General features: G+C 34.5%; 4 protein-coding genes, 2 non-coding genes and 1 pseudogene across 6 annotated transcripts; 3 read left to right on the top strand and 4 right to left on the bottom strand.

Annotated features, from left to right (window-relative positions):
• Positions 1 to 6,547: 6,547 nt before the first annotated feature.
• LOC136070408 (UPF0481 protein At3g47200-like) lies at positions 6,548 to 9,553 on the top strand (annotated as a pseudogene).
• Positions 9,554 to 20,517: 10,964 nt separating this feature from the next.
• LOC136070407 (photosystem I reaction center subunit VI, chloroplastic-like) lies at positions 20,518 to 22,096 on the top strand. Its single transcript, XM_065780312.1, has 3 exons — positions 20,518 to 20,714; positions 20,808 to 20,934; positions 21,766 to 22,096. Exons 1-3 carry the CDS (start codon positions 20,587 to 20,589, stop codon positions 21,943 to 21,945), a joined length of 435 nt encoding a protein of 144 aa, XP_065636384.1. The 5' UTR covers positions 20,518 to 20,586; the 3' UTR covers positions 21,946 to 22,096.
• Positions 21,139 to 21,212, bottom strand: TRNAT-AGU (transfer RNA threonine (anticodon AGU)). Its single transcript has one exon. It is a non-coding gene; the product is annotated as a tRNA-Thr (tRNA).
• Positions 22,097 to 29,837: 7,741 nt separating the features above from the next.
• LOC112021169 (photosystem I reaction center subunit VI, chloroplastic) lies at positions 29,838 to 31,429 on the top strand. Its single transcript, XM_024053739.2, has 3 exons — positions 29,838 to 30,037; positions 30,130 to 30,256; positions 31,099 to 31,429. The coding sequence occupies exons 1-3, from the start codon at positions 29,910 to 29,912 to the stop codon at positions 31,276 to 31,278; spliced, it is 435 nt and encodes a 144-aa protein (XP_023909507.1). The 5' UTR covers positions 29,838 to 29,909; the 3' UTR covers positions 31,279 to 31,429.
• On the bottom strand, positions 30,463 to 30,536 carry TRNAT-AGU (transfer RNA threonine (anticodon AGU)). Its single transcript has one exon. It is a non-coding gene; the product is annotated as a tRNA-Thr (tRNA).
• Positions 31,430 to 32,416: 987 nt separating the features above from the next.
• On the bottom strand, positions 32,417 to 35,629 carry LOC112021164 (rop guanine nucleotide exchange factor 12). The gene is made up of 7 exons (XM_024053734.2): positions 35,151 to 35,629; positions 34,755 to 34,871; positions 34,357 to 34,511; positions 34,200 to 34,274; positions 33,803 to 34,075; positions 33,379 to 33,699; positions 32,417 to 32,957 (listed from the first exon to the last, which is right to left on the bottom strand). Exons 1-7 carry the CDS (start codon positions 35,452 to 35,454, stop codon positions 32,499 to 32,501), a joined length of 1,704 nt encoding a protein of 567 aa, XP_023909502.1. The 5' UTR covers positions 35,455 to 35,629; the 3' UTR covers positions 32,417 to 32,498.
• Positions 35,630 to 42,549: 6,920 nt separating this feature from the next.
• Positions 42,550 to 46,604, bottom strand: LOC112021170 (glyoxylate/hydroxypyruvate/pyruvate reductase 2KGR-like). Its single transcript, XM_024053740.2, has 2 exons — positions 46,038 to 46,604; positions 42,550 to 43,278 (listed from the first exon to the last, which is right to left on the bottom strand). Exons 1-2 carry the CDS (start codon positions 46,458 to 46,460, stop codon positions 42,760 to 42,762), a joined length of 942 nt encoding a protein of 313 aa, XP_023909508.1. The 5' UTR covers positions 46,461 to 46,604; the 3' UTR covers positions 42,550 to 42,759.
• Positions 46,605 to 64,369: the final 17,765 nt, after the last annotated feature.

The following is a 64,369-nucleotide window of genomic DNA, read 5'->3' as shown; positions in this document are numbered from 1 at the left end:
AGATTTCACCCAAATTAAAAGCAGAATTAACAATATCATTCAGTTTGGCATAAAATTCATCAAAGGATTCATCATCAGACATCCTAATGCTCTCAAACCTAGAAGTTAATTGCTGCAGTTTGTTTATCTTAACTGCCTTTGTGCCTTCATGCACAGTTTGGAGGATTTTCTAAGTAGTATGAGCAACCTCAACATTAGAGATCCTCTTAAATTCCTCCATAGAAACAGCATTGAAGATGACATTCATAGCTTTGCTATTGAAGCCTGCTGCTTCTTTTTCAGAAGTTTGTCACTCACTCACAGGAGTAGTGGGCTTCTGCCATCCGTACTCAACTGAATTCCAAACTCTCTCATCAATGGATTTCAGGAATGCTTTCATCCTTACTTTCCAATAAGCATAGTTATTCCCATCAAAGTGAGGAGGAACAACAAGAGAGTGTCCATACTCCATGACAACAAGGGTCAAGGATCAGCTCAGAGATCAAAAATCTCAGACAAAAGAGATACCTGCTCTGATACCACTTGATGGAAAATTTAGACCCCTTAACACACAACCAGATTGAGTAGCCTAGTTAATTAGCCAAGTTGTCACTTAGTCAAATTAAGCAATTCTAGGTTAAAACAATCAAACAATCATATCAAGAATATATATCAGCGGAATAATAAATAACACAAGATATGATCACCAAGGAAAACCAAACCGGTAAAAAACCTAGGGAGGATTTTACCCACCGATCCTCAAGGCAAAACTGAATTCACTATGAAAGAATTGAAGTTCATACAAAAGGACTTACAAGCTCCCCGCTCGACTTCCTAATGCTACCTACCAGTGGAACTTACTGACACGACCCCATGCAAGTTCCGAATCCACGAACTCCCTCTTTCTTGAATTCTTCAATCAGCTAGAAGCACCCACGTTTGATATTCTTTAAACTTCAATGGTAGCAACCAAGTTGATCATCAAAATGTTGAAGTAATCTCAATCTTGAAAACCTTAAGCTTATGTGAAGGAAAGCTCCTTAAAGATCTCACAAGAAATTCACATAAACAGCAATATGAGCAACAAAGACTTAGAGAGGTTTGGGTACAAAACCCTAAAAATAAAAGGAGGCACAAGAGGCACTCTAATCTTTCTCTCTCAAAAGCTCTAAAAACGTGGCTTAGGGTTTCCTTTATATAGTGAGAGAAGTAGATTTGAAACCCTTATCCTTAATGGGCTTAAGCTGCTGTTTGGGCCAACTTAAAATTCTGCAGATACGTCGATCGAGCCTGTTCTTCGATTGATCGAACCAGGCAGAATATGAAGTCTTCTTCCTGCAGCTTGTATGTTCTTGAATCTTGACTTGAATCACCTTGAGCATTATCTAATAAAACCTATAGACTCTAAGATCTATATCTAGACAAGTTTGTGTTCACAATTTGCCAATTATTCTAAACATTTAGAATCTAACAATCTCCCCCTTTGGCAATTCGTGACAAAAATTTCATACAGAATGAAATGCTCAAATACAAGAACAACCCAATACAATAAAATGCTCATTACAACAAATTCAACCTAACTACTATCCATCAGTTGCAAGTGTAGATAGCAGCTCAATTGAATCAACCTGTATATTTCCTGAAACACTCAACAAACGCATAAACGCATGTGTGACAGAAAAACAGTAAATCAACAAATATGCAAACTAACTCTCCCCCTAAGTTAGATACATCAAAAANCCAATGAATTAGACTAGATTTGTTCAAAATGCATTTGAGATTATAGAAAAGTTAATGGATTAAGAAACAAAATTCTAGAGAGAGAACCAAAGAGGGATTTTTTATTCTTATATATATATATATATATATTTGGGTTTTATCTCTCTAGGGTTTGTTTGCATATATTAACAAAGGCTGAATATATGTATGTGTGTGTGTCTTTTTTTCTTCTTCACTACAACAACGTTGGTTTTCTTTGAAGGTCAAAACCCTTTAAAAAAAAGTGTTAAAATCCCTCAAAAAAGATTATTTTGAAGGTCTAGATGTCCCTTGAAATAGATATTTCGATGGCCTACATGACCCTTGAAACAAATGTTTTATCTTTTTTGAGGGTTTCCCGACCCTCAAAATAAGGTTTTTCTCTTTCAAAAATAAATAATTAAATAAACCCATAACAACCCAATTGTAATGAATGAAAGCTTAAGGGCTCGTTTGGTTTAGGGCTGACTCAGTTTTCATAACTCAGTACTCAGTTTTCATAACTTATACTCAAAATCCATAACTCAAAACCCAAACCCTACTATCACTCAAAAAATCCAACACTTTTGTTTGGTTACAAAATTCAGTCATATATCTTAGTTATTAACTCCATGTTTTGCTAAAATGGTGGAGTCCACCCACCGACACTACACAAAACGTTATGGTTGCTACTTGCATCCCTTTTCTTTTCTACTTTTCATCATTTTTCATATTCTCCCATCAAAAAACCCATAAAATGCAAAGTAGTTGATAATTCAAAAGCAAAGCCACCTCACACTTCACTGCATGTGAAAATCGGGAACAAGTTCTCTTCTTCTTTATAATCTTCTACCATTTTTCTATTTCAATTTTCCTTCAATTTTAATCTCCTTACCCGTGTGACTCCACACAAAGAATATGAAACCCATACACCCCAACCCAGCTCCACCATCACCAATAGCAAACCCAGAATCCACCACCACTAACGGCAAACCTAGAAACCCATAACCATAACCTCCACCACCAATATCCCTTAACACAATCACAACCTCCACCAAAAAATCCAAATGTATCAAAAATCTAAATCCACCAATAGCCCTTAACTAAAGCCATAACCTCCACCAAAAAAATCCAAACGAATGGATAGAAAACCCGTAACCACAAGCTCCACCAGCCCAAGCCTCAAACCACAACCACAACCAAAAGCCCAATTCCAAATCCTGAGATTGGAGACCCAAATCATGAAAATGCGAAATTGAGGAGAGAGATGAACCGATCTGACAAAGGGAAGGAGAGGGAGAGAAAATGCTCACCTAAACTTAAGAGAGTGAAAATGATTTGGCAAAGGAGAAGAGAGAGAGAGAGAAAGAAAGCACAGGCCAGAGTGAATGAGGTTGAGCTTGAACCAATCTAGGCTGCTTGAACTGAAAGACTCGATTGAGAGCCATCTCATGGTGGCTCGTGGTGGTTTATGGAGGAGCAATGGAGTTTTGGTGAGAAGAGAGCTCTGGGTAGAAGAAAAAAGTGAAGGGGAGGAGAGATAGCGGGCTGGAGAAAAAGAAATGAGGCCAAACTAATTTTTGGAGAGAGACCTTATGTGATATGAAAAGTCATGTGGGTTGGTCCCATTATTTGCTTACTTTTACAAAAATTCCATTGAAACTCAATTCTTAAACACTAAGAGCATCAAAGATTTGTTTTTAGTTTCCATAACTCAAACTTATTTTTTTTTAGTATTGGGTTATGGAAATTGAGTTAAGAAACTAATCCAAACAAACAAAGTTGGTGTAGGGTCCACAAAATTTGGAAAGTGAGTGATGAAAACCCATAAACTAAACATGCTCTAAGTAGTTGAAAGGAAATACACATGGCTAACTCATCTTATATAAAAATAGAAATAAATAAAAACAAAACAAAACAAAAAATCTTAAAATAAAATTTTTGGTTAGTATCTAGAAATCAATTACTAACATCAGTAATTTTTCCTTCTTTGTTTCAGATAATTATGTTATACTATGTCACTAGGTGTCTTAAGAACAACGTTTTATTTTGGTATTTATGAGTTTTTCTAATTTAATAAAAAATAATTTTTTTAAAGAAAAGTTAAAAAGGGGAATTGATCTTTTTATCAATTTAGGGGGAGAAAATCCAACAACTTTCCTAGCAACTACTTCTTAGTAGGGCTATCTACGGGTCAATCTAGATTGGGTTTGTGATGAACTTGAAATTGACCCGACCACTTCAGGTCACAGGAAGTTTAATCCCCCTGAAACTAGGGTTCGGTTCAGTTTTGTTTTGGGTGGATAGCTTTGGTTTTGGTAGAAATCGATGGAGCAGCAACTACGGTAAGAATTGGCTGAATCTCGACAGATCTCGTCGAAATTTGGCTGGATCTCGAAGGATCTCATCGTAATCTCTCTGGATTTTGATAGATCTCGCCAGATTTGCGTTTGAGAGAGGTGGATGTGGTCGGGTCGGTTGGATTCGGTTTTTCATGTGAAGACCCACCAGTTTCAGATTCTAAACTTGGAAATCCATCGTTGACCGTTGTTGGCGTTGAGTCTAGTGGTTTGGGTGGGTGGGTCGAGTGACAGGTCAAGATGGACAGCCTTACTTCCTAGTAACCAAATAAAAAAAGAAAAAAGAAAAAGAAAAAATTGATGATGCCTTTCAATTTTGCCAAAATCCAACATCATAAACATATATTTTTTATAGCAACAGCTCTACCACCTTCCACTCACGACAATAGAACTTTCCCATGGAATTCAGTGTCCATGAAGCCTCAGATCATCATGGCAAACTCTGATTCCACTAATTATAATTCCAATTCTGATTCATAGGTTCACTGAGATGAATTTCCATGCTAAATCATGAGGATCGATATGATATAAGCTTTAGGTGCGAGCATGATGTATCATTGTCTGTGTCATGAAGTAACAAAATGTGACTCTTATCATTTTTTTTTTTAATGAACTATTCTTATCATTTGTTTCTGTTTGTAATTTTTGAAATGATACTAATGAAAACGTAAGAATAATTGAGCACTAGCATCTGGGGATGCAAAAAAAAAAAAAAAAAAAAAATATATATATATATATATATTGCATCTTCAACACTACTTTATCTATTTTACTAACTCATTTTACAACTCACCATACATTCCAATTTTTATTTTTACATACAACCCAATAAAATAATATAAACTACCTAATAAAAAGTATTCTTTTCTCTCTTTTTCTTACCACTATTTTTTTCTCTTCACAAACAACCACTAGATTAAATATATATATATATTTTACAACTTATGAATAGTAAGGTTGCATAATAAGTTGCATAATTTTTTAAATATACAAATCCAAATAGAGTGAGTTTTTACTATTTCAGGTTATAAAATAATAGTTGAGTATTAGCGCACTGTATCATTAATAATGGGAATAATGGTAAATGTTAACAACCATTTCCAAACGAAATAGTTGCTAGCATGGTAAGTAGAGTAGGGGTCAAAAAGGTCTTATGAGCATCCACATCAGTATGTGCAAAAAAAATTTCATTTTGCACATTTAAAACATACGTTTTCTATTTTACACACCTATTTTTACAAAACACTTACATCAGTTTGTCTATTATACACATTTATTCAAATAAAATATTCATTTTTTTAACACTGTGAACAGTAACCGTGAGAGGAGACAGAAAGGAAAAGAGAGTGAGGTGAATAGAGGATAGAGAAAAAAAGAATAAAAAAATTATTTACATGGTGAACAGTAACCGGGTATATATGCACAATTACTGTTGCAAGACCATTGTGCATATTTAGACATTTTTACAAAGATTGATGTGGGAGTTTTTGGGTTAAAATGTGTAAAATTGAGTACTTTTTGTATTTTAGAAGACTATTCATGAGCTGTGTGGGGTTGCTCTTAGAGCAATTACATCAACTTGTGCATAAGATTCCGTTTATTTTACACTTAAAACCTACTTTTTCTATTTTACACACTCAATTTTACAAAACATCTACATCAGTTTATCTATTCTACACATTTATTCAATAAAATATTCATTTTTTTACAATTTTTTATTACTCTCCCTCACCACACCGCCCCTCTCTCTCACAGACCAACACTCCCTCACAAACCCAATCCCAACACTCTTTCACAGACCCAGACCCAACACGCAAAGAAAAGTAGCAGTTGTTGTCGTCGGTGTGTGACCTCCGTTGTTGTCGTCGGCGTCCGGTTCCGACGGTCTGGTGATCGAAATGGCTTGCTTCTTGGATTGGTCTTCTTGTTTGATTCATCGACCTAAACCCAACCTTTTTTGTTGTTAATTTTCTTTATTTCTTGTTTGGTTGGTGAGAAAGTCATGGAAAAGAGTAGAAATAGAAGGAAAGACGATCGACAACCAAAGATCTGTTGATTTTCTCTGTGTTTGGTTAATTTTCTTTATTTCTTGTTTTCTTTGTGTTTTTCTCGGTAACCAAACAAATCTTGTGTAATACTAATTTCTTGTTTTACTTGATTTTGGAAGAAATTTTTTGATGTGGTGTTCTCTATTGATGAATGTGTGGCGTTCTCTGTTGATGCATGTGTGGCGTTCTTTGATGATCAGTGGTTGTGAGAGTGAGGTGAGAATGAGAGCGAGAGCAACCAGAGATATAGAGAGAAGGAGAGAGAAAAAAAATAAAATAAATGGAAGCGCTATAGTAACCGTGCATATATACACAATTATTGTAGCAATTGTGCATAAATGTACAATTATACACCCATCATGTGGGTATTTTTTGGACTAAAATGTGTAAAATGACTACCTTTTTTTATTTTGCAAAACTATCCACCAGCCAGCTAATGTAATTGCTGTTAGCTGTAAAAATGGAGCATCTAAAAGAGTCGAGGAAATATTTAATTTTATCTGCTAGACTTGACTTGACACTGCAGATACCATAAAACAGTTGAGGAAATATTTAATTTTATCTGAAATATTTAATTTTATCTGCTAGACTTGACTTGACCCTACAGATACCATAAAAGAGTTGAGGAAATATTTAATTTTATCAGCTAAACTTGACTTGACCCTGCAGATACCATAATAAGATCAGAGAATTATTGAATCCATTACATAATCATTTTGAATTCCTAAGATCATAGCATCTGGTCATAGTGCATTCTTCAAAATTTCTCCAAGAAATGGAGCACAACTTCATGAACCACATGAGTAGGGAAGCAATTAATAATTCAGATTCACTGCTACTGGGAGTGGGAAGCACTGGTCTGAGAGAAGATATATCCCTTAACCAAAAGCTTGACTACGCCACAATCACAAGTACAAGTTCAACTCCTAATTGGGTGCTCAAGCTTGTCAATGAGTACTCCACTAAAGAAGAATCATTTGCCACCCCAAGATATTGTCCAATGCCATGCACAATGTTCCGGGCTCCTACAAACATGAAACGAGTGGATGAACATGCCTATGACCCTGTGCTTGTCTCTATTGGCCCTTTTCATTACAAGAATCCCCTGCTAAAAGAGATGGAAGAGCATAAACTCCGGTTTCTTTTCGGTTCCATGCGTTATGAAAGCAAGGAAGAAAGAGAACACTGGCTCCAACGACTTGCTGAGGCCATGAAGAGGTTGGAAGGGAGAGCAAGATGGTGCTACTCAGAGGCCTTTGAACACATTTCTACAGATGATTTTGTCCGCATGATGGTCATTGATGGTTGCTTCATAATTGAGCTCTTCCGCTATTATCAAAGGAGTGAAAAGGTAGCCTCTAATCCATTCCAATTATTTCATTTGCCTAATTTATTTATTTATTTATTATTTAATAATTCGAAATGAAGGAATTTGAAGTTTTCATCGGAAGCTAGCACTAAGAGATATTAAGATATTAGTTCAATTACAATACTTTTGAAATTTGATTGACTTTGAGGACTTCTTAGTCGTGTGATTTAATAAAGTATAATTAATCTATAAGTTTTGATTTTTTGCGGTAATTGAATTTTGTTACTCTTAAAAAATATGAAATTTATTTTTTCAAGTTGGAACAAAATGAAGAATTTTACAATTTTCAGTTCAACAACATAAAACATACACCCTCAGGCCTAAATCAGTTCAACAACATTAAAATGAAGTATAGGTCTAGTTTGTTTGGACATAAAACATTTTTCTCATTTTTGGATGTTTGGGATGGTTGAAAACGTCATGATCAGGCCTAAATCATACACCCCCTTTAAGAGTCAAAAGTTTTAGAAATGGCTCCTCAATTTTTAAAAGTAGCACAAAAATAACTTTCAAGTTTACTTTTGGGGAGGTTTCAAGTGTTTGTAGTTATGCAGTGTTTGCCTTATACTGGGAATCAGATATAAACACCTTTTTCCCTTGATTATGACATAAAAAACGCTAGCAATGATCAAGGTTAGCATATTCTTCTAAAGAAAAAGTGAAAAAATTATTAAGATTCCCCTTTCATTACAAAAGCAAGTCAAGTAAAAAGGAACCCCTACTTATAATCCAAAAAACTAAAATATTGCTGATTCTAGATGATAAGAAATATTCCCTCCGTCCCATTTTTTTTGTCCTGTTTGAAAAGTGAAACTTTTTAAGAGAACATCATTTATTTTTTTGTCTACCTTTTAAAAATTTATAAATTTCCAAAACTACCCTTAAAAAAATTTATCAAAAAATTGAATTAGTAAATTAATAGGGATATAATAGGAACATTAGTAAATTAATGATTTTTATATTTAGAAACAGGACAATATTTTGAGACATCTCAAAATAGAATAGATGACAAAAAAAATGAGACGGAGGGAGTAAATAAATAAATAAATGAAGTGGGGAAAGTGGAAACCTACATTTTATTGGAGAAAATTTTGTTAATCCAATGCACCTTCTTATTGCAGGAAATTTTAGATGATCCCATCTTCAGAACACGTTGGAAGCCACCTGTTATTATGTTGGATTTAGTGAAGCTCGAAAACCAACTACCATTTTTTGTCCTACAAGAATTATATCTACTCACTAGCTTAGGCCACGAGCCTCCTCTCATACATGTTGCACTTAAGTTCCTTGACCCTTTACTCACTCGAGCACAAAAAACACCAATACAAGACCACTTCTTGAACAAGCACCTGACCATTTACTTGCACTTTTTCACTCAACTTTCAAACCCATATATCATCATCCCCCAAGCTCTTATGGGTCACTGATACAAGAGAAAAAGTGTTTAATACCTAGTGTTAGGGAGCTCCAACGAGTTGGGATTTTCTTAAAGAGTGGAGAGGGTGACCTATTAGACATCAAATACCAAAGTCACCACATGACAGTCTTGACTGGTAGGGCTTCACTAGAGATTCCTCCACTTTTTATTGACTATAAAACTGGACCAATCTTGAGAAATCTTGTTGCCTATGAACAGTGCAATAGAAGTGTAAAACCTTATTTCACATCTTACATTATGTTCTTCGATGGACTTGTGAACACACCCGAAGATGTTCAAATTCTTCGTAACAAGAGGATCTTTTATCATGTTCTGGGCAGCGACCAAGAAGTTTCTGTGCTTCTCAATGATCTCACCAAGAATGTTACTTATGATCATTGGCATGAGTGCTACCTTTCTCCACTAATACAGAAAATTTATCTGCGTAGCGATAAGACATACCTCAAGATCATGGCAGCGATAAGACGCGAATATTTTTCTTCCCCAGTCAATACTATATCATATCTTATCACGTTTCTATTATTGTATCTTAGTGTCATTCAGACCATGTTTACTATTATTGCTTACATTCGACCACATCCATGATCATTAAATCTCTAGTAGCATTGAATTGTAAGAAAATTAATAGACTATTATTTCTTAACTACTTGTAGTAACATCAAGAGTGAGTACCAAGATACCACCGCACATCCTTCGTGCAATAGTCACTCTATAAGTATAAATGCTTATAGGGTATGGGGGGGGCAAGGGTCGGAGTTCAAATTTCCAGGATGGAGATTCATACACATATATACTTATATTAGATTAGAGTATAAATTTTATATTGTATAAAAATAAATAAATAAATAAATAAATAAAAAAGAGTGAGCACCAAGATTGTGGCAATAAAAATGTATTTAATTTGTGTTTCCGTTATAATTTTATTTTGTAATCACAAGAACATGCCACATAGGAATGGAATCAAGGGTTGAAGTCAGTGGCAGAGCCAGCAATTTATCATTGGGGGTAGGGTACTAGTACTATTAAGTATTAACACAATTTAATGCACAATTATTTTATAACCATACAAGTGATACCTCTCAAGGTCCAAGTCTGCCTACGTCCTTGACGCCATACGACTGTGCTATATAGTATATAAGGGAGCCATGGAAATTGTCCCATTCTTTAATGACCAGTATGGGAAGAGGGTGAGGGAGGAAGAGTAGATGAGAGCTACATGATTTGTTACTTGTTAGACCAAGTGATACCTCCCATGCATTAGACTGATCAATAAAATCAAAATCTTTTGTCCTCCCCTTTGAAGCAATTACACAGAGTCCACGTTTAACAATTAAACAAGATAACGAGGCTGAGTTCGTAGACTAAGAATTAAGAAATGCTTGGAGGAGAAGCGTATAGATTTCAAAGGCAGGCCCATTTCTTGTGAATGTCTTAGCAGTTAGCACGATTAAATATTACTGGTGGCTGGGTTGATAAATGACTCAGTAATATACTAACACTAGTTATAAACCCATGCTGCACGATACATAAGAATATATAATTATGTGAAATGATATAATGTATAATTTATTCTTAAATTTTATATATTGTAGATAATTTGTTTTTCCTAATAATTTAACAATTTTTAAAATTAATTTCCACCTCTTTATTTTATAAATATATAATTTTATTATTTTTTTTTGTATAACAATTTTTAAAATTAATTTCCACCTCTTTATTTTATAAATATATAATTTTATTATTTTTTTTTGTATTTTATTGATATTATTCTTTTTTTGAAGTAGCCCATATTCTTCTAACTATTATCATTATGCATTATATTTTCTCATTTTTTTTGGTACAAGAGTAACTAAAATTTTTAAATTTCATATTTTTCATTCTTTGAAGTGGGGCAAAATGAACCAAAGTGTACCAAATAGACCAAGCTGGACTGAAATAGACCCAATGGACCAAAATTGAACCAACGTACCGAAGTGAACTAGAATGGACCCAACAAACCAATGTAGACTGCAATGGACTGAAGTGAATTGAAACAGATTGAAATGCTACACTTATGTGGCTCAACAGGAGAGTAGTAATAATAAATGCAATGTTTCGGCTTTTAGATATTATATAAATCTTCTAGGATTTTTCAGGCATGACAGTGATTTTTTTTGAAAATTATCATATAAGCATCTCTATCATATGAACATGTGTGGATCCTAAACATGTGAATCCCAATGTTGTGAGAAAGAGATTTCATGAGACCGCTTCATAAGATATTTTCTCAACATGTTGAACCTAAGAAGAAACTAAGGTTCATTTTATATTGTCACACTTTAAGAAGTATTTCTCAAATTAAGTTTCTTTTCCCTTTTTTTTTTTTACCCCAAAGTTTATAGTTCTGTTAGGCATGCCATAATCCATATCATTTAGGATTAATGCTAGCTATTGATAAAAACAAATGAATAAATAAACCTTTTGGAATCCTCTCTTAAAATGACTAAGGAATTACTCAAACTCAATAATCAGCCTTATGAAATTGGCCTATTATGGCACATCTTCTGGGAAATGAGACCATGGTATCTCAACCTTTATATACAGTGCTATGAAATTGGCCTGGCCTAATACTATGGCACAGTGGACGCACAAGCTTTGGTAGTTTGTTTCTTGAAACTCAGAAATTAGAAAATATTGTGAGGTAATTCTAATTTGTGCTATGGGATCAAGGTGGCCAATGTCTTGCGTCCAGTTTAATTAACACCGCCAAATAGAGAGTTCGTTTGAGTTGTAAGAACAACACTGATAAGGGGAATTTTTAATTGAAAAAATAAAAGTTGATCTCCAAAGACCCGTCAGCTCTATTATGCAAGCTAAAGACAGTAAGCTGAAGGTAGTAAGCTGAAGGGTAAGTTGAAGGTAGTAAACTGAAGATAGTAAGCTGAAGGTAGTAAGCTAAAGGGTAAGCTGAAGATAGTAGTAAGCTGAAGGTAGTAAGCTGAAGGGTAAGCTGAAGGCAGTAAGCTGAAGATAATAAAACTGACGACCATAAAGCTGACGACCCTAACGAGGTCGTAGGCAAAGCTGACAACCCTGACGAGGGAGTAGGCAAAGCTGACGACCCTAAAGCTGACGACCCTGACGAGGCAGTAGGCGAAGCTGACGACCCTAAGAGGGAGTAGGCAAAGCTGACGGCTCTAAAGCTGACGGCTCCAATGTATTCTTGACTTGATCACCACGCATGAATGATAAAAAGATGACTTGCTTTCCACGTTCAATATTAGAGTCCTATAAGGAAAGGATTCCGCAATCTACGCTCATAAGGATTCCTATAAGGAAAAAACTTCTACTCCAAGGAAGAGAGGCCCACCCTCTACTACTATAAAAATCCCAATACCCTCACAAGCCAAGGTACGCATAATTGACCCCGCTCTAGCACTTTAGAGTTATGAGAAGTTCTAACTTAACCTTCGGAGGGTATTTGGCCGGTACCATACCGGTACTCCTCTTAAGGTCTTCAGTTTTTGTGTTGTGCAGGTGCTGTTTCGAGTGTGCGAGGACCGTGTGGCTCACTGGTGGTTTTTTTGGCATCATCAGTTGGCGCCGTCTGTGGGAAAGATTTTTACAACTTGTAAGCCATATTATCGCTTCCCAGACAAAGAGTTGCATGGTACTTACTCGCTCGATGGCGACCACCAACAACGTTCAAGGAGACGAACCACGCCCAATTGCACTCAAGAGACAGGTGCAGACTCTCATTGCAACCGTGGAACGCCTCACTAAGCAAAACAATGATCTGGAGGAACAGTTATGCCAGAAAAATGCAGGTCACGGCACTCAAGAGCAGGACCAAGAAGGCACCAGTGCCGATAGAAGAGAACGAGAAAGGCTGGAAGGCAGTAATGCTCCTAGTAGACCGGAACGTCAAAATTTGAGCATGCCATCCCTCACAGATGCAACTCAACCACACATTGCCACGGAGATACTGGCAATAAAGGAACAAATGGAGGTCATGATGAATGCCCTCAAAGGACGGGTATCCAACGACCTTGATGATCTGGTAAATCGCACCGACTCGCCGTTCACTGTAGCTGTCAATTCCTTCCCCCTACCACATAAATTTTGCATGCCGCATATAGACAGTTACGACGGAATGAAGGACCCTCTGGATCACCTAGAGACCTTCAAGACCTTGATGCACCTTCAAGGGGTAGCGGACGAAATCATGTGTAGGGCCTTCCCTACAACGCTGAAGGGCCCCGCAAGAGTATGGTTCAGCCGACTGACGCCGAACTCCATCAGCACTTTCAAGGAGCTAAGCGCTCAGTTCACTACACACTTTATTGGGGGACACAAGTATAAGAAGTCCACGGCATGCTTGATGAGTATCAAGCAATGAGAGGACGAGACGCTGAGATCCTACATAACGCGCTTCAATAAAGAAGTGCTATCGATCGACGAAGCCGACGACAAAATACTTGTAGCAGCCTTCACAAATGGGTTGCGAAAGGGTAACTTTTTGTTCTCACTATACAAAAACGACCCCAAGACCATGTCGGAAGTACTCTATAGGGCCACCAAGTACATGAATGCTGAAGACGCACTTCTGACTCGAGAGAAGAGAGAAAGACAGGGAGATACGCAACAGGACAGAGGGCGGAAGATGGCAAGAACTGGAGACGCTGGACGGACAGAAGCTACACCACCCATGGAACACCAAGCACCTACGGAAGTACTACTAGTAGAAAGGATGGCATGAAGAGCGGCACCCTTTTATTTCTAGTTTACCTTAGTGAATTTTAGTTATACTCAGTTTTTCTATTTACTTTAGTTTTTGCTACAAAGCCCAAATGGCAGGTTTTTGTTTTCTTTTTAAGAACTACTTTTTCTATGAATGCATGGTTTATTATAATAAGAGGAGTTTATTTAGACATGGCTAAGTCGCCTACGAGTGGACAGTCACTATGCTAAGTCACCTACGGGTAGACACATGGCTAAAGTCGCCTACGGGTGGACGGTCACTAATGCTAAGTCGCCTACAGGTGGACGGTCACTACGCTAGGTCACCTACGGGTAGACGGTCACTATGCTAAGTCACCTACGGGTAGACGCATGGCTAAAGTCGCCTACGGGTGGACGGTCACTACGCTAAGTCACCTACGGATAGACGGTCACTACGCTAAGCAACCTATGGGTAGACGCGTGGTCAAAGTTGCCTACGGGTGAATAGTCATTACGTTAAGTCACCTACGGGTAGGCGCATGACCAAAGTCGACTATGGGTAGATGATCACCATACTAAGTCGCCTACAAGTGGACGACCAAAATGATGACGAGGTACCAACACTTAGTCACCTCAATAAGTCCACAAAGTGGACGACCCTATTAAATCCACAAGGTGGACAACATTGATGAGTCCAAAGTGGACGGCCTCAAACTGAGAGAATGAAAAGTTATTAAGTCCACAAAGTGGACGAGTTTATCATTGAGTCTACTGCTAAGTCCACAAAGTGGACAAATTCATTACCAAGTCTACAAAGTAGACGAGCGTAAGTTCACAAAGTGGACGGGCCTATTGCCAAGTCTACAAAGTAGACGAGTTTNTCATCAAAAGTGGACGTCATAAGTTAAAACTCTATAGTAAAAAAAAAAAAAAAAAAAAATCCATGTATACATTGGGTGAGAATTTTTTTTTCTTTTTAAAAATAATCAAACACGCACAAACAAGAGATAAGAAATGAGATTCTAACAAAAAGTCACATCACAAATTTTACTAAAAAATATGGTAATTTTTAGAGGAGGGTATGATAAGTCATACTACATACACAATATACTTTATTAAGCAATGTGAGTGAGAAGTTACACGTATTGAAAACATGATATACTTGTTCCAACTCAATGCCGACATTGGCATCTTGACCTGATGAGAAAAAGCAATCATCATAAAATGAAAGCTATATTTTGAATACATATTTCAAAACCTACCATAAAAAAATATAATGATTTACAGAAACTCATCTATATAATGTCATATAAAATTAATCAAATAATTTATTTTCAATTATTTTGCCCATGAAATCCATTAAAAGTTTTGGTTACTAGATCATATGGGTTGTTTGAAATGGCAAGAAATAGCATGAAAATGCAGTGACAACTGAAGATTAACGAGGAATATGAAGAAATTAACCTTTACTGATCATATGCATAATTGTGAATAATTTCGTGGAATAAAAAGGAAAAAAGCAAGTTGATTACGTAAATTTGAGAATGGTTGTATTAGAATATTTCATAGAAAACTATTATATGAATAACATGGTAATCATGTTATACCCCGCTCCTATCTTTTTTTTGGTGAGAAATTATACCCCTCTCCTTTTTGATAATTTATCTGTAGTCTGGATAATACAAATGTTATACTTATATACCATATACAAAAGATTACATGAATAATATAAAGTTGTGTATTCCCTACGTTTGCTAAATATGGAAACAAAATAACAGCAAAAGTATATAGCAAGCCATGCAAGCATATCTGAAGGTGTATTTTTATTTTTATTTATTTTTTTCAGTACATATCTGAAAATTAATGAGAGATAAATATTCCCATCTTTGCTAAATTAAGCCTATATAAACCCAACTTATATCACTCATTTCTTGCATATTGAAAATCAAAGAAGAAGAGAGAAAGAAAAAAGAGGTGGTGTACAACGTTTCATTCCTAGATCACGTGATCAAGATGGTGGGTGGTCGTCTATATTGGCAGATATTTGTGCGTAAAGATTTCTGCACCAAAGGCTAGCAAGCGGAATGCTGTTGTTTGTGGCATATCACCAGCTTAATGGTGGTTACTACTATAAATAAACTATCATAATATTAATAAAAGTGCATGTTTTCATATTTTGTTTATCTGTGAATCTGTGATAAATGTTGTTTACTTCGTTGATGGAATGTTGTTTGCAATTCTTTGCACTAATTAAAGGCCTCTCTCCCTCTCTCTCTCAAATAGCCTTAGAGCAATATTTAAAATTTTTCTTTGCCACTTTTATTTTCTCTTCCAAAAGTCTTTATATTGTTTAATTACAGTAGTACTTTTTTTGTTGGTTTTGTGTTTGATGATGCCAAAAAAACCACCAGTGAGTCACACGGTCCTTGCACACTCGAAACAGCACCTGCACAACACAAAAGCTGAAGACCTTAAGAGGAGTACCGGTATGGTACCGGCCAAATACCCTCCGAAGGTCAAGTTAGAACTTCTCACAACTCTAAAGTGCTAGAGCGGGGTCAATTATGCGTACCTTGGCTTACCGGTATGGTACCGGCCAAATACCATCCGAAGGTCAAGTTAGAACTTCTCACAACTCTAAAGTGTTAGAGCGGGGTCAATTATGCGTACCTTGGCTTGTGATGGTATTGGGTTTTTTATAGTAGTAGAGGGTGGGCCTCTCTTCCTTGGAGTAGAAGTTTTTTCCTTATAGGAATCCTTATGAGCGTAGATTGCGGAATCCTTTCCTTATAGGACTCTAATATTGAACGTGGAAAGCAAGTCATCTTTTTATCATTCATGCGTGGTGATCAAGTCAAGAATACATTGGAGCCGTCAGCTTTAAAACCGTCAGCTTTGCCTACTCCCTCATTAGGGTCGTCAGCTTTATTATCTTCAGCTTACTGCCTTCAGCTTATCCTTCAGCTTACTACCTTCAGCTTACTACCTTCAGCTTACTATCTTCAGCTTACTACCTTCAACTTACTATCTTCAGCTTACCCTTCAGCTTACTACCTTCAGCTTACTATCTTCAGCTTACTACCTTCAGCTTACTACTATCTTCAGCTTACCCTTCAGCTTACTACCTTCAGCTTACCATCTTCAGCTTACTACCTTCAACTTACCCTTCAGCTTACTACCTTCAGCTTACTGTCTTCAGTATGCATAATAGAGCTGACGGGTCTTTGGAAATCAACTTTTATTTTTTCAATTAAAAATTCCCTTTATCAGTTGCCCCCCACTCCATAACCTCGTCAGCTTTAGCTGCGGGGTTATGGAGTTAACATCGTCAGAAAGGTCACTTATGTGTGACGCCTCGAGCAGCCTTTATTAAATGCTTGAGCATGTGGCGCGAATTGATCGGTTCTGTTTTCGGATGAGCCTCTACAGTCAACACCCGTGGGCGACACTATTTTTGAGGAAGGTGACGATCTTACCAAGTTCGTGGCAGACCTAAAAGATGATAGCGTCGTCCTTGCCCAGCCTGTTATGGATTTGTTCACGACTCCATCCATTTATGGATAATGGCATTAGCTTGCTTTTACTTGATGGACTCGTCCACTTGTGGGACAAGTCATACATTCATCCACTTTGTGGATAAGTTCATTCATTTTTGAGGGGTCATCCGCTTTGTAGACTTAGGCTCATCTACTTCATAGACTTGTAATATGCCTGTCCACTTTGTGAACTTAGGCTGATTTGCTTTATAGACTTTGGTCAAGTTTGTGGATTTATATTAAACTCGTCTACTTTGTAGACTTGGCAATAGGCCCGTCCACTTTGTGAACTTACGCTCGGTTTTGATGATTGCCCTATTTATCATCAAACTAAGACACCAATTGATTTTTAGTGTAAATGGAGATTGAACTCCAAATCTCTTATTTAATCATCAAAAATTTTATCAATTAAGTTAATTAAAACCTACTATATATGGATCTTACAAGTATGTGAGACTCATACATTATGAGTGAATATTTACGTGTATTGGATAACACATAACGCCTCATTGGATTGATACTTTTAGATAATAATTTTATGTGCCCATTGTCTTTTAAGAAAATTTTATAAAAGAAAAAAGGAAAAAACCCCTAAGATTTTGGTTAATTTCAAATAACTACCCTATATTATAAATTGATAATATATGGGTCCGAAATTGACCTAAACTTCTGTGAGCTGCCCTTATGAATAGTGAAATAGCATTCCACTTGTACTAATCGAACGTAATTAAATTCCAAATTATTTGATTCTCCAACTCATAAAATAAAATAAAATAAAATAAAACAAAACAAAACAAAAAAATATTTCGATGTATTTCTCAAAAAAAAAAAAAGTTCCAATATTTTATTTTTGTTAATTATTTTACTTTATATATAGAGAGAGAGATTGGTAATTGGTTGAAGTTTATATAATTTTTACACCGTATTTTCTAAAATGGTCTAATAGTTAAAAATAAGCTCCTACTATGTCATCAATTTAAAATTAATGTTTTATTTCATATTCCGAGCCTCAATAAATGCCTCTGTCATTCTCCCACTATCATTCCTCTTACTATTCAACTTAGCATGCTTCTCCAATTATGGCTAGGAATGGACCCGGGTGGGGGCCTAAGGGAGCCCGGGCCCTCTGGCCCTTTTTTTTTTTTTTTAAATATTTTTTATCATTTTTTAGGTCACCCTTCTTTTAAAATCTTAGGTTATATTTAGTAACAGTTTTTACTTTTTATTTTTAAATTTTTATTTTTGGGAATATAAAGGAAAAAAATTCTTGTATTTTTGAAATCAAAAATATGTTTGGTTAGTTGAAATTTAAAAGATAGTTTTTTGAAGAAAAAAATAGAAAATATTAAAATATGTTTTTACTAAGATTTGAACTTTAATGTTAACTCATTAAATGAGACAAATTCATTAAATTAAATGCATGTTTTCATTGACTTTTGAAAATTAGAAATTGAAAATAGTCTTTTACATGTTTTCAGTTTCCTTCACAAATTGAGTTTTGAAAACAGTTTTTGTTTTTTGCCCATTTTGGGTTGACAAACAAGTTTTTTAGTTTCAAAAATAGAAAATTGCTTTTGGAAACAGAAAATAAGAGGAAAAAACAGTTACCAAACATACCCTTAGATTCCCTTCCTCTTCCAATCAACCTAGCCAATCTAGCACAACTAGCAACTATCTAATCCAAAAAAAAAAACTATTGGATCACCAAGAGACCAAAAAACCATGTGTTATTGGAAAAGTTAAAACTAAATTTTTTGCAACTATAATAAAGTAGTATAAATACCAGTTGACTGTAGCAAGGTGTTAAAAATAAAATACAATATTTTATTAAGATTATCTCTCTTTCCTTCAATCAAAAACTCAAATTCTCTTCTCAATTTTAATGATTTTTAGTTGTAANTATTGTAAAAACTTTAACTTCAACCAAAAAATAAAACTAGCCTAGTATTTTTTTTAAAAAAAAAAAAAAACTTTTTTTTGTCTTTGTTAGTAGATAATTGTATTTTAATGTATTAAGAAAAAATAATTTTGTGTGTTTATAATTTGTTAATACTATATGGATGCTTATTTGAAGTTTTCTTCTCTTCTTCTTTTTTTTTTTCTTATACTCCAACCCCCTTTAATTAAAATCCTAAGTCCGTCACTAACGGTGGCGTAAGCAATAGTGGTTTTGGCAAAGGCCACAGCCAATGAAATATATATTTTTTGAAGTTTTTATTTTTAGGTAATGTTAACGAGTGTTCTTAGGGCAATTTTTAATAAACTATATTAGGAAATTTTCAACACCATTTTCATAGAAAATATAAAAAACTGTCAGAAAAATTAATTACTTTATCATTTTCTCATAAAAATATTTCTAAAAATAATTCATAAACCAATGCGCTTAGTGCATTTGTTAACATTTCTTCTTTTTCTTTTTCTTTTTTTTAATAAAAACGAAAAGTACTACATCCACAACAATTTCACAACAAATCATTAATAGTAAGTTGTTATTAACTGAATCTACTACTTAAATTACTTTTTTACCCTCCCATAATAACTAGTAACAAACTTATTACTTAAGAGTTAAGATTGGATTGGGTTAAAGTTACACCATTTAATATTCCCTCCATAATAGCCGGTAACAAACTTATCACTTAAGAGTTAAGATTGGATTGGGTTAAAGTTACACCACTTAATATTCCCCCCATAATAGCTAGTAACAAACCTATCACTTAAGAATTAAGATTGGGTTGGATTAAAGTTACACCACTTAATATTTTTTAATTGGATGCGAAACTTAACAAATTCATCATCGGATTACATTATCTCTGTATACTGTTCTTACTTGCAAAATTTCAAAATGTCTAAAAATCAATAGCCACATCATCAATCAATTCTTTAAATTCAAAATTTTGTAATTTAAAATAATACTTAAAAGATAAGTTTATAGATCAAATAATAAATAATATCTAATGGCTTGAAAATTGATATTCATTTTAAAAACATATAGAATATGTAATTTAATTGTGAGATTTTTAAACTATAAATTTAATAACAAATTATTGAGTAATTTAATATTACTTAGAGTTACAATCTTAAACCCAATCCTAAATTAATTAATTTTATATACTATATAATTTCATTTCAAAGTTACAATTAATATTAAACTATCTTATTCAAACGACCATAAACAACTAAATGCTAGGCGAATTTTAATTAACTATGGTCCACATTTTCGTAAAGATCATAAAAGGATAGGCTTATCCAGCTCCCATCCATGTGTCATCACCTAAATGAAGATCCATATCCCCTCAAGAAAACCCAGTTCCCCACGTGGCATGCCAAAATCCATGCAAAAGATCAAAAACCCAAGCATCCTTTCCATCTTCCCAACTAAAATTGAAAAAAATTAATCAGTTGCTCTGAAACCAAGGCCATGGCTTCTCTAGCAACCTTAGCTGCTGTTCAACCAGTCAACATCAAGGGCCTTGGTGGAAGCTCCCTAACAGGAACAAAGCTTGCTATCAAGCCCACTCGCCAGAGCCTAAGGTCCAAAAACTTCAGGTAACAGTATTCAGTTTCCAGAAAATGCCTGTCTAGTTTTATTTTTTTTATTTTATGAATTGTGCTTGTTGAATGTTGGTGTTGGATAAATAGGACTGGTGCTGTGGTGGCTAAGTATGGTGACAAGAGTGTGTACTTTGATTTGGAGGACTTGGGCAACACTACTGGACAGTGGGACTTGTATGGGTCAGATGCAGCTTCACCATACAACCCTCTTCAGGTTTGTGACTCATTTTTCTGTCTTAATCAACTCCATCTGATTCATCTTTAGCTGGTAATATTCCCAGATTGAACTGGTAATTCTTCCATGTATAGTGAACAAATTATTTTATTTTAATTTTTTCATGTAAAAAATAGGGATATGGATTGTAGACTTAGCATAAAAAATAAAAAAAAAATTAGAAATAAGTGCAAATTAATAATATGCTTTCATTGAGAGTCGAACTCAAGACCTCCCGCTTACTAAACGGGTGCTCTAACCAACTGAGCTATGAAAGCTTTGCTTGTTAAGCTTCTGGAGAATATCTTTTTTTAACGATGTATAAAGAATACTGACAAAGTACAACTCGTTGCTTATAGCCGTAGAATCAACAAAATAAGTGTTAATAGAATAAGGAGTGATTTTAATATATTATTGATGCTTATTAAAATGATAATTTGCAATGACGGATAAAGCAGGTTCTGTCTGATCATTGTGCAAAATATTTGGGGATTATGCTGTAACATGTCAATGAAATGAGCAAAGTAGTTGATAGGGACAAGAGAGAGAGGAGCACAGTTTAAATAGGGTATTGATTTATATGAGTTTATATAGCGTGTTGATTTTTATGAGTGGAAAAAACAAGAAGAAGAACAACTTTATGCAAGAAAATAGTTCATAGAAAAGAACACTTGTTAAGGCATGTATGGTAGGATAGCAGGACATTAAGATAATGTAAAGAAATGTTAGCATCTCCTTAAATGAATTAACTTTAGTTTATTTGTGATATTTCTTCATTTTTGTTTGTAACTTTTTCGAGTTATATACCTTATTTATGTGTATGGCTTGCAGACCAAGTTCTTCGAGACATTTGCAGCCCCATTCACCAAGAGGGGATTATTGCTCAAGTTCTTGATATTGGGAGGTGGTTCCACCCTTCTTTACCTCAGCGCCACTACTTCAGGCGACGTCCTGCCAATCATGAAGGGCCCGCAACTTCCACCAAAGCTCGGCCCACGTGGCAAGATCTAATTTACTTTCAGATTCTTTTCTTTGTATGTGACATTGTGACTCATTTTGATTTTGGATCTTGTAAGTATGTCTAAAGCCTGTCAAGACTCTCTGTGACTATTCAAATGATAGTTACTTCGAGTGCGATTAGGCACATTGCCTGTTCTCTCTATTTATAATTGTTTAGTGTTGATAGTATGGTCATTTGATTTGCTGTTAGTCTTTCTAATATGGAATGAAGGCATGTATTGAAGATAATTGGAAATGAATGCCTTTGGTCCCCAAGAGATTGTAACATAGCTCAATGTGAATGTTATAGCTTGATATAAATTGTTGGTTCATTTCCCAGAAGTTTAAATGCATTTGGGACATCTGGTTAACAAATATTCAGAATGCTAAAAACTTTATTCGACTGTGCTATATAGTATATAAGGGAGCCATGGAAATTGTCCCATTCTTTAATGACCAGTATGGGAAGAGGGTGAGGGAGGAAGAGTAGATGAGAGCTACATGATTTGTTACTTGTTAGACCAAGTGATACCTCCCATGCATTAGACTGATCAATAAAATCAAAATCTTTTGTCCTCCCCTTTGAAGCAGTTACACAGAGTCCACGTTTAACAATTAAACAAGATAACGAGGCTGAGTTCGTAGACTAAGAATTAAGAAATGCTTGGAGGAGAAGCGTATAGATTTCAAAGGCAGGCCCATTTCTTGTGAATGTCTTAGCAGTTAGCACGATTAATTATTACTGGTGGCTGGGTTGATAAATGACTCAATAATATACTAACACTAGTTATAAACCCATGCTGCACGATACATAAGAATATATAATTATGTGAAATGGTATAATGTATAATTTATTCTTAAATTTTATTATAGATAATTTGTTTTTCCTAATAATTTAACAATTTTTAAAATTAATTTCCACCTCTTTATTTTATAAATATATAATTTTTTTTTTTTGTATTTTATTGATATTATTCTTTTTTCGAAGTAGCCCATATTCTTCTAACTATTATCATTATGCATTATATTTTCTCATTTTTTTTGGTACAAGAATAACTAAAATTTTTAAATTTCATATTTTTCATTCTTTGAAGTGGGCCAAAATGAACCAAAGTGTACCAAATAGACCAAGTTGGACTGAAATAGACCCAATGGACCAAAATTGAACCAACGTACCGAAGTGAACTAGAATGGTCCCAACAAACCAATGTAGACCGCAATGGATTGAAGTGAATTGAAACAGATTGAAATGCTACACTGATGTGGCTCAACAGGAGAGTAGTAATAATAAATGTAATGTTTCGGCTTTTAGATATTATATAAATCTTCTAGGATTTTTCAAGCATGACAGTGATTTATTTGAAAATTATCATATAAGCATCTCTATCATATGAACATGTGTGGATCCTAAACATGTGAATCCCAATGTTGTGAGAAAGAGATCTCATGAGACCTCTTCATAAGATATTTTGTCGACATGTTGAACCTAAGAAGAAACTAAGGTTCATTTTATATTGTCACACTTTAAGAAGTATTTCTCAAATTAAGTTTCTTTTCCCTTTTTTTTTTTTTTTTTACCCCAAAGTTTATAATTCTGTTAGGCATGCCATAATCCATATCATTTAGGATTAATGCTAGCTATTGATAAAAACAAATTAATAAATAAACCTTTTGGAATCCTCTCTTAAAATGACTAAGGAATTACTCAAACTCAATAATCAGCCTTATGAAATTGGCCTATTATGGCACATCTTCTGGGAAATGAGACCATGGTATCTCAACCTTTGTAGAGAGTGCTATGAAATTGGCCTGGCCTAATACTATGGCACAGTGGACGCACAAGCTTTTGTAGTTTGTTTCTTGAAACTCAGAAATTAGAAAATATTGTGAGGTAATTCTAAGTTGTGTTATGGGATCAAAGGTGGCTATGTCTTACGTCCAGTTTATTAACACCGCCAAATAGAGAGTTCGTTGAGTTGTAAGAACAACACAAAACGACAAAAAAAGTACTACTGTAATTAAACAATATAAAGACTTTTGGAAGAGAAAATAAAAGTGGCAAAGAAAAATTTAAATATTGCTCTAAGGCTATTTGAGAGAGAGAGGGAGAGAGGCCTTTAATTAGTGCAAAGAATTGCAAACAACATTCCATCAACGAAGTAAACAACATTTATCACAGATTCACAGATAAACAAAATATGAAAAACATGCACTTTTATTAATATTATGATAGTTTATTTATAGTAGTAACCATTAAGCTGGTGATATGCACAAACAACAGCATTCCGCTTGCTAGCCTTTGGTGCAGAAATCTTTACGCACAAATATCTGCCAATATAGACGACCACCCACCATCTTGATCACATGATCTAGGAATGAAACGTTGTACACCACCTCTTTTTTCTTTTTCTCTCTTCTTCTTTGATTTTCAATATGCAAGAAATGAGTGATATAAGTTGGGTTTATAATAGGCTTAATTTAGCAAAGATGGGAATATTTATCTCCATTAATTTTCAGATATGTACTGAAAAAAATAAAAATAAAAATAAAAATACACCTTCAGATATGCTTGCATGGCTTGCTATATACTTTTGCTGTTATTTTGTTTCCATATTTAGCAAACGTAGGGAATACACAACTTTAATATTATTCATGTAATCTTTTGTATATGGTATATAAGTATAACATTTGTATTATCCAGACTACAGATAAATTATAAAAAGGAGAGGGGTATAATTTCTCACCAAAAAAATAGTAGGAGCGGGGTATAAAGATTACCATGTTATTCATATAATAGTTTTCTATGAAATATTCTAATACAACATTCTAAATTTACGTAATCAACTTGCTTTTTTCCTTTTTATTCCACGAAATTATTCACAATTATGCATATGATCAGTAAAGGTTAATTTCTTCATATTCCTCGTTAATCTTCAGTTGTCACTGCTTTTGATTTTCATGCTATTTCTTGCCATTTCAAACAAACCCATATGATCTAGTAACAAAAACTTTTAATGGATTTCATGGGCAAAATAATTGAAAATAAATTATTTGATTAATTTATATGACATTATATAGATGAGTTTCTGTAAATCATTATATTTTTTTATGGTAGGTTTTGAAATATGTATTCAAAATATAGCTTTCATTTTATGATGATTGCTTTTTCTCATCAGGTCAAGATGCCAATGTCGGCATTGAGTTGGAACAAGTATATCATGTTTTCAATACGTGTAACTTCTCACTCACATTGCTTAATAAGTATATTGTGTATGTAGTATGACTTATCATACCCTCCTCTAAAAATTACCATATTTTTTAGTAAAATTTGTGATGTGACTTTTTGTTAGAATCTCATTTCTTATCTCTTGTTTGTGCGTGTTTGATTATTTTTAAAAAGAAAAAAAATTCTCACCCAATGTATACATGGATCTTTTTTTTTTTTTTTTTTTTTTTTTTTTTTACTATAGAGTTTGAACTTATGACGTCCACTTTTGAGGATTGCCCTATTTATCATCAAACTAAGACACCAATTGATTTTTAGTGTAAATGGAGATTGAACCCCAAATCTCTTATTTAATCATCAAAAATTTTATCAATTAAGTTAATTAAAACCTGCTATATATGGATCTTACAAGTATGTGAGACTGATACATTATGAGTGAATATTTACGTGTATTGGATAACACATAACGCCTCATTGGATTGATACTTTTAGATAATAATTTTATGTGCCCATTGTCTTTTAAGAAAATTTTATAAAAGAAAAAAGGAAAAAACCCCTAAGATTTTGGTTAATTTCAAATAACTACCCTATATTATAAATTGATAATATACGGGTCCGAAATTGACCTAAACTTCTGTGAGTTGCCCTTATGAATAGTGAAATAGCATTCCACTTGTACTAATCGAATGTAATTAAATTCCAAATTATTTGATTCTCCAACTCATAAAATAAAATAAAATAAAATAAAACAAAACAAAACAAAAATATTTCGATGTATTTCTCAAAAAAAAAAAAAAGAATTTCCAATATTTTATTTTTGTTAATTATTTTACTTTATATATAGAGAGAGAGATTGGTAATTGGTTGAAGTTTATACAATTTTTACACCGTATTTTCTAAAATGGTCTAATAGTTAAAAATAAGCTCCTACTATGTCATCAATTTAAAATTAATGCTTTATTTCATATTCCGAGCCTCAATAAATGCCTCTGTCATTCTCCCACTATCATTCCTCTTAGAGCATCCGCATTTGGATGGCTATATGCCAAATGCAAAGCAAATTTGACATACAAGCCCAAAAAAAGCCAGCAACTGGAAAGGCATATGCTAAAATGCTAAAAAAATTTGAGATATTGCTACAGTACCATCTCAAATGTAAGATGGTACTGTAGCTGAATTGTAAAAAAAAAAAAAAAAATTTAATGCTGTCATTTCTCTCTCCTCTCTCCTCTCTCCTTTTAACCCGGCCATTTCTCTCTCCTCCCTCATTTTTTTTCCTTTCGTTTCTGTCTCTTCCTTCTTTCTTTCTCATCTACTCTCTTTAGACCCAACACCCTGCGGTGGAGATCAGCAAAGTGGAGATCGTTGGGTGGCGAGATTGGCACGGCGGAGATCTGTGGGTGGCGAGATTGGCACGGCGGAGATTGGTGGGTGGCGGTATATGTGATCGGCGTTGTGGTGGCTAGTATATGTGATCGGAGATTGGTGGGTTTGCTGGTATATGTGATCGGCGTTGTGGTGGCTGTGGCGTGGTGGAGATCGGTGGGTGGTGAGATCGGTGGAGCTGTGGCATTGTGATCCGGTGTGGGTTTTTTTTTTTTTTTTTTTTTTTTTTTTTTTTTTTTTTTTCTGGGTTTGCTGGTATCAGCGTTGTGTGGCTGTGGCGTGGCGGAGATCGGTGGATGGCGAGATCGGTGGAGCTGTGGTGGCTGTGGCGTTGTGATCCGGTGGGTTTGTTGTTGTTGTTGTTTTTTTTTTTTTTTTTTTTTTTTTTTTCCTGGGTTTGCTGGTATCGGCGTTGTGGTGGCTATGGCATGGCCGAGATCGGTGGAGCTGTGGTGGCTGTGGCGTTGTGATCCGGTGGTGTTTGCTAGTAATGTTTTTTTTTTTTTTTTTTTTTTTTTTTTTTTTCTGTTTGGCCGATCTGGGTTGTTGAGGAGGTGGGTTGTTTTGCTGGTTAATGATGGAGGAGTTGTGTGGAGGAGTTGGGTTGATATGGATGATGGATTTGGAGAAGGAGGCTGGAAGAAGGTGAAAAGGAAAGGAATGGAGGATGACGCCCGCGGGAGAAAATTGAGAAAAAACAAAAAAATAAAAATATTTATTACGTAAATATATTATTTTAATGAGTAAAATAGGAAAATAGAATTTTGGGATGTTGAGTATATTGTAAATGGTATGGTATAATTGATAAAGTAGATTTTTAAGATGGTAAAATAAGATAGGATTTAGAATCCGGCTGCGGATGCTCTAAACTATTCAACTTAACATGCTCCCATTATGGCTAGGAATGGACCCAGGTGGGGGCCTAAGGGAGCCCGGGCCCTCTGGCCCTTTTTTTTTTTTTTTTAATATTTTTTATCATTTTTTAGGTCACCCTTCTTCTAAAATCTTAGGTTATATTTAGTAATAGTTTTTACTTTTTATTTTTAAATTTTTATTTTTGGGAATATAAAGGAAAAAAATTCTGTATTTTTGAAATCAAAAATATGTTTGGTTAGTTGAAATTTAAAAGATAGTTTTTTGAAGAAAAAAAATAGAAAATATTAAAATATGTTTTTACTAAGATTTGAACTTTAATGTTAACTCATTAAATGAGACAAATTCATTAAATTAAATGCATGTTTTCATTGACTTTTGAAAATTAGAAATTGAAAATAGTCTTTTACATGTTTTCAGTTTCCTTCACAAATTGAGTTTTGAAAACAGTTTTTGTTTTTTGCCCATTTTGGGTTGACAAACAAGTTTTTTAGTTTCAAAAATAGAAAATTGCTTTTGGAAACAGAAAATAAGAGGAAAAAACAGTTACCAAACATACCCTTAGATTCCCTTCCTCTTCCAATCAACCTAGCCAATCTAGCACAACTAGCAACTATCTAATCCAAAAAAAAAAAACTATTGGATCACCAAAGAACCAAAAAACCATGTGTTATTGGAAAAGTTAAAACTAAATTTTTTGCAACTATAATAAAGTAGTATAAATACCAGTTGACTGTAGCAAGGTGTTAAAAATAAAATACAATATTTTATTAAGATTATCTCTCTTTCCTTCAATCAAAAAACTCAAATTCTCTCTCATTCTTATTATTTTAATGACTTGTTAATGTAATTTTTAATAAAGTGGTAAAAAAAATAGAACATTTGATGTTAGGTATATTATAAAGAGTGAGGTAGTAAAAAATAGATAAAATATTTTTTTGAGGTGTTAAAAGATAAATTTTTTTAGCCCCATTATTGTAAAAACTTTAACTTCAACCAAAAAATAAAACTAGCCTAGTATTTTTTTTAAAAAAAAAAAAAAACTTTTTTTTGTCTTTGTTAGTAGATAATTGTATTTTAATGTATTAAGAAAAAATAATTTTGTGTGTTTATAATTTGTTAATACTATATGGATGCTTATTTGAAGTTTTCTTCTCTTCTTCTTTTTTTTTTTCTTATACTCCAACCCCCTTTAATTAAAATCCTAAGTCCGTCACTAACGGTGGCGTAAGCAATAGTGGTTTTGGCAAAGGCCACAGCCAATGAAATATATATTTTTTGAAGTTTTTATTTTTAGGTAATGTTAACGAGTGTTCTTAGGGCAATTTTTAATAAACTATATTAGGAAATTTTCAACACCATTTTCATAGAAAATATAAAAAACTGTCAGAAAAATTAATTACTTTATCATTTTCTCATAAAAATATTTCTAAAAATAATTCATAAACCAATGCGCTTAGTGCATTTGTTAACATTTCTTCTTTTTCTTTTTCTTTTTTTTAATAAAAACGAAAAGTACTACATCCACAACAATTTCACAACAAATCATTAATAGTAAGTTGTTATTAACTGAATCTACTACTTAAATTACTTTTTTACCCTCCCATAATAACTAGTAACAAACTTATTACTTAAGAGTTAAGATTGGATTGGGTTAAAGTTACACCATTTAATATTCCCTCCATAATAGCCGGTAACAAACTTATCACTTAAGAGTTAAGATTGGATTGGGTTAAAGTTACACCACTTAATATTCCCCCCATAATAGCTAGTAACAAACCTATCACTTAAGAATTAAGATTGGGTTGGATTAAAGTTACACCACTTAATATTTTTTAATTGGATGCGAAACTTAACAAATTCATCATCGGATTACATTATCTCTGTATACTGTTCTTACTTGCAAAATTTCAAAATGTCTAAAAATCAATAGCCACATCATCAATCAATTCTTTAAATTCAAAATTTTGTAATTTAAAATAATACTTAAAAGATAAGTTTATAGATCAAATAATAAATAATATCTAATGGCTTGAAAATTGATATTCATTTTAAAAACATATAGAATATGTAATTTAATTGTGAGATTTTTAAACTATAAATTTAATAACAAATTATTGAGTAATTTAATATTACTTAGAGTTACAATCTTAAACCCAATCCTAAATTAATTAATTTTATATACTATATAATTTCATTTCAAAGTTACAATTAATATTAAACTATCTTATTCAAACGACTATAAACAACTAAATGCTAAGCGAATTTTAATTAACTATGGTCCACATTTTCGTAAAGATCATAAAAGGATAGGCTTATCCAGCTCCCATCCATGTGTCATCACCTAAATGAAGATCCATATCCCCTCAAGAAAACCCAGTTCCCCACGTGGCATGCCAAAATCCATGCAAAAGATCAAAAACCCAAGCATCCTTTCCATCTTCCCAACCAAAATTGAAAAAAATTAATCAGTTGCTCTGAAACCAAGGCCATGGCTTCTCTAGCAACCTTAGCTGCTGTTCAACCAGTCAACATCAAGGGCCTTGGTGGAAGCTCCCTAACAGGAACAAAGCTTGCTATCAAGCCCACTCGCCAGAGCCTAAGGTCCAAAAACTTCAGGTAACAGTATTCAGTTTCCAGAAAATGCCTGTCTAGTTTTATTTTTTTATTTTATGAATTGTGCTTGTTGAATGTTGGTGTTGGATAAATAGGACTGGTGCTGTGGTGGCTAAGTATGGTGACAAGAGTGTGTACTTTGATTTGGAGGACTTGGGTAACACTACTGGACAGTGGGACTTGTATGGGTCAGATGCAGCTTCACCATACAACCCTCTTCAGGTTTGTGACTCATTTTTCTATCTTAATCAACTCCATCTGATTCATCTTTAGCTGGTAATATTCCCAGATTGAACTGGTAATTCTTCCATGTATAGTGAACAAATTATTTTATTTTAATTTTTTGATGTAAAAAATAGGGATATAGATTGTAGACTTAGCATAAAAAAAAAATAAAAAAAATTAGAAATAAGTGCAAATTAATAATATGCTTTCATTGAGAGTCGAACTCAAGACCTCCCGCTTACTAAACGGGTGCTCTAACCAACTGAGCTATGAAAGCTTTGCTTGTTAAGCTTCTGGAGAATATTTTTTTTTTAACGATGTATAAAGAATACTGACAGGGTGAAAAAGTACAACTCGTTGCTTATAGCCGTAGAATGAATAAAATAAGTGTTAATAGAATAAGGAGTGATTTTAATATATTATTGATGCTTATTAAAATGATAATTTGCAATGACGGATAAAGCAGGTTCTGTCTGATCATTGTGCAAAATATTTGGGGATTATGCTGTAACATGTCAATGAAATGAGCAAAGTAGTTGATAGGGACAAGAGAGAGAGGAGCACAGTTTAAATAGGGTATTGATTTATATGAGTTTATATATCGTTTTGATTTTTATGAGTGGAAAAAACAAGAAGAAGAACAACTTTATGCAAGAAAATAGTTCATAGAAAAGAACACTTGTTAAGGCATGTATGGTAGGATAGCAGGACATTAAGATAATGTAAAGAAATGTTAGCATCTCCTTAAATGAATTAACTTTAGTTTATTTGTGATATTTCTTCATTTTTGTTTGTAACTTTTTCGAGTTATATACCTTATTCATGTGTATGGCTTGCAGACCAAGTTCTTCGAGACATTTGCAGCCCCATTCACCAAGAGGGGATTATTGCTCAAGTTCTTGATATTGGGAGGTGGTTCCACCCTTCTTTACCTCAGCGCCACTACTTCAGGCGACGTCCTGCCAATCATGAAGGGCCCGCAACTTCCACCAAAGCTCGGCCCACGTGGCAAGATCTAATTTACTTTCAGATTCTTTTCTTTGTATGTGACATTGTGACTCATTTTGATTTTGGATCTTGTAAGTATGTCTAAAGCCTGTCAAGACTCTCTATGATTATTCAAATGATAGTTACTTCGAGTGCGATTAGGCACATTGCCTGTTCTCTCTATTTATAATTGTTTAGTGTTGATAGTATGGTCATTTGATTTGCTGTTAGTCTTTCTAATATGGAATGAAGGCATGTATTGAAGATAATTGGAAATGAATGCCTTTGGTCCCCAAGAGATTGTAACATAGCTCAATGTGAATGTTATAGCTTGATATAAATTGTTGGTTCATTTCCCAGAAGTTTAAATGCATTTGGGACATCTGGTTAACAAATATTCAGAATGCTAAAAACTTTATATACCAACCAACGAAATTTCTATAGTACCTGTTGTGCTTGAAAGTGATTCATGTATGCTGAACATTCTGCTATTAAGTCCACAGATAAATTAGAGAATTATGGTTCCTGATCACTCCACTTGCTATTGTTAGTAGTTGAACCATCATTTGGATTTTTATTGACGCTGAGCTCATGATGTTATGATGCCAATTGTGAAGACAACGCGCGACTGCTTTCTTCTATTGACAAATAGCATACTGTAAATGCTATAAGACTATTCTTGCATGGGGATAAAAGAATGAAAGTAAATTGAAGTGCTTCAAACCCAATTAGTTCGGAGAAGTGTAGTACAAATAGACTCTATCTGAGATTGTTGTCAAAATCATATTTTAACTAACTATCAAACTACACCGCCAGTAGGTTCCAGTTAACTTATTAGTAAAGTTTTTTATGGTTGAATAAGAAATTTAAGTTCCAATCTCCGCTTACACCAAAAAGAAACTGGTGTCTTTATCTAATGATAAAGAGAGCTATCATCAGGAGCAGACATGGTTTATGAATCTCTCTCTCTCTCTCAAAAAAAAAAACCCTACACCGCCACTTCTTTTACAGAAAATTTATATGAAAAAACATTTTAAGCCAATTAGTTTTTCTCATTCTTCCCTATTTACAAAAACAAGGAATAGAATGAAAGGGTTAATCATAACGCAAATATTGAACAGCAATGGTTCTGAACATTTTACATCTAGAGGTCAGGCTTTCTTCCTCAAGTATTCCTTTTCTAGTCATCTCTCTCTCTCTCTGATTTGTATTCATTTACTCTATTCTTTTTAATCCTCTCCCCCTTTAGTTGTCAATGGCGTGCAGTTGGACTTCTCAAACCACTCAAGTTGTCAAGATAGGAAATCCTCTTGTTGGTCACTAAGTTGGCAAGCTTTTGTATATGATTTTGCTTCCCCTCAGCATTTTGCATATGATTTGGCTTCCCCTCACCATCTTTGGATCCATCATCTGAATTTGCTGTTGAGTCCTTCTTAGAATCAGAATCACTCTGATCTATACCCCAACCCATGAAATCAGACAATGTCATCGAACCAGGTGTCTCCGGGTAGTTCTCATCTCTAGGACTGGGAAAACTATCTGGACTTGCATTTTGTGGATAATCTCTTAAAGGGTGTCTTTGAGTTGCCGCATGTGATGGATTTTGAGTGACAAAATCAGCATAGAGTACATCCTCGATACGGGACAGAACTGTAAAGGCCAAGCTTTCTAATATTCTTGAATAACTCTCCAGAACAGCCTGCCCAATATCCTGCAAAGCCAAAACAAATTCCTTAACAGAATTTCATAGGATTTGAAAAAGTTAGTTGAAAAGTGCGATAGGTATAATCATTTTTCTTATAGTAGCATTTGGCTGTGAACAAACCATGGATTATGTGTTTCTTTGTGTTCATAAACCATAACTATGTCTGCTGGTATGATGATCATTGAACTGCCACTGCAAAAAGTGTCCTAGTACAACATATCGACTTATATAGGATCATGCAGAATATATTCATACAATCTATGAAGCATGTTGTTTAATTCAATACAACTATCAAAGAAGCATGATCCTAACAAAAACAAATTACCATTCATGGAAATTTGTGTGGAAAGAGGCAGAATGATGTAAGCGCCTAGATATAAAGCCCATTTCACTTGAGGGGAAAATATAGAGACAAAAGTGGTTGTACCCGGTTGAATTGGATTTTGCTAATATCTAGTGAAGACTGAGGAATCCCAGGAAACCGCTGTTTGAGGAGGAGTAAAATGGTCTCTGCTCTCTCTTCAAAGAGTTCTCTTTTCTCCAAGCTCACAGCTGAACCCCAAGCAGATTTTCCATCTTTTTGGTTCATCTTCCTCTTCCATATCACTATGGAAGCCTCAATTCTGTTCTTCAGGTCTAGGATTCTGTGCTCCGATGATAAGTTCATGGTGGAGAGAAACTGGCTAGGATCAAAGAATTCCACTGTAATACTCTTGTAGATTGAGTCCCCGAGGCTTGCCCTCCCATTCTGCCATAGCACAACATGAAGGCGAAAAAAAGGTTATGAAGGAATTGTTAAGGTAATCAAATTGTATGCAACATTTATATGAGACTTGTTCATATTTCCTTGCCTTTGGGAGGGATTCAATATAGTTTTCAGGAATCTCCATTTCAGATAGAACTTGAGCATTTATGGCCATGGCTGCTTTAAGCACTTGGTTCACACAATCTTTTTGATACTGCAAAAATTTTCTTGACATTTCAGATAGACCTTCTTGGGGAACTTTAGGAGTAGGTAGCCACCATTTGTCATCTTTCCTCTTCGCATTCCCTTGCTCTGATTCATCAGCATCTTTTGACACATAACAGAATTCATTTTGGTCCTTGAAGTTATCCAGACAATCCTGCTTATCGTAAGCTGTTGTTAGATAAAATCATCCATTGTAATTTATTTGAAATAATTATCAAAGCATGAAAAGGATAGGTTCCTATAATTGTTTGTTGAGCATGAAATGTTTTTGTTCTTACAATAAGCATTGCATCAAGCTTGCGCAGAGCAGGAATGTTCATGTGTAGATCAGTTCGTTGCCTTGTCACCATTATCTGTTAAGGCATAAAACATAAACTCCTATCAAGATGCTTTATGAGAGAGACAGAGAGAGAGGTGGGAGGAGGAGAGATTTACATCCATATTAGCACCATCTTTGGACTTTTGTTGAGAAGGAACAAATTCAACAACATAATCAGTGACGCATAGGAGCCAATCGATTTCTTTTCTCCACCTTGCTTTTCTTTCGGCTGACATAGGCTCTAGTCGCCATTGTTCACCAAAAACAGAAGCTGCATTGCAATAGAAAAGTGACGAACTTTTTTTCTTTTTCATTTGTCATGTTTTCCAAAAGGAAGCAAGAAAAGAATAACCTATCAGCCTAAAACTCCAATTTTTACCATATGAGCCTAGAAGTGTGTACCAAAAGTGGTGCTTTTTCTTCCTTGAGCCAAAAAAAAAGGAAAAATCCAAACATTCAATCAACACTATTACAAGTTATCTGGTGGATGGAAAGTGAGTAGATCTCAACATACCAGCAAGGTTTGTAATGGCATTTGACAATGCCAAGGCTGATGAAACACCTTTCCCTCCACCAGACATATCTTCACCCAATAGCAATTTAGCAAACCTTTCTTTCATTAGCTCCATATCTGAATCAAACACAAACAAGAAAACGGAATCGAATCAGAATCAAGATATATATGATGGACACAATCCATACAAGATATATATTATGTTTTTATATGTCTCGAATTCATGCATGCATTCAAGATAATTAAGGGCAAAGCATGGGACAAATCTCTTGTATCAACATGTTTGTTAATGATGAGAAATTGAGATAACTTGCTGCAGTTTCTTGTCCAAATGCAAATCGGAAATTTCTAAATGTAACATGTAATTCAATGATTAAAAATCTAAATGTGACTTGCCTGAGGGTTGCCTGTCTTTGGCTTCTGTGGGTGCAGCTTCATCTTTGTTCAACCGTAATTTAGGACCTTTTTCATTTCTATTTAATGTAGAACCAATTTGCTGTCTCTCCAATGGACGATCATATATAGGTCCAGATAGACGACTCCTTGCTGCTATGCTATTATCATCGGTAGGTTCATCTGTGGCACCACAATCAAAACTCATACTCTTTGAATGCCGCTCTGCACTAGTATCATACATCCCTTTGAAATGAAACAATTTAGACTTGTAATCCTCTTTTTCTTCCTCCATTGCCCGAACCATTTTTAATTTTCTGAGGAAAACTTTTACAGAATGAACTAGGTAGAACACATGGGAGTTCGACCTCTTGGATCGGACGGGAGAGGGAGCAATTTTGCCTTTTGTTTTTGAATACTAGAGAGAGAGAGAGAGAGAGAGAGAGAGAGAGAGAGAGAGATGGAAAAAGGATTGGTGGAAAGCCTAAGGTCCAAATGAGGAAGATGCTCTTTTTTTTTTAAGAATTATTTTTTGTGTGTGTTTGACAAAAAGTGTGGAGGTGATTGTTTGTTGGGTTTGTGTTAAATTTTTCTTTTCTTTTTTGTGTGTTTGGGTTGCTAGAACGTGGGGTGCATGTAATGAGAATTGGCGGTGAGTTAAGAGTGATAAAGAAAACAAAAGCTGGATTGGTTTTGTGTTTGGAGGATTTGTTTTTGATGTGTGAATTGGATGGTTGAGGTTTTAATTTGAAGGTCAAAGGAAGCTAGAATCCAGGGCAAGACAGTCATGCATGCTAACCACCTCTCTCTCTCTCTATCTCTCTCTCTGCGAAATCGACGGTTCAGATGGGTCAATAGGCGGCTCAAAGATATGTGCATATCAGATATGAAGAGAAGAAAAGAAAACAGACTTGTTAAATCTGTCTTATTATAAGTTTTTTTTTTGAGAGGTGTCTTATTATAAGTTGGAACAACTTTTTACTAAGTTTTTAATTTCTGTTAACGTGCCATCTGCATATGTCAATTCTTTCTTTTATTTATGGCTATGTTGTAAACTTGTAATTGAATAAATTTTGATTATGTTTATAATATGGGGTTTTTACATATAATAGAACAGAAAAAAGACTGCTATCTCTCTAGCTATGTAACTATTAATCTGAATTGAATCTAAAAAAATAAATAAACAAACTACTGATTTGAATAGACTCCCAATGACAGTTGAAGCAAATAATGAATGTGTATATTTTATTAGAAAAACAAATTTTGTTTTGCTTCTATAATTACCACATTATTGATCCCCTTGTAAACTATGTTTACTGGTATTGTTAAAAATCTGAGTTTCTAATTTCACATTATAGAAAAGGCACTTCATTGTCATCATGTATATCAGACAACTAATTAATTTAGCAGTTATCATATTCTCGTGAGTCATGTCATATTGGTTGTCATAAACAATGACTGTTTTTTCTAGGTACCTTATCCAACTAAGCTTTCCTCTTTCTTTCTTCTTTCAGTTTAATGATTGGTCTGAAACTAATGGGTTCAATTCCTAGGACAGAGGAGCCAAGACTTTAGCAGGGGCGTCCGTGTTCATGTCTAACAGATACAGGTCTTGCACGTGAGTCCTAGGTGTGCTATTTATTTATTTTGAGAATGAGTTCGAAGCATACTTATTAGATATATATATATATATATATAACAAATTATATTTTATTAAAAAATTGTGTACAAATGTACACTTCATTAGGTTAAAAAAATTTGAGTACAAGAACCCGAAAGAAATGAGAGTGAAAATAAGGATGAACCAAAAAAATTAAAAAAAAAAATTAAAAACAAATAAACAAAACAAAAAAGAACCTTACCGTGCAAGGACATGTTCGTCCAAAATACAAATCAATTTGGTATTCCCCTTTTCTCTCCGTATTTCTCTCTAATTTGAGGAGATTGCATTTTGGTGGATCTGAGAAAAAAACATTCCGCCCCCACCAATTTTTCCTCCCCTTTACTCTCTCAACCAAACAATACAAAAAGTCATTTTCTCCTTCCCTTTTTCTATCCTCCCTCAAATTTTTTCAATCAAATGGACTCTTAGTCTAAGTCAAGACGAGGAGAGGAGAGCCAACCCTAGGATTTAACTTAGGGGTTAAAATTTGTATTATGTATGACGTATGCATGAAGAAAAAAAAACCAATTATAAAATTACTAAAACTATACTATAATGTAACATAACTAAGAAAAGATACCTATGTATTATATTGCACTATTTCGTAGAGTTTTTTTTTTTTTTTTTTAACTCCTAAATGAGCCAATTTTTTATTTTTATTCAAAGCCAGTTTCATTTATGAATGGAATAATTTTTAGTAGTATGATAGAACTATAGTACAATTTATATACATTCTCAAAAAAAAAAAATACCATATATATAATTTTTTTTTTATTTTAGTTAATATAAATCTATAAAAATTGTTCAAATTGTGATAAGATTTTTGTTATCACGGAATCTTGAAAGGGATAGCTGAATTTGAGGACAGTTGCCCTGCGAAAACGCTGGGGTTTAGAGAGAGATACAGTAATGAACCATTGTAATTGAATTCAGAATTGCTGTAACTTCCCAAATCGGTGCAGGGGTATTTATATAATTCAACACTAATCAGTTGTACGCTACTAATAGAATACAAGGGTATTATCGTTATCACACGTCACTTACTAACTAGCTAACTAACGTAACTAACTCTAACTAATAACAGTGAAGAAGCAACATCAGCGCAACTCCTCAACAGTTTCCTTTTACGATTTATATAAAAAAAATAAAATTTGGTTGAAATTCATTTTAGTCTTCTAATTTTACTTTTACTCAATTAAATCCTCTAAATTTTAAATTTATTCAATTCAAGTCTTTTGTCCAATTTTGTTAAAAAATTTCCCTTTTAAAAAATATTATTTTCACATGAATAAATCTATGAAATTAATTAAAATATTTTATAGATCTTTTATGTAAGAATTTTTTCAAATTTTTTTTTATTAGTTAATTGCATACTTAATGGCAATTTTTTTTAACGAAATTGGACAAATGACTTTAATTGAATAAGTTTGAAACTTAGAAAATTCAGTTGAATAAAAGTAAAGTTAAAAAACTAAAATGAATTTCAGTCAAATTTAGAAGGTGCATTTTGTATTTTAGTCTATAAATTTTTATTATTAGTTAATATAAATCTATAAATTGTTCAAATTGTTATAAAATTATGTTATCACATAATCTTGAAACGGATAGATGAATTTGAGGACAATTGATTTTAGACTTTAGAGAGAGATAGAGTAATGAACAGTTGTAACGGAATTCTTATGACTTGAAGTTCCCAATCAATGCAGGGGTATTTACACATTTCCACGTAATTCACACTGTTCAATTATACACTACAAACAGAATACAAGGGTATCATTGTTATTACATTACTTACCAACTAACTAGCTAACTAACATAACCAACTCCAACTTCTAACAGCTAAGCCACATTAGCACAGCTCCTCAGCAGTTTCCTTCTATACATAACAACGTCTTAACAATACCTCCCCCTTTAAAGCACTTTGATTTTTAAGCATATAAGTGATGCTTAGCCAATAAAGCCAAGACGGTTTGAAGATGCTCAACATGATCCATCGAGGTTTGACTATAAACCAAAATATTATAAATAAAAAAAACAAATAATCTGATATGAAATGTTTTCAGAAGTGAGTATATATGTAAACTAGAAAAAGTAGGTTCTTTATGCTAAAATTGACATAAATTTTTGCACAAGTTTATGCAAAAGCTCTATAACAACTTTGCAAATTAACACATTTTTAGATTGACTAATGTGGGTAATTTTGGAACTTGAATGTGTTAAATTAAGCCATTTTCCTATTTCGCATTCTCTGATACAAATGCTCTTAACTTCCTCATCGGATGTCATTTGCAACTTTCAACATTTTTTTATTATAAATTTTTTGTATTTGAGATAGAATTTTACTTTAACTTAATCCAAGTATATATGTGAAACTCGCATTAGAGATTTGAACAATTAAATTTCGACCCTTGCCCCCTTGCCCCCTTACACCCAATAAACACTTATATTTATAAAATGGCCATCATATCAAGAGTACAAGCAGTACTTTCTCATTCCTTCCAAGGTGGTACTTTTGAATTGAACTTCCTCATCAGATGTCATTTGCAACTTTCAACATTTTTTTATTATAAATTTTTGGTATTTAAGATAGAATTTTACTTTAACTTAATTTAAGTATATATGTGAAACTCGCATTAGAGATTTGAACAATTAAATTTCGACCCTTGCCCCTTTACACCCGACAAATACTTATATTTATAAAGTGACCATCATATCAAGAGTACACGCAGTACTTTCTCATCCCTTCCAAGGTGGTGCTTTTGAACTAAACTTACGGTAATTATGAAAAAAGTAAATATTACACCAAATATATGGAATGATTTCATCTTTTAGTTAGTTAATTTCTTGCAATTTTTCAAGCAAATTTGCTCTCATGCTCTTAGCCAAAGATAGGAAAAGCATTCAATGTCTCCATTTTTGCCATGGCTGTTATAAAATGGAGTATTTTTTTTTTTAATAAAAATCCTAAAATTATTTCGTACATGCCCGTGACTAATCCAAAGCTTTTCTCCTTTCTTGCTATGGCTGCTACAAAAGAGGAATAATTTCCATTTCAAAGTATATTTCTTCCTAAAATTATAATAAATAATTTGAACAAGCCCGTGACTAATCCGAAAAAACAAAGTTATTCCAATTTTCAAGATGCCCGTGGGGCTGTGACTAAAAATTAAAATTTTCCCAGCTCATCGGCTAATCCTCTCCCATGTGCAATGATACTGCACCAATTTATCTCGTGTCTTAGAGTAAATTACCTAAAACGCATGTCTGTTTTATTAAAATAAACTAATCTAACAAAAACAATGAAGATTCCCAATTCCCATCCAATTAATTATTTCCACCATATGCTGTTATAGTATTATTTAAGAGAAAGAATTTTTGTATAGGACAAAACTGAGATACAATATTTTAGGTGTTGTTTCTTAGGTTTTCTTTTTAAGATTCAAGCATATGATTATTTAACTAAACTATACACTTTCATCTTATAAGGAAAAATTTACATGGTAGAATCTTAAAAGAGAAATTCCTAAGACAGAGTACTTAAGTATTGTACGTAAATCTTGTCTTTTAATATTAGTCAATGCTGAGGTAGGTAAGTGTTAAACCTGTAAAAATTGTGGTGCCCATCTTTTTACTTGAAGAATGAGTTTCCTCATATAAGATTTATTAACATGGTCTCTATGGTATCACAGTTAATTGTTGACAGCTAACAGGTTATTTTTCTTACTTAATTATTAACAACTAATATCATTTTTTCTCCATTCCTGCATCTTCTCCTCGTTTTAATTTATTATTCATTTACATTATTTTATGAACTCTTAAACATAGCCTAAATTGGTTTAGAATTCAGATCCAACAAACTTATATAAGAATAAAATGTATGCCTTTGACAGCAAGATCCATTCAACAGCTAAATAAAATGACAAAAACAGTCTAATTTTAACTATAGAATGTAGATGCTGAAAATATCCGAATATAACATCAGCCTTAAAAAGAGGCCATGTTTAGTGTGGTTAAACGAGTCTCACTGAATTCATAGTCAACCTACACCATTCCTTGGACAACAAACCAAAACAAAATTCCGAGCTTTATTATAAGCCTCACCAGCTTTATCCATTCCATCGTTATCGTCGTGACTGTGATGCTTCATGAATCCGTATAGAATAATGTCAAAAAGCACTCCAGGGTGAGGACAAAAGAGGACTTAAAGGTTGGAATATTAAAAGGGTCTGGTTAATGTGTGCTCTAAGGACACACATTAAGTCATCTACTTTTGAAAATATTTTCTCAAAAATTGAAAAAGCGGTCAATACTTTTTCAATTCTCGAGAAAATTTATTTCAAAAACTGAAAATTATTGGGGCACATATTAGTAAAATCTATATTAAAATTGCATTCTCATTAGTAAGTCCTATACACTTGGAAGACAGAGAGGCTTCTAGGAAGCTGTCTTTTTAAGACTTGTGTTTCTTCTATGATCATCTAGTATGTACCATGCATTTTTTTCCACATTAGATAAGAGAGAATCTTTCTGGGTTTTGAAGGTTAAAAGAGATATTGCCCTTATCCCATTCCAAACTTAGTTTTTCTTTTTCTTTTTGAGAGAAAAAAAAAAAAGTGTAGAAGAAGATGTTGGAAGGAAAAGCTATGATACAAGACACAGACATGCCACTAAAGATGCAGATCCAAGCAATGGCCTCTGCTTCTCAAGCTTTAGATCACTATGATGTGGTTGACTGCAAATCCATAGCTGCACACATAAAAAAAGGCACTATTTCTCTCTCACTCTCTCTCAAATACACAGAATGAAAGTACTTTCATTTATTGTCATATACTCCTTTTTGTTCTTAGCTTGTTTCTTTCTTTTGCATGGCCATTGGCTAGTCCATGTTAACATGACATAACCTCATTATGAAAGTCTCTTTTTTTTCCTGGTATCATTGGAATGAATTTTCTTTTTCTTTTTCTTTTTTCTTTTTATTTTTTTGTGCGCCATATATTTATAGTACATAGGAACAAAGAGGAGAAGAAGAAGAAATAAATGAGATGATGCGGAGATCTGTCTTTTTTTTTTCTTTTTTCTTTTTTGAAATATTAAAATAACATTTGGTTATGCTCTTGCATTAGGGGTATAGAGAGTTTAAACAAATTTGAGTGACACACCATTCAGTGAGATGATGTGATACCCCAATGGATAAAACTTCCCCTCCACCATTCCACCATTCATAACTCGCCACATGGGTGAGTTATGATACAAGTTGTGTCACCAGCATAACTCCAACGTGAAAGGTGGTCTAGGCAGCTACAATCTGTCATGCGTGACTGCAGAGGAATCTTCAATTTCATGCTGGACAGGTCAGAAGAAGAAAAAAAATCCATATTTTGAGTCACACCTCACAGGAGCTATGCAAAATGGATGCACAGTGACGATGTTTTGAGCAAAGTTTTGGTTATCTGCATGAATGTAGAAGCCTAGAGTTATAACGTACTTGGATGCTTTTATTTTTCTGGACAAAATTAGGTAGCAATGGTTGCAAACAAAAATTGGTTGCCCTGTTTGCAACTTTCAATACATTGCTTCTTCAAATCCCTTGGTGGCTTCCTCCCTCTTCAGTCTTTACATTTCGTGTATCCAACTCCCAAAAACAATTTGAAAGGACAGACATCATTTGCTCTAGCAAACGTTTTGGACTAATAAACACAGCCTCGCAAAAATAAGAATAGAGTAATCAAGGGGAAGAGATTCAGAGAGGCATGTTTATATATCAGAAAGCTCAGCCCTGCATTGAAACATACGGATTATAATGTTTACATGTAACAGAAACATTATTAAGGTTTTTTCTTCCATTGAGATGCATTTGACAAGTTCTGGAAACAGTGAATTCCATAATTGAAGTAAATATAAGATTGCAGAAGGCAAGCTTCCAACCAATCTTCACATCCCTTAACGATATCAAACCAGTGGAGTTAATAGGGGTTTATTCAAAAAGTGAGCCTCCAAATTTCCAACCACAAGGTCAGCCATGACCTTCCGAGTTTCCACTGTGGCAGTTCCAACGTGAGGCAAGAGGACTACATTTTCAAGACCAAAGAGTTCCTCAGGTACTTCAGGCTCATGTTCATACACATCAAGACCAGCCCCACCTAACCGGCCTTCAATCAATGCAGATACCAGCTCTGGTTCATCGACGTGAGGGCCCCTCCCAATGTTGATAAGAACACCCTTTGGACCCAATGCATTCATGACTTCACGATTGACGATATGCCTGGTTTCTTCTGTCAGCGGGCAAGCAACAACCAGAATTTGACAGTTGGAGGCTAACTCGACAACACTAGGATAGTATTTGTACTTCGTGTCTGATTTTTCTGTTCTTGAATAGTAACAGATTGGGCAGTTAAATGCTTCAGCTCTCTTGGCAACTGCCATCCCAATTCTTCCCAAACCGATAATACCAACTGTTTTTCCAGAGAACTTCAAAATAAAGAAAGAAATGGATACTATTAAAAGGAAAAAGGAAGGAAGTGCATGTGAAAAAGAGTAAAAAGGCAATAGAATTGTAGAGTCCTAGGTCAAGAGCAATATAATGAATATATAAGGAAGAATCATGCATAATATGACAGGCCTAATTACCTTGTTATAACATACAACTAGTATCAAGCAGATCACACCAAATGGCAAGTACACTTTCTGATATACAAAATATGACATTTAATTGCCAGACAGTTACAAAACTTCCATCTGATTTTGATATCTTACTCAAGAGTAGTCTATGTGCTTTATATCAACATCTAACTGCCTTTAATGAGTCGAAACTGATCACGCATAAGCAGCTATTAACCTCTTGTTGTGTGTGCCTCGATAATTTCTCTCATCGATATCATTCTCCAATCTATAATTTCACCATGCTACAGGTTGAACTCAATTACTTTCATAATATGAAATGCCTAGATAAAGGACTTGAATTCTTACCAAAGAGGGCACAAACTAAATCCATCTATAGCTTGCTTGGGATCATATAAAAAATTTGTAGACGCATAATCTTGTCAATATATATATATATATATAGAGGAAGCCAAGTCGTAAAGGCACTACAAAATTCATGAATACTCAAGCTTTAGTTCCATAGCATATATATCAGCCAACCTAGTTTCAAGCTTTATTCTTTAACAAGCCGAGCTTGAACAACATCAATCCCACTCAATGAGGCTCTTCACAATTTACAGTAAGCTGATGCAATACTGCTGGCCTAACTCCTAAAGAAACTAACCTTCAAAAAACACATGAGAATACAATTTTATTTGATGCCAGCATCTTAGTGAGTTAGAAGGATCGATTAGTGAAGTTTAAGTTATGTTGTAATTGCTATTGTGCATAATCTATGTGTAGGCGGATTGAATTCTAACATGGACAAAAAAGTGTGATAAGGCTAATTTCCAAGAACACAAACTCTTATTAAACAATCTCAAGCTTGGCCAAACATACATAACCAAGCTCAGCAGTTAACAGAGTTAAAGAACAAATGTTGAGCAATTTAGCCAAGAGGAAATACAATATCTTGCACTTTCAGATATACACATACACAAAAGTTTCAAACATAAGTTCTTGTTAACCGTATGCATAGCAGACATATGGTTGCAATCTGACTTACATGACTTGTAGATGGTTTAAAGTCAAAAAGCTTATGTAGTATACCACTTCACTTTAACTAATACAACTAATACATTCATTCTATGTGTAGGAGACATATGGCTGCCATTTCATACACATCCATCTCCAATTTTCAGCAGCTATGGTATCACAATGCAAGGCAAAATGGCAGCAAGCAATCCCAAAATATCAATATCTTACTTGTCTCTGTCACATAATTATAATGCAGCTAGTTATTTGTTTGCACTTGAAACCACCCTAATAAATCAGTTTGAGCATCCTGCACTCTTCCCTGAAAAACCTTCTGCCTAATGCATTATTAAATTAATGAATGTCTTTAGCACTTTAGCAGAGAACTTGAAAAGATATAAAATCATTGAGTACTTTCCACTATTTATACAAAGAAAACAACAATAACAAAGCATTAGTCCCAAATTTTTGTGGCCGGTTATGCATCTTCAACAAATTAGTCAAGGTCAGCCACATACATAATTTAACCCAAAAGCAATTACTTCTGCACAATCAAGAATGAGAAACAGACTGTTGACCATTAATACAGATGTACCATGTTCACAGTCCAAGAGGTTGGTTCAAATATTATTGCATAAAATCTGCTTAATTTAATAAAATGTTTATAATTGAAATGAGCAAATTCATCGAGAACAAGCATTTCAACATACGATTGTGAAGCATTACTAAAATGTGGTACCTTGTGAATGGATTTATTAGTTTGTTAAACATTATGTGAATGTATGCTAAGTCTCACATCATACATATATCATTGAGTAATTTGCTTGTTCATGTTCACAGTGATGACCACAATGTATCTAAAAAAAGTACAAAAAAGCTAATGGAGTTCTGAAACTCAGGAATGGAAGTACAATGATTAAAACCCCAAGACCTAGAGCAATAAATAAATAAATAAATAAATAAATAAAATAAAATAAAATGAATCAACAAGAACTGCAATTGGCTTAGAGAGCTCTCCACCAAAACCCGACTATTCCGCTCCTTCCATAATAACAAGATTCCATATATCTAAGTCAAGTTTACCAAAATTCCTCTAGAAAAAACATTCCTAAAATGTGGCACACTGCGAATTCAGTTGGTTAATCAATACATGAATATGTGATGAGTCTCACATCATACAAAAGTATATCATCACTAGAAACCTTAACTGTATTGGAATATCATGCAGATGTGACTAGCAAATTCCTCAAGTGCAAACATTACTAAAATGGGATACTTTGAAGGCATTTGGATTGAAATTATTTTCTTGTGTTTGCGTTTTTTTTTTTTTTTTTAAATCCAGCGCCTCTTATACTATGCAATTAGCAAATGTACAGTAATTTCATTAATAAACAGTAACTGAAAAAATATTTATGAGCCCCACATCATTTGTTTATAATTACACATAAAATAAATTCAATTTCAACCAATTCTTATATTCGAAAAACCTTAATAGTAACTAATTTTTTTGAGTTATCGCGTAGATTCGGTTAGCGCGTTTCTCGAGTCATGTCTTGTCATAAAAATTAACAAACTCTAAAAGACAGCAAAAAATGAAAGCAAAGAAGAGAAACCTTAGTAGTCAACTTGTAGTCTCCCTTCTTCCACTTCCCACTCCTCACATACCGGTCGCTCTCACAGAGTCTCCTCAGCACAGCCAACATGAGCCCAATGGCGAGGTCGGCGACGTCTTCGGTCAACACGTCGGGGGTGTACGTGACCCTAATCCCCTTCTCCCTGCACTTCGCCAGGTCGATCTTGTCCACTCCGACGCTGAAGCTCGACACGATCTCCAGCCTCGGCAATGCCTCGATCAGCTCGGCATCGGCGCCGGCGGAGGCGTTTCCGACGACGGCGCGGATCGAATTAGCGTGCCCCTTGATGAACTGCGGCTTCTGCGGAGCCGTCCAGAGCTTGAAGAGGTTGTAGCGCCTCTGGAGCTCTTGCTCCAGGTACGAGTTCATCGGGATGAGCATGAGTACGCCAATGGATTCCATGAGTTCTAGGGTTAGAGTTTCGAGGGGTTTGGAAAATGGCTGAAGATGGTGGAGTGCGTAGTAGTGTGATGGAAAGAGAGTATCAGAAATGGAGAAGTACTGAGTTTGAACGTGCGTTGTGAGCCAGAGAAATGAATTGATATTGGCAAGGAAGGACTAGTATTTTTTTTTTTGAATGCAAGGACATCTGATCTAAAACGGTGTCGTTGGAGTGAGCACTGTAATTTCCTTTACAATATAAGTTAAACGGAATCTGAACAAGGAAGTGACAGTACCGTTTCTTCCGTTATGGTAAAAAAGAGAGCCGAACCTAATTTAATAAGGTGAAAATTACAACAACAACCAAAATATATCCTTGGAAAATTATTGTATACTTCGGAAGTATTATAAATATGTATTTCACTCTCTCATATAAATTGTAAGTTTCACCATAAATCTAATTAATAGAATCCACAATTATGCAAAAGTGAGGAGTACCATTACTATGGGAGTACTCAACAATTACCCCCTCACTTGACCTATTGGATAACTTGAACATATACCAAAACTAAATATTATTTGGAATTTTCTTGTTCCATGGGTTTCTTCTTCATCTCTTATTTATTTACCATTGGCTATTCAGTTTAGACACTCTCTCGCTCACATAATTACCATAATGAAATTACTCCAAGACATATGCACTGCAGTCAAGTGAAATTGATGAAAGGAAGTAAAAACTTGGAGGAACAAAGAACTTTCAAACAATTTCTAGGCCTAAGGCAAAAATTTTATATGGAGCATTTTATATGTGAATATTAATTAAACAAAATTATTTAATACTAATTGTGAGAGGAGGAAGCCCAGGGAGAGGGAATCATCAAGTGGGATACACCTAAGATATAATTGGGCCTAACTACTCACTGAACCAGGCCCAGAACAGTCAAGACAGTCATGTCAGGGAAACCGAGGAGGACAACCAGCCCGAGGAGCCTGAGGAACAAATACTTTTCGGAAGACTAGAGATAAGCCACCAAGGCCATAAGGTTGAAGGCCGAGGAGGATCAGAGTGATGTACAAACAAAGGTAGGAGGAAACTTCCAGATAGAGCTTTCATCACCTTCACATTCAATGCACTATACCAACTTAGCATGCCGCATTAATGGCAGATTGATCTTTAAACAGTGCCCCGCAGCCTGTAGCCTACTCTACCACCACTAGCAAGATAGTGATGGGACCATTATCTAGAGAAAGATCAATGGTCCTCCAAGTGGAAGGTTGAGATGCAATCTAAACAACTATATACAAGAAGGAAGATTCACCATGAGAGGGGGATCGAAAAAAATTGAGAGAGAGAAATAGCGAGATAGAAAGAGAAAGCGACCATTGTAAAACCAAGAGGTGTTTTTCTAAAAAAAAATCGTTCCTTGGTTAGCCAAATGAAGGAATTAAATGAGAATTTCTCTTTTCTTGCCATAAATCTTCTCATGTATTGCTATCTTTATTGATTAACTTTCTTTAATTACCCCTACATAGCTACCAGGGATCAAAGTGTTCACCTTAACCACCCACCTCTACAAATTAGTTGTATTGGGCTCTATCCTAAGCCAATCTCATCTGGGTTGGACTTGGTTTCAAGCTTTGTCCCCTACACTAATCAAATCAAGGTTAATTTGATACATTAAATACATAATTTAATGAATAACACCAACTAAATTAATGTTAATTTCATATAAAGAATTGTATATTATAGTTGAATAATAAATTTTAATAAAAATATATTATGATTAAAAAAAGATATTTTATTTTGAATATATGATGATGCATAGTTAAGTAAAGTTGTAATCTAAATTTTAATTTCATTTCATGTTTTTAAGTGATAGAGATAGATATTATTTAGTGTGTAGTTTTGTAGGATGTTAGTTTACAAAAATTAAAATCTCAAACTATTAAGGGAGATTAATCTATAATTGATGATTTAACACATTTCAACAATTTTTTTTTGAAATATTTTAGGCTTTCAATTGAGTTAAGTTTCTATCGGTCTCATACTTTGGGTGTCTTGATAGAAATAAAAAAGAAAAATGCGATAAAAGCATTACAAAAAGTTCACAATATGATGTGACAATAACTATTATTGATGAATTTCATAATTCTATTTAATAAAATTTTAAATTACTTTTTTTGTGATCAGGTGACATGTCAATTTATAAGTCTATAGTAAAATTTGTGGTATTCTTAATATCACTATTTTTTTAAAATTTTTTTTTAGAAAAATTTAAGTGCACAACCAATGGAGGAGGAGCCTTTTTCCTCAAAGGTAATTTTTCTTTTTTTGGTGGTGGGGCCTTAGATATGGAACACATTAGATATTTTCAGAAAATCTTGATAGTACTACCTAGTATTAGCACAAAATCTTGAATGGATCTTGCTGTCAAAGGCATACATATTATTCTTATATAAGTTTGTTGGATCTGAATTCTAAACCAATTTAGGCTATGAATAATCTATTTGTGTATTAAAAATCCACGTATTTATGAAGCATTAAAACATTTTAGTCATGATTTTGATATAAATAGAAAAAATGATAAGTTAATCAAGTAGTTCACAAACAAGTTGGAGCTTGCTCGATAAATAAATGAACTAATCTTGAACTTGCAATTTATATATATATATATATACACACACACTAATAGGCTAATATTATATATAATTTGATTCTCTTTTTAAAAAAAATGTATAATTGTGATTATTTTTAATTATATCCGTGTATATGCATACGCTTACACACTATTTTATTTGATGATGAGCTTAAACTTAGCTCATATTTAAAATAGAATTAAATATATAAACCTGAACTTTTAGTACTGGATGAGCTTGGTTTATTTGTAGCCCTATTACGTGGTTGTTACATGCCAAGGAGTATAATGCTCTGAGCTAAGCCAGGGCCAGACCAAAGCCCATTAGGTGAGTATATATACATACGTGTCTCCTTGATGAAAATACCTAAATGCGATATTTTCTTAGCTAAAATATCAAGAAGAATATAGATTAAAAAAAAAAAAAAATAAAGAAAATAGGAACGTGATACCATGATTTGGACATGCTAGATTCTTACAATTTTTTTTCTCCTACGAAATCATACTCTAATCAATGACCTCTCTTACATACTGTTGACTTTTCAATAAATAACAAGTTAACAACCCCCAAAGAAAAAAAAAACACTTTCTGAACTTTTTTTCAATGCCGACCAGCCTGCTTGCAACCATTACAAATAGCTGATGAAGAGAGCACGAGCGTGAGGGCTGGCTGAGGGATTTCTAAATTCTTGGGTTTGGGAGGGTATTTCAAATTCATAGATTTGGACCCTTGAAATCCAAGATGGATTTGGGCCAAATCCAAATCCAATTCTTTTAAGTGATCCAAACAAATGATTTAGACTTGGCTAGGGGTGTCAATGTTCAACCCAACCCACGAACACGACATGAACTCGACACAGGTTTTTGTGGGTTAGGGTTGGGTCTTAATGGGTTTAGGTCATAAACAAGTCGACCCGAAAGTGATACGATAAGAAACGTGTCATAAGCGGGTCAACCCACGTAACCCTCAATAGATACATTTGACACGTCAATTTATTTGTGTCAACCCGAAATGACCTACTTAACACTACCCGTTTAACTTGTCTAACAAATAAATATTCATTTTATTTTAGATTTGTCAAATACCTTTTATATCCAACATATATTTTAAATTTAAAAAAGAAAATAAATAATTACAAAAACTTACAAGGGATATAATCGGAAATTGAAACTTTACAAACCCTAGATCTCTAAATCCTACAAACCCTAAATCTCTAAACCTTCTTATAAATATCTAATTTTATTTTATTTTTTATTTTAGCTGTACTACTCACTCTACTATCTTATAGTCTCACGCCCAATTCTCAAACTTAAAGTCTCAAATCGGTTGTTGCTCTCTCTCTCTCTCTCTCTCTCTCTCTCTCTCTCTCTCTCTCTCTCTCTCTCTCATTTTCTTGATGTTTCAAAATTCTGCAATAATTTTTTCTGCATAATGTTTTTGTTCTATAAACTTTGAATCCATGTGCCGTTATTAATATATGAGATATATTAATTGTTGATTAAGGTCACAGTTGTAGCTTTTGTCTTGTGCTCTGTGTGTGTGTGTGTGTGTGTTTTTTTTTTTTTTTGGGGTTTGTATTAGTGTTAGACACTGTCTGCATATCTTACAAGTGGGGTTATTGAGATAGTTTATAAACTAGAATCTATGGATGATAATTGTAGTCATAGTCAAGATTAGTCTACTGTTTGCTCAAATTCTTTTAATATTGATACTTAGTATTTGACGAGTTCTGCCAACGAGGGCTTGGCTTAGTGGGTAAGGCTCAGACGCTTCATGCAACACACCTAGGTTCGAGTCCCGCTGCCCGCAGGTTTTCGTTGGTGGGTAAACTTAGTTGTGAGGTGTACTCACAAAATGTAAGGTGACTCCCACACAAAGGATACAGAATGGGTACCGACTACGGACTCCCTAACCGAGGCCACTGGCTACCTGCCCGGGGGTGTAATATGACCATAAAGACCCCCATTTTTGCTTCTCAAAAAAAAAAAAAAAAAAAAAAATGCATTTGACGAGTTCCAAGGATATTATATTTTTGTTGAACTATGTTATTTTATTTTTGTTAAACTATGTTATTTTGAATTTGGGTTGAAGTGCATGCACTTCTTTTGGAGTGTAAAGAACTTATTTCTAGATGAATGTTATATTTTTGTTGAACTATATTATTTTGAATGCTAATTGAAGACTTGAAGTGTATGCACTGCTTTTGAGATATAAAAAAAATTATTTTTAGATGGATGTTATATTTAATATTATGTAGGTTAAAATGAGTTGTGTTACATTTGTGTCAACTCAACACGACTCGTTTATTAAGCAGGTCAAATGGGTTGGGTCAGGTCAACCTGCCTTATTAACAAGTCGAGTTAAGGTTGAAAGATCATAACACAATTATTAAATGGGTCGGGTTAGGGTTAAACCATTTAGTCGAATACTCATATCTCGACATGACACGAAACTGACACGCTAACCCAAATTGACACACCTAGATTTGACCCCTCTAAAATCCAAATCTAAATTCAAATTCCTATCATCTAAACAGACCAGTAATGATTTCATTATGGGAATTATGTAAGCAAGAGAGCGTATAAACTGAATAGCAAATGGTATAATTAAATTGCAATTAGAGATGAAGAAGGAAACCCATGGAACAAGAACATTCCAAATAATATTTAGTGCTCGTTTGGCTTGTGCGTTTCCTGCTCACGTTTGACGTCTACGTTTTTTACAGTCGTGGGACCCAGCTATAGTATCAGAAATAAACACCCAAAACAAAACACTGAAATGCAAAATGAAGAGCACTCAACACACCATTTCATTAAAACGTATGTGCATGTACTCCACTTTGTTGAGCATAACACAAAAGAGGTTGAACCACTACTGTTCACAAAACTCTCTGCACTAGATGAAGCAGAATGACCAAAACGCTGTGTTCTCTCCAACGGTAACTCTTTGAGCGATTCCTTTCTTCCTCTCACCCGTGCACAGATGGAGTCAATTTTCATCAATGCCCCGTCCTCTTTGTCTTCAATGAAATGAACCTACCCACCATCTCGCAATAAACCATCAAAACTCACACTGAAACACGGTAATTCAGCTCCCACAGAGAACAAAAGAACCCATTCCTTTGTGCTTCGCTCGAGGTCAGCTTCTCTCTGCTTGGGACGTCGTGGCTGCCAATGATTCACGGGTACTATTCTATCTAACGTTTCATACCTTTTGATCTATTGGTGTCTGGTTATTTTGTTTTCGATGAACACACTTCAATCTGTGGTTTTGTACAAAACTTGTGTGTAATTTTAGTTCAACGTTTGTGTGTTATTTTTGTGTTTTCCATGACATTAGTATGTAGGTTTCTCTCTGCTTCATGTAATTTTGGGTGTTTCTCACCAAGTGTAGACATATTGGGACTATATATGTGAGTTTACTTTGCATTTTTCATGACTCATGTCTAACTGAAAACTGATATGCATACAAACTGTTCGTTGAAATGCTTGAATGAGTATAGAAACTGGTTGTAGCAAATATGAGTAAGGGAAAATCGAAGGCTGATGGTAATGAAGAGAGAATTGGGTGGAAAGATCCTAAGGAAGTAAAAGCTTTTTGTGATTTTTTTGCTGCTCAAGTCCTAGATGGCAAGAAGCATCAAGGATTTTTTAGAAAGGAAGGGGTTGATGCAGTGATTTAGCAGTTGGCTGAAATAGGAAAAGTGGTGACTCATGCGCAGTATAAAAACAAATGGGATCATCTGAAAACGCAATGGAAGGCTTGGAAGGAGTGTTTTGGTGAGACTGGGTTGGGTTATAATCCTGTAACTGGGGTTATGCAGGCCATTGATGAGTGGTGGACCCGAAAGATTTAGGTTAGTTCACTTTACATAATTGTGAAAAAACTCAACTGTCTACAACTAATATTGTGTTCTAACTACCGGTTGTCCACATGTAGGCATGTCCCAAGGTGTTAACCTTTAAAAACAAACCTTTGTCGAATATTAAATCCATGGAAATCATGTTTGAAGGCACGGTTGCAACGGGAAAAAAATGCATTTTGTATGAGTGGTGAAATACCAATTGAATTATCTAAAGGGTCTGGGGATTCCATTGATAGCAAAGAATTTGTTGACCCCCAATGTGAACCCTCTGCGAACTCAGTTGACCCAATGGAGGTTGAAGGCCCAGCATCATCCAGAGCAAGACCGGCAGTGAATAAGGGGAAAGGCTTGGCAAGCGGTGTCCAACTTTTTAGGGGAATTTGCAAGAAACCAAGAAAGAAGCGTTCAACCATTCAAGACATGTCCGACTCTTTGAAGAGCATGTCAGACGTTATTGTTGAAAGTAGAAGTGTTAGTACTCATAATACACCATTTCGCACCACAGCAACTAACGAGATGCAAGCAATAATGGACATGGTATTGAGTCTTCCTAGGGTGCAAGTGGGTGATCGCCTTCATATGTTCAGCACCTTCTTCTTCATGAATAACGTAAATGGTAGGAACATGTTTGCAGTTAATGTTGAGAGGAATGAGGTCCAACGAAGGTGGCTAGAGAAGCAGTACGAAATGAACCCTCAATTTCAAAATTTTATTTTGTATTGGCATAAACTATATGCTTGCCATGGGTGTGTGTATGTAAAATAATGGTTACTAATTAATTGTCATCTTGTATATGCTTACTTGTTCCTTTTTCTTATGTTAGTGTTTATAATTGTCATATGTAACTAAGATATTTGTCACTAATTAAACCATAGTTCTAATTGCATCAATTTCTACCCCATAGTTTGAATATAAAACTGCCTAAAATTATTTTTTGAAATATTTACTGTTTACATTGACATGATTATTTTTATATTCTGGTGAGAATTCATTTTTGGTGAGCACTTTCCAAGCCCATGTCAAAGCTAGACTTGGTGGTGAAAAATCATTTTTTTTTCAATTGTTTTTTATTTCCAATGTTTAATGATGGAAATCATTTCAAATTTATTTACTTTTCAAATTTAAACTTTCTGGTGCTATGTGTTTTTTGGAAGGGGGTATCATAATAAATTAAGTATATATCATACTTAATTTTACCTCTACCTATTAGATGATTAACTCAAATACATAGTGATGCTTGCAGATTGTTAGTCCTCTGTGTGTGTGTGTGTGTTTATAATTTTATATCATGCTTTCCCTACTTGCTAAAAACTGCTTTCTGCTGCCTGAGGATTGTTAGTCCTGTGTGTGTGTGTGTATGTGTGTGTGTGTGTTTGTGTTTTGTTAACTATCCAGGTTTGTGCAGTAGCTTTGATGGAGTTTAAATCATGAAAAATGTGAATGACAACTTTGATGGAGTTTTGTTAACTATCCAGGTGTGTGTGTCTGTGTTTGGTTGCATGCAACTTGCTCGAATGTGATAATTGAAACTGGGTAGAATGAGTAATTAGTTCAATTACTCAAAAACTTATCAAACAAAAAGCTAAAATTGTATTCCTTGTACATGTTGGCATTAAGCCAAAAAAGTGTTAGGTTCCTAAATACATTAATTCCATTTCTTTGTATCCCTAAGCTGTAGGTATTGGCCTTAATCACATGCTAGAAGGCTAAGACAAACCGTAGTGGCAATGCCATTGTAGCTCCTTTATTTCTTGGAACTCTTACCCTTTAACCTGCTTTTGGTAATGCGAATATTCTGCCTAAACTCATAAAAGCAAGGTCTTTTTCTCTCCTTTATTTTGTTATTTTATCTATACTTTCCTCCCCAATTGTCTCTCAAAAGGAGAATCCACTGCAGTATCAAAGTCACAGACCTTAATAAAATTCCTACCAAATGCTTTTGCGCATGCTAGAGTAAAAGTTGTACATATGCAATGGTTTTAAAGTTCTGCTTCTAATGGAAATGGAAAATTGTCCACCAACACAAAAAGCAGTACTTGTAGTGAAAAATGAAAAGATATTGCAGTGAAATATCTAACTTTGCCTTAAATAAATTGCAGTGAACTTTGCCTCTCTCTTTTTTCTTTTTCTTTTTTTTTTCTCTTTTTCTTGTTGGGTACAAAAGCACCCAGGAACTTATCTGGTACTGTTCACGAGTACTATTCACACAGCCCGTGAACAATACCAGATGCTAGTAGAGGATGGGTACAAAAATTTTCATGCCTTTCTTTTAATTGTTTTTGTCTTCTTTATATATATATATATATATATAAGGAATTGCATCTACATCTTTTATAGCAGTAGTTTTAAATAGATACAAAACAACAAGAGGTGAATGATGGTTTGCTCTTCTTGCAAACTGAACTTTCCTCTTTTTTAGCCAACAAAAAATAACAATAGGCACTTATAAAAGTAGAAGAGGAAGTCGAGATATGATAACCAGATTTGACAGTAATCTCCACATTTTTACTTCAGTCATAGTATAAAAACTCACAAGCTCATAGCTGTTGTGCACATTGCCTTCTCAGGTACTGTTCACATAGCTCGTGAACAATGAATGTTGCCACTAGATATTGTTGTGATATGGACTATATTCTCTAGGTGATTGCTGAATATGTGTGTATTGGTTTTCCACAAACATAAAAGGAAAGAAGTCTCAAAGTATTCAAAAGGATGGATTTGCTAAACGACACATCTGATTCCCAGCACCAGTAAGTTTTTAAAGGAAATAACTTGTTTTTAGCCTACATATTATAGTATCACTCCAGATTTTGTACATGCAATTAAAGTTCGTAACATATGCAGGGACGAAGACTTTGACATTAGCGACGACATTGTACTTGTAGCATATATAGCTGGGTGTGCAAGTGTCGTAGCTTACATAGAGACGTATATGACCAAAGTACCAATGCATACAAATATACAAAACAGGGTATGAATGGGTATAGTATACATTAAATGGAAATGAGAAGAAATGTCACAATGTGTTTAGAATGTCAAGCCATGTGTTTCAACAATTGTGTAATACATTGCACACTCGGTATCGGTATGATGGTACCAAGAGAGTTTGCTTGAAGGAGTCAGTTGCAATGGCATTGGTGGTACTTAGTAATGCCATGAGTAACAGAGTGATGCAAGATAGATTTCAACATTCTGGTGAGACAATGCATCGACATGTGGCCACCGTAATTAAATTGTTAGCCACGGTTATGGCACCAGACATTATCAAGCCTGCTGATCCTACATTTCATACCGTGCCATCACATATCTAGGGGTCAGATCGATATTGGCCACATTTCATGGTACTTTGTCAATTTCGTATCTTGACTTGATTGTATTCCTATTATCTTTATGGTCATCACGTCTTTTATTTTCACATGGCATTTTTGTGGCAATTGCTAGGGTTGCATTGGAGCGAATAATGGGGTTCACATTCCCGTGGTCTTACCAGAAGAGGAGCAACACCCATATAGAGGAAGGAAAGGAACCACAATAGTAAACTGCATGTATACATGTGATTTTGACATGAAATTCACATTCGCGTGTGTGGGATGGGAAGGGTCAGTGCACGACACCCGGATCTTTTTAAATGTCCTCAACAATGTGAGTGACAACTTCCCAAAACCTCCACTTGGTTTGTAACTATGCAGTTTAATGATAGTATTAAAGTATGTATTATGTAGTGAAAATGCTAATATAATAAACATATTCGTTTGTAGGAAAATATTATCTTGTTGATTCAGGGTACCCGATGAAGATAGAGTTCCTTGCATCATATAAGGGGGAGCGGTACCACATCCCTGATTTTCATCCAAGTTCACAGCTGCATCGTCCAGAGGAGAGATTTAATTATCTCCATTCCTCACTTCGTTCGATCATAGAATGAACTTTTGGAGTTTGGAAGAGTCGATGGAAAATTTTGAGATGTATGCCAGCATTCCATATATGCACTCAAAATTACATCATTGTTGCTATAATGGTTCTGCACAACTTAATTAGAGCACATGACCACAATGACATTCCACATTCTCGTTCTGCATGGGGCACATATGGAGGCAGTGAGGGAGGTCATTACGATGAAGTGGCAGATGTGGCCTTTTACTTGGATTCAAATGAGATGAAAGAGGTTTGGAACAATATCACAACATCGATATGTGTGGACCATAACTGATGGTGCACAAACTTCAATGTAATACCATTTTGTGTTATGGTTTTTTTTTTTTTTTTTTTTTTTTTTTTTTTTTTTTTTTTGTCAAGCAGAACTAATAGCTCACAAAACTTGGTTTGTTGTTAAGCATAACTTGGTTTTTTTGTTGTAAATCATTTTGTCAATGTTTGCACGGGCTGAATGCTGACATTTGTAGTAGCTGTATGCTGAAATGATGATTTATCCTATATGGAAATGCTGAAATGCTGAAATATTAGAAATTATTAATGCAGCAAAATTTTTAATGCAGCAGAATTTTTTACTGATGGTGCACAAACTTCAATGTAATACCATTTTGTGTTATGGTATTTTTTTTTGTTGTCAAGCAGAACTAATAGCTCACAAAACTTGGTTTGTTGTTAAGCATAACTTGGTTTTTTTGTTGTAAACCATTTTGTCAATGTTTGCACGGGCTGAATGCTGACATTTGTAGTAGCTGTATGCTGAAATGCTGATTTATCCTATATGGAAATGTTGAAATGCTGAAATATTAGAAATTATTAATGCAGCAGAATTTTTTTTCCCAAAAGCAAATGTGAGCCTTGCACCATATTTTCTAGCATGGCCTACATCCTGTCTTGTATATTTTGCTACCATAAAGGAAGTCTTTTACAGTGAGTTTATATTTTGCTACCAAAGAGCTTCCCCTTTTCATATGATAAATGCTTTAGGTTCTGCATTTAGTATTACTGTCCAAAAGAGCAACCTTTGAATTTGGGATTCATTGTAGTGAGGGGTACCTCTGATGGGATTTTAAGGTGAATTAATTGCAATATCTCTGTGTTCTTGTATGCTCAATTTGGTTGCAACTAAATGGGGAATAAAATATAAATAGAAAGCTCAAATTTGGACATCATAAAACTTTCTGAATCAGTTTCATGTATCTTGTTCTGTCATTCTACTCTAATTAAAAAATAAAATATTTTTTTTTTTTTAGTTAGGATCATATGGATGAGAAGACAGAGGGAAAGAAAAAGGTGTGGGGCTTGCGCAGAGAGGGTTCAATTTAATTTCTGTTAGAGGATAAAATATCTACCAATTTAATAGTGGAGAGGTAGATCAACAACTCCCATACCTCTGTTTTTGCACCTTGCACCTTGCACCATGTCTAGTAGTACCCCACATGTGAGAGGACAACTTTTTGCATCTCACCTATGGCACCTGCATATGTCTTTCTACATCAACACCAGCAACATGCCAAAATCTTCAATTTGATACCATTGATGGTAGTTTGTGCTTTAAAAAAATTATTGCTTTTTCCCTCCAGTGAAAAAAACTATTGAAAATGTGGTTGATCTCCTTCCCCCTCAATTCCATTTCTGTTGTTTTCCTCACATTGTCTTGGCAACAACAAAGGAAATTAAGTTATGAACTTGGATGTAGGGCAAAGGCTTTCTTACAAGAAGTACTAAAAGTTTACAGTTTAAAAAACATAAGTGCTTCTCGAATGCTTGGAGATCAGTTAGCTCTTGCCTGGATTGTAACGTCAGATCCTTCTTTTGACATGAGGAAATTTACCAAACCACAAGCTTTTGTAGAAAATATTGGTGTTGCCTCAGTACTATTTTTACCATGTGCCATATACAATTGGACGCCCCTAGAAGGTGCAGGTTAATTTCATGGAATGCCCTTAGATGTTAAGGTATATTGTTAACATAATAACTTATGATTTTGCCACCAGTTGAATGTAGAAGTGTGCTTTCATTAACTTATAATCCTAGTAACATATCACATAGAAACCAACACGTTTAAGTAGCTTTCCAATACAAAAACTGTCCAAAAAGTTGCTACAAGTTGTGCAAACAATTGTCCAAGTTGTCCTAACACCTGTGCATCACACCATCCAAAAGTTGGTTCAATATGCTTTAGCAATAACCATCCAATATACTTCAAAAGTTTGGCTCACAGCAGATATAAAAAAAAATAATAATAATAAAAAAAAAAACACAAAATCTTGGCTCATTTTTTTTAAGACACCAAGAACTCAATCTATCAATGGCTGGCAAATTGTGTGTATATATATATAGACACACATATACAACAACAGAATTTCCAATCTTCTTTAAACTTAGCAATAACATTATCTCCATCAAACGTTTCCACATTGTTTTCAACAGTACAATTACATACATATCATAAACTAACTTGCAATAGTACGATTAACATACAAAACAAATGTACTAATACAACTTGCAGTTAGTACATACAATTACATCTTATTATGGCAGACACATCTGCCTGATTTTGACTTCCCCAAACCTAGTAGATAAGATAAGCAATACTAGAAACATGGCCCCCAAGACTACTAGAGATATTGTCAACTTCTTTGCTTTCTCTTCAGAGATCATGCGTGCAACTTTGGTTCTTTCAAACTTTCGTTTTGCAACTCACTCCCTTTCCAATGTCAAGGCGTGTGCTTGCTTCAACTCTTCATTGGTAACTCCCACTGCATGCTCCAATCGGTTGAATTTGGCAATAACTATAGGTACTATTGCTGCACCACGCGTACAACAAATGCTAGTGTCTAACCACTTGAAGAACTTGCATGCCCGGTCATCATCCTGCACAATACAATACAACACATAAACAGGAATACAACTCATTGGTTTTTTAACACAAGACACAAATATTTGTCAATACTTGGATATGGTACTTACTAGTGACCAATAGCAACAACTATAAAACCTCCTACCAAATGTATGAAGTTTCAGGGACGTCCTAATTCTTCGGTTCTCAACGTCACAAAAATGGCCATCAGAACTGGAGAGATAGTTACTTGTGTCCGACATTTGTAGTTCTTGGCAATAGATAGTACGTAGGCTTGGATTAATGAACAATAAACCAAGTTGGTGCTATAAAAACAAAAGGACCAAATGAGCATAAAAAACTAAGATATGGAATAATGGGCATTTATTTAAATAAAATCACAGTATTCTTATGAAATTCATATCTCTATCTACCTGTTTTCCAGTATAACAATTCTCCACAATCTCCCAATATGGTGAAGTTTGCATCCATACCATACCTCCAAAATGCTGCCTCACAATGTAAGTGGCTTTGATCTAAAAGGAGTATTTTTAACTGAAAAGTGGAATCAAGATCGATAGTGCATGTTTCCTATAATGTTAAAATATAAATGCAATCTTTGTGAAATATGATCACACACACACAAATCGAGTAGAGTACAATCATTGTAGCAATGATGCGACCATGGTATTTCAATACTCTGAAAAAAAGAAAAAGAAAAAAAATACTCAAAAAAGGCCAAGGTTTCTGTTTTAGCTATTACATAAAGTAAAAAAAGTTTGATACAACTCATGTGCTTGATGAACGTCACAACAATTAATTATTGTGGTGGAGTGGAGGGGTCTCACAGTAGATATAAAATACATCACTAGCTGCTACACTAGTGCAGCTCAGCTTGCCTTATAGTGTAGCAGCTAGTGCACCAGGTGATGCAACATCAGCTGCCACACTGGTGCAGCACAACATGCCACACACTGGGCAAATCTGATTCCCACAGAGCAATGGTTACTATTTACACTAAATGAATATAGTTTTTCCCCCAAAAAAAAAAAAAAATTCCTACCAAAACTAAGGAAAAAATGTCACTGCTACCTTGTGGTTTGTATAAATGACATTCCCCTTTAAGATTTGTACAAATTAGTAGAAATCTTTTTTAAAATAGAATATTCTCATAGGAAATTAAAAGTGTTAGAGAGCATGAAGTTATTTGTTGAGTGGTGTCATTTCAATAAACCTCAAGAGAGGTTGGTGCAATTTACCCTTAATTATTTAAAACACCTAATTCATAAAAGTGTAAGTAAAATAATAATGGAAATTATAATTATAAACTGATCAATGGGTCTACAAGATGTTGAACCTTGGTGCTATGGCAAGTACCACTTGTCATCTACCCAAGCAATGTGTCATGAGTTCAATTCAAGTAATTAGTTTGTAAAAAGTTGAGTTAAGGCTACAGGTGATCACGGGTCAATCAATTCAAGTAGAGGTAAGCCCTTCACTTAACGCGATCATGTCAGGCAGATGGTTCTTATACCTACAGCTGAATGATGGATCAACTGGAGTCAACCGCACCCAACTTTCAGGTGCTCAGCCAAAACCCGGTCAGGTGATAATCCTAGCATTCCCAGAAAAATTAATGCTAAAAAAAAAAAAAATCAAACCCATCCTATTTCTTCCACCAAAACTTTTAGGTAACCTAAAGTAGCTAAAAGGCAAGACTTCCAATTTCTTAACTGTAAAATGTTCATGCTACAGCTCACCCTTACCCAATCTTATGGAAAAAATAAGTGTATAGGAGCAAGAATCTAATTTAAAAGAAATCCATCAACCCATTAACAAGATCAAACTTTGTAAAAAAAAAAATCAAATGAACCCATTAACAAGAACTGAAATTCCAGCAAATGAATAGAGAGGACTAAACTTGCATTCTATCAAATCAAATGAAGTAAATTTCAGCTAATGAAAAGAAACCCATTAACAAGAACTGAAATTCGAACAAGACAGGATGGAAAACAATGAAAATTTTTTTGAGAAAACTTACCATACACGGTGGGATTCGTTTGTCTTTGCTGGCGTCGGACTGGGTGACGTTTCTCGTGGATTTCTCTTCTGAGCTCTTCGCCGGCGTCGGACCTCGTCGATTTCTCTAGTGGGCGCAAAACTCTCTTCTCTGGTGGGTGAGGAGTGAATAGCAGAGAGAGAAAAAAAAAATTGGGGTTTTCAGCTGAGCTACAGTAAAACGTGATTCTTTATATATTTTCAGCTGCGCTACAATATCCACATTTTGTTAAAGTATTTTTCAGTTTTCAGCTGTATCCAAACGAACCCTTAGTTTTGGTATATGTTCAAGTTATCCCATAGGTCAGTTGAGGGATACTTTTTTTTTTTTTTTTGGTTGTTGTTGTAATTTTCACCTTATTAAATTATGTTAGGTTCTCTTTTTGACCATTGATGAGTCCAGAAAAATCATTAAGATTGTCCATTAATATGGATGACCTTGCATCATTAGTAGGCCATCAAAGATAACCGCTCAACATATTCAATAACGACCATCAAAGGTCATAAACTCTCATCAAGACAAAGAACGTTACAATCAAGGTAATAATCACCCTAAATTATGTACATCAACTACCTAAGTCACCTATAAAAGGACAATCTATCTCACTAGCTAAGGTACGTGAAAAACTACTGCAAAACACTGTCTAAATACGAAAGATATTAGTGGATACTAACTTAAGCATCGGAGGCTCCCCCACCGGGCACAACCCGGTTGGCTCTTCAATCTATCTCTCCTTTATCTTGCAGGCCCTATGAGATTGTCTAATACTTCGGACTGGATAAGTGATCTAACTGACGATTTTGGCATCATCAGTTTGGCGCCATCTGTGGGGAAAGATTAGCCACTGACCTCTTCCTACAACAAAGTGTCACTTAACTCAATCAAGGGTTATGAACAAGAAGATACCAGACCAAGAGCATCTCATAGGATGATACCCTTGGATCATCTCTTCAATTTGCACTTTCTCATTTCTTCAACCACTTTCGCAATATAAGATTGGGTTGAGATGTAGGAGACAAAGACGTATCAAACCCTATGGCCTCTACCTTGACTCCTTGAGGGTCCACACCACTGAAGCAGAGAAACAAAGCACACATTCAGGTCTTATGGTGTAGAGGAGATCAAATGGGTGGTTGTTTATTATAAGGCATGGACTGAACGCTGGATGACCAAAAAATTCAAGCGACCTTGACAGACCTTAAGGATATGGCACAGTTCAAAGAACACACTATGGTCTAAAATCTAAAGGTCAGATTTACGCATTTTCTCCTTTCTACTCTCCAAGTATTTGCAAATAATATTTAATCTTCTTTCACGCTACGCTAATCTCAAAAGACACATGTGGGTGAAGGAATTAATAACCATAAAACTTTTCCATCCTTGAATGCAAAACGTTAGCCAATATTATAATTCCCAAGTTCTATGCTAAGCATTGATGGAAAATGCCATAATATAGTTAGAAGACTGTGAATTCATGGTAATATATATATATATATATATGGTCTAGAGATATTTCAAGAAAGATATCCAATTTTATACCAGCTTTTTGAGGTAAAATAGGTAGAAAACTTTTATTTAGTAAAACTGTTAGTACAAGGGAATATATACCCTGTTTCAACAAACCGGAAATAGAGGATAAAAAGGACATCAAAATTTTATACCAGCTTTGGAATATCCTTGATTGTTGTCAAGCCAAAATTTAAAGATTCCAATTTTGGGTTNTTTACTCAAATTTTTAACAAGTCTTTGCACATTCTTGCTGGAGTCAAACTCTTTCATAGATAGAGGCTTATTTAGCACTAAATTAGGAGCCACCAAAAGATATACTTTTTCACTATTTTCAGAAACCGTACCCCTTAGATTTTTGCCATCAGTTAACAAAGTCCCACTATCCACGGAAAGGCTCCTATCAATTTCCTTTAATGTCTCCTCAAACTTAGTAACTGTCATACTCCTATTTGAAATTTCAGTAACTTCCGCAATTGACACATCTAACTGCTCAACATCACTAGCAACTACCACCAGAGAACTTCCAGGCAACCTCGACTTAGAGGTATCACAGCCACTCTTCATCATATTCTCAACCACAGTCATCCCAGCCAGAGAATTTTTACCACTAATAAATCCATGATAATGTTGTGTTCTTTGGATTTAATCATCACCAAAACCAGCCACTTCCACCATAGACTTACGCAAAGGATTAAATTGGGTTGCTCTAATCCAAGGTCCAAATTGCTGATCCTCCAATTTCAAAGTGCCTTTACTTCGTTGGCAAAGAACATAGTCCTTATCATCATAAGTAACCCTCCCACACCAAGAGCATAAATTTGGGAGGCATTCATACTTAAATGAAATCCACTCCTCCAAACCATCCTCAAGAGAAATTTTCCTTCCTTTACATAAAGGTTAAAAGATATCTATGGCCACCCTAACCCTTAAGAAATTACCTCCAATCATTTCAGATTGCTTATCCATTCGCTGAACATCTCCTAATGTTTCACCAATAGAAATAGCAACACCAGGAGATAAAAAAACAAAATGGCAAACTATGAATTTGTACCCAAAAGAAGGAAGTAGTGAAGTCCAAATCCTTCATA

The sequence above is a fragment of the Quercus suber genome, unplaced genomic scaffold (genome assembly GCF_002906115.3).
Source record: "Quercus suber isolate HL8 unplaced genomic scaffold, Cork oak 2.0 scaffold_232, whole genome shotgun sequence".
Lineage (NCBI taxonomy): Eukaryota > Viridiplantae > Streptophyta > Magnoliopsida > Fagales > Fagaceae > Quercus > Quercus suber.
Note: the sequence above shows the minus strand (reverse complement) of the source record. Positions and strands in the feature narration are given on the sequence as shown.

What these genes read in the sequence shown, in the direction of transcription:
- LOC136070407 (XM_065780312.1), top strand. Translation starts at nt 20,587, where the DNA reads ATGGCTTCTCTAGCAACCTTAGCTGCTGTTCAACCAGTCAACATCAAG. An exon ending in CTAAGGTCCAAAAACTTCAG is followed by an intron (nt 20,715 to 20,807) that starts GTAACAGTATTC and finishes TTGGATAAATAG; the next exon opens with GACTGGTGCTGTGGTGGCTA. An exon ending in CACCATACAACCCTCTTCAG is followed by an intron (nt 20,935 to 21,765) that starts GTTTGTGACTCA and finishes TATGGCTTGCAG; the next exon opens with ACCAAGTTCTTCGAGACATT.
- LOC112021169 (XM_024053739.2), top strand. Translation starts at nt 29,910, where the DNA reads ATGGCTTCTCTAGCAACCTTAGCTGCTGTTCAACCAGTCAACATCAAG. An exon ending in CTAAGGTCCAAAAACTTCAG is followed by an intron (nt 30,038 to 30,129) that starts GTAACAGTATTC and finishes TTGGATAAATAG; the next exon opens with GACTGGTGCTGTGGTGGCTA. An exon ending in CACCATACAACCCTCTTCAG is followed by an intron (nt 30,257 to 31,098) that starts GTTTGTGACTCA and finishes TATGGCTTGCAG; the next exon opens with ACCAAGTTCTTCGAGACATT.
- LOC112021164 (XM_024053734.2), bottom strand. Translation starts at nt 35,454, where the DNA reads ATGGTTCGGGCAATGGAGGAAGAAAAAGAGGATTACAAGTCTAAATTG. An exon ending in TGCCATTACAAACCTTGCTG is followed by an intron (nt 34,512 to 34,754) that starts GTATGTTGAGAT and finishes ATTGCAATGCAG; the next exon opens with CTTCTGTTTTTGGTGAACAA. An exon ending in AGCTTGATGCAATGCTTATT is followed by an intron (nt 34,076 to 34,199) that starts GTAAGAACAAAA and finishes TACGATAAGCAG; the next exon opens with GATTGTCTGGATAACTTCAA.
- LOC112021170 (XM_024053740.2), bottom strand. Translation starts at nt 46,460, where the DNA reads ATGGAATCCATTGGCGTACTCATGCTCATCCCGATGAACTCGTACCTG. An exon ending in ACTACAAGTTGACTACTAAG is followed by an intron (nt 43,279 to 46,037) that starts GTTTCTCTTCTT and finishes TTTATTTTGAAG; the next exon opens with TTCTCTGGAAAAACAGTTGG.